The sequence below is a fragment of the Sciurus carolinensis genome, unplaced genomic scaffold (genome assembly GCF_902686445.1).
Source record: "Sciurus carolinensis unplaced genomic scaffold, mSciCar1.2, whole genome shotgun sequence".
Classification (NCBI taxonomy): domain Eukaryota; kingdom Metazoa; phylum Chordata; class Mammalia; order Rodentia; family Sciuridae; genus Sciurus; species Sciurus carolinensis.
Genome location: NW_025920156.1, coordinates 249285 through 321373, shown reverse-complemented (window position 1 = coordinate 321373; position 72089 = coordinate 249285). Strand labels below are relative to the sequence as shown.

The 72089-nt window shown below is 36.3% G+C and overlaps 1 protein-coding gene and 3 pseudogenes across 1 annotated transcript; 3 read left to right on the top strand and 1 right to left on the bottom strand.

Annotated features, from left to right (window-relative positions):
- Window positions 1–25888: 25888 nt before the first annotated feature.
- On the bottom strand, window positions 25889–26624 carry LOC124974602 (bcl-2 homologous antagonist/killer-like). The gene is made up of 2 exons (XM_047537754.1): window positions 26426–26624; window positions 25889–26334 (listed from the first exon to the last, which is right to left on the bottom strand). Exons 1-2 carry the CDS (start codon window positions 26622–26624, stop codon window positions 25889–25891), a joined length of 645 nt encoding a protein of 214 aa, XP_047393710.1.
- A 6228-nt stretch (window positions 26625–32852) lies between these two features.
- Window positions 32853–34170, top strand: LOC124974604 (sphingosine-1-phosphate phosphatase 1-like; annotated as a pseudogene).
- Window positions 34171–47015: 12845 nt separating this feature from the next.
- Window positions 47016–48191, top strand: LOC124974609 (plasminogen activator inhibitor 1 RNA-binding protein-like; annotated as a pseudogene).
- A 7627-nt stretch (window positions 48192–55818) lies between these two features.
- LOC124974608 (dnaJ homolog subfamily C member 9-like) lies at window positions 55819–56458 on the top strand (annotated as a pseudogene).
- The last annotated feature ends 15631 nt before the right edge of the window (window positions 56459–72089 follow it).

Genomic DNA, 72089 nt, shown 5'->3' with positions numbered 1-72089 from the left:
ATTGCAATAAATATTTAAAGTAGTAATATGGGTATAATAACAAGTGGTTTTCCAGGTCTTATTTTCTTGAAGTGTGACTTTACAGGGTCCTGGTTCTTAACTAGTATTGGAAAGGTTTATATTTTGAATAAATACCAGAATATAAGGTTTAGTAGCATGCACCATTAAGTAATCTTCTGTTTTAGTTCATTTTCATAACCATCATGTGGAAGAATGCTCCCAATATCCATGGATGAGTTAGTTATTGGGGAATAAAGTGTAAACCAAATCATCATATACTACTAGGAGGTTGGGAACATGAATTAGTGGAATTTACACATAATCATACAAAGGGGCCTGCCTGTCCTGGATTCCACTTAGTAGATCCACTATAATGAAAGGACAATGAAAATGTCCATGTGACAGCATTGCATGGCAGCAAAGCCAAATATCCCGGTCTCCTGTTTTCTAGAGTTAAGTCTGAAATTACATTTTGTATATGAAAATTGGAGGAACTGCAAATGCTCAAAGATAAATCTGGGAGATCTAGGCCATGTATGCGACTATGTTGGCAAACAGGAATAGGTTGTCCTGTAAACCCTACCATTTTTATAAAACTTTGATATTTGATGTCACTTATGTGATGTTTATTTTGATAAATATGATTCATGTACCATTATTCCTTTATTTGACCACATGGTATACTCTCAATAGTGGTTCAACAGATGGGAAGATTAGGAATATATATATTGCAATTTTTAGATATTTTATGCCAAGTAAAAGAAAGATTAAAGCAGGAGGAAATCTCCTGTAAGTGCATTTAAATTTAGCCCTCCAGTAAATTTTGTATCATTGGAGCCAATGGGGAGCTCAGGATGAGAATAAATCTACAACAATAAAACAAGGGTGATTCAGAGCATGTGCCCAATATATATAAACTTCTCCTAAGGAAAAAGACAGAGTAGTTGATATTGTATACATCCTACTTAGCTATCTACTACTTATCTGTTTGGATGAATTGGTGGTGATCCAGATATCATGGCTAGAAATATATTATTTGGCATCTTGGTGGATTAAGCATTTTCCAACTGGAGTTAATTGCTCTTGGCGTGTATATGGTGGATATATATTTCACTTTTTAAATTAAATAACATTTTTAAAAGATTGATGAATTATTTTTTTCAATGATAGCTTGCCTGGAAGGTTATAAGGGATACCATGATTGAGATTGACTGCACAAGGATCCAGAAGCAGTGGAAGTATAGGCTGGACAATTATTAGTTTTAATAGCAGTAGAATATCCTATAGTAGCAAATGCTAATAAAAGTTGTTGTCTAACAGTGTGAAAGTTTTCTGAAGATTGAGCTGTAGCAGGCACCAAACTAGAGAAAGTATCACTGCTTACATGAATATATTTTATTTTCCAAAGGGGCATAGTGTGTGACATCCATTTGACATAACTAGTTAGCATGATTACCATGATAATGGACTCCTGAGAGTGGTGTAACTCCTAGTGTTGACATGTAGGGCAGGATTGAATAATGAGTTTAACTTGGGAATATGAGATATTGGCAGGTGAGGCTAAAGTCTTAACATTTTGATGATGAAAGACATGAAATTTTTTGGTTTGTTGAAAGGCATGAGCATAAGGATATCAATTTGTACCCTCCTTCCATTTCTCTTGGAAACATAGCTGAAATTACAAGGCAGAGGTGGCTGGGACCAAGTGCCTGGGAAAGTGGGGAGCCCAGATATTAGAGGTGAAGCTGTTCTTTCAGGCCTAGTGTGGGCAAGGTGGTATCCCATCTGACTTCTGCCCACTGACTCCCCATGCCACTACCAGCATGGACTGACCAGCAGGAACCATCATCCTTGAGGGATCCACAGAAATGGCAAGTGCTGGCAAAGAGGTCAGGGGCAACTTGAGACACAAATAAAAATAGCAGGTGGGTAGGGAAGAATAAAGAAACTTTGGATGTGCAGAGGAGATTGAGAGGAGAGGAGGGGTTGTGGGGATGCGCATTATTACCCTGTATACATGTATGGTTACACTACTGGTGTGACTGCACCACGTACAGTCAGAGGAATGAGAAGCTGTGCTCTGTATGTGTACAATGTGCCTAAATGCATTCTACTGTCATATATAACTAATTAGAAAAAAAATAAATCTTTGGTAAATAGGTCTGTGGTGGGCAGGACAGGGAGATAGTCACAAGAACCAATTCCTTGGGGCTCAAACTGTCTCACTGTTCTGCTCTCCACAGCCCCCTCCCATGCATACAGTTAGAGAAAGAAAGAAAACTGGTGTTTCTAAAGTGATTATTTTGTATGGGTATTAGGCTCAGCAGTCATTGGCTTCACCATCCACAGTGACCCTGTAAGGAGGGCATTTATTTTATCATTTTATTTTCTCATTTTGCAGAAGTAATGGAGACTCAGAATATGGTATAATTTCATAATCCAAAGCCCTACCAGGAAGTAACTGGCAAGGCTGAATTTTTTACTGAAGTCTTCCTTCTCTTTCCTATAATGACAGTGGTCACTCACTGAGTGCAGATACTATCATTATCCCCTTTTACAAATTAGGAAACTGAGGCACATAAACCAACATTCACAAGACTATTCAGCTAATAAGTGACATTCTAGTCTAGGAGGCCTCACTCTGAAGTCCAACTCAGACCTCTGCTGCTGTTTTCCCACTTATTCAGTTGTCACAACATGGATATAATCTCGATGCTACTGGATCTGGAGACCAGGGATGATGCTCAAATGCACCTTAAAATGCACATGACAACCTCACACAAAGAATCATTCAGCCCACCATGCCAACAGTGCTGAGGTTGAGAAATCCTGCCCCAGTGCAGCACTGCCCAGTGGGAGTATGACAGAGTCATGTACATAATTTAAAACTGCCTAGTAGCTTCATTAAACAGGTGAAAACAGTTCCAACAATACATTTTGTTCAACCCAACATTCCCAAAATGTTTCCCTTTAACATATAATCAATATAAAATTATTCTGCTTTGTTCATATAAAGACTTGAAAATCTAGGGTATGTTTTACACCCACAACTCTTCTCAATTGCCCTAGCCACACACTTTTAAAGTGTTTGGTTGACATATGTGCCTTGTGGCTACCAAAGCACTGACACAACCTCAGCAGGAGAGGAGTCTGAAATGCTAGTATCTCACTGTGATCCTGTCCACGTGCTTTCATGCTTGTCTTCACCTCCTCTGTATATAAAGACAGGTCAGAAACCAAGTGGTACAGATGGGTATATAACAGTGGAAGACAGTTTAGAAGCAGTTATAGTCACATCTTCCCTCCCACAGGTTGAAATAATTGTCTTCCTGTTTAAGGCAAGAATCTGCATGTTTTCTCTACAAAGGGCCAGATAATAAATATTGTTGGCTTTGTGGGCCATATGATCTCTGTCACAATTACTGAACTTTGCTATTACAGCATGAAAGTAGCCACAGTCCATATGTAAATGAATGGATGTACCTGTGATCCAATAAATTTTTATTTGCAAAATGTGGTCCATGGGAAGGGGTTTGTTGAACTCTCTGGAGACAGTCCACCTATGTTCAAAGCCTAGTCATGCCATAAAACAGCTGTGTGACCTTGGATCAGTTGCTTTACCTGTCTGTGCCTCTGTTTTCTTCTCTGCACAACAGAGGGTGGTGATGTCATCCTGCCTGGGCTGGCTATCCTGGGGATGGAATGAATTAAGACACAGAGAGTGCAGAAGTGGACCTGGCACATGTGGCATTCAATACAGAATACTTGTGACTGTGACCTGAGCATCTGCCAAAGATTGGGCCTTCACTTGGTGAAGAGTATTTCACAAATCATCACTCTGACACCTCAGAATTTGACCTGGATGGGGAGTGCTTTTACCCTATTCTCCAGACAAGGAAAGGAGGCCTGAATAGGAAGGATCATGGGGTGTCCTGCAGTGATAGAGCACAACACAGCGATAGGTTCTTTTTATGGAAACCAGTGGTTCTCAAGCCCAGGCAATTTTGCAACTCCTCTGCCCACCTAGAAGACACACAACAATGCCTGGAGGCATTTCTTATTCTCACAACTTGGAGGAATGTGAAAACTTTGACCTGGCATCCAGGGGTGGAGACCTGGTATGCTGCTCAGCATCCTCCCATACACAGGAAAACCCTGTGAAGTTGGAAGTCAAATATTAACAAGATGCATACAACAACAACTAACATTCAAGTGTCCTTTAGGTGCCAAATGCACTATTTACCTGTATGGGCCTCAGTATTAAGATGGAGGAAAGGATGGATTTAAAGATGGCTAGATAGATGGGTGGGTGGGTGGATATAAATATAAACATGGATGAACAAATGGTGAATGAATGCCTGGAGAGAAGGAGAGCCATAGAGAATAGAAGAGAACTGATGGGCATGATAGCAGGCTAGAGATACTGGTAAGAGATGGATGGATGGATGGATGGATGGATAGATGAATAAATGGATGAATAACCAGGAGAAAGAGGAAACACTGCCTTCATAACCTAGAACCAGACACTGAGAGCAAGATCTGGGCCTGTAAAAACACTCACTGGCTACAGCAGAACATTGTTCTTGCCAGAGAGCTGGGTGGCTCAGTGGTTCTGATGCAATAACTTCACATAGTCATGGGCAGAGAGGGATGGCTGGTCATACGTACTTCTGCTTGAATGCCTCTTCTGGATATGGAGGTGTGATGAGTGTCCAGGGTCCAGACAGTGACCCTAGAGTGACCTTCAGGACTTCTATCCTGTTACCTACTTCAAGTCCCTTCCACAGCCCCATTGCCCAACACACTCACATAGAGGGCTGGCTGCTTTCTGAAAGAGTCCTGCTGCAGGTGTGAGCTGTGGTTGTGCTGCCTCTGGACTAGCTCATTGGCCAAGGGGTCAGTTCAGAAGTGATCTTCAGTCTTCATCTTGGTGTACGTCAGAGCACAGAGCCCCACTGGAAAGCCATAGCCCCAGAAAGTCCACCAATTACAGGATGGGCCACCGATTTCACTTTCCCTCCCCTCCAGTCAGCTAGGATGCTCCAGAATCCTGCCATCAAGAAACCAGAATAAGGCTCTGAGAGCAAGAGGCAATGAACAATCTTGATAGAGGACTCCGAATAGGGATGAGGGGCACTTTGGAGGTACCCCTGAGACCCAGGACTAGATGGAACTCAGCACCAGACCACTTACCCAACAAGGATTCAAGGATGGAGCCTTCCATAGGGTCCACCAGAAAAGCTTCCTTCTCACAGTATTTACTAGAAGAGGAAAGAACACACAGGCTTGGATGGAGGTCAGTAGATGTTGCACATCTGACAAATAGGTTTGATCCCCTCTTGCCTACTTACTGAAAGAGCATCAGTTTCCTCATGTGTAAAATGGAGACCACTGTAATATATGTTACAGGGTGCTGGAAAGACTTTTGTGTGATACATTATGTGGAAAACTTTCGGCATGGAGTTCAGTGTGTGCCTGCTTAATGCATGGTGGCAATGGCCTTTATGAGCAACAGGAGTAATGAGCAGAAGACTGTGGAGGCCTGGATGATTCCACCAGCTTCTAACACACCTTCCCTGAAGACAGGAATTCCTGAGAGACTCAGATGATGCCTGCCTTTTCTCTCTCAGAGGCAAAAAAATTCTGCTTAACTGCACTGTGCATCAAAAGGCCATGCTAACAGGTTTCTCTTCCATGACAACTAATGCTAAAAATGCTAGTCTGAGATGGTCAGAAAATCCTCCTGAAATCTAGCTGTGCCAAGTACTTAGTGACACCATCAATACAAGGTTTGTGCTAAATATTTATGTATTTGTTTGTTTATGTGAAATGATGTAGGTTTCTAATTCATTAAAAACTCATGCAACCCCACAAATAACAGAATTTCAAAGTTAGAAAGGACCTTGTTTTGGTCTCCTAATGATATTGGGTTCATAGAGGGTAAGTGACTTGCTAAAGGTCAAACATGTCAGGTCACTCGACCCGCAGATTGGGCTACATCCAGTTGGCCTGACCATTGCTATCATACAGCAGGGGGTGAAGGACACTGAATCTGGAGTAAGATAGACTGCATTGGAACTACATTCAGCCACTTTCCACTTTGGGGTGGCTCCCTAGGCAGATTATTTCCCCCTTTAAACTTCAGTATCCTCAGTGGTAAAATGGAAAGACTATAGAACTCACCTGCATAGGTTGTTCCCTCAAACCTCCCTCTCTCTGGCTGTAAGGGTACATTGCCAAGAGAGTCTAACATGATTCATTCTCACATTACGGATTTTGCACAGGTCATTGTGTAGCAGATGCCCTGCTTGACACCAGGAATTCCTTCTGTCATTTTACCACAAAGAAATCTTCTATCAACCAAGATAGTGAGATGAGTCAGAACTAATGTGCCCTGAACTTGTTCAATATCAGGGTCAAACCTAAAGACAATACTTTGGGACACTACTTATTTTTCTAGTAATTTTTTTCTACTCCCAAAATCAGCACAGTTAGGTGATATTATAATCTCATGAATATGCTGCCTTAAAAAACAGCAGATATGATGTGAATGGGGCTCAGTGGGAGAGCACTTGCCTAGCATTTGAGACTCCCTGCATTTAATCCCTGGAAGTGATAAATAAATAAAATAAAATAAAATAAAATAAATAAAATAAAATAGCAAAAAAAAAAAAAAACTGGAAGGTTTGGGAACAAGATATGACTATTTCCAGGAGTTCAAGGGAGTTTCTTTGGGTTGAAGACTCTCTGGAACCATTCTGTATCCTAGTTGAAGGACTGGCCTGATGAAATTATCCATTTGTTAAAATTTTATGGAAATATATGTCAAACCAAAACAACAATAAGAACAAAACCCAAAAAGTACATAAACACATAAACACATGTGTCATTACCAGGTTTTGAAAATTGTTCTATTGTTACATAGGGTGTTATCAGTGAGGGGAGGTAATCTGCACTCACTGTACTCATTTCTCACTCTTCCCTTGTCCCTTTTCCTGGTCTATGCCTATGTCATACACTTGGAATGAAAGATCAAATGCTACTTCTTCTAGAACACTTTTCCTACCCACTCAGGGGAATAAATACTGCCTCATCCCTGGAACAACCAGGGCATTATCACAATTATTATTTTCCAGATTTCCTTGATAAAATGTTAATTCCCTGAGGAGAGGGAGTGTACTTTGAATTTTCATACATTTTGACCTAGTGAAGTCACAAAGAATTAAAACATAATCATAATACCCATTGTGTACAGAGTAAACAAACACATTCAGAAAATTTCGGAGTGAAATTCTCATATTCCTCTCATTCACTAACTTTCTGGCTGGAAGTGTGCTTCCCATGAGGAGGCTCACATTAAGGATTCTCCAGTGGCTCCCCAGTGCTCTCTAGATTACATCTAAACTCTTTAACATGACAGGCAGCACTGCTGTATTTCCAGAATCTAGGTTAGTGCCTGGTATTGTGGGTCCTTTGTGTGGTGCTCCAGTCATCTGTACATAGCTGGTGGGCTGGCTGGACACCCTTTCTCAGCCTCCCCCATTGCCAAGGTTGCAGGTAGGGGGAATGGAGCATGCCTTCACCAGGAGATGCTCCCATGATTAAGTACAAACTTCTCAGGGAGGAAGAGAATGCACTGACAGTGAACTTAGTCCTAACTTGACTCATACAGAGTGCCTATCTCTAGCCATTGTCAAAGCACAGTAGGAACCTGGCAATACCATTGATTCTGGAAACTTAGGAGCAGAGATGATTTAGGGAGAGAAGTCTGAGTCATACTCTGAGCCCCTGGTCTGCCTCCTTTGCCAAGCTGGCTGGACATGGTCCCTTGGGTTGTGTCAGTGAGTCTTCATTCTCTGTATTTAATAGTCCTGATCCACTTTCTCCTTTACCTCTCGACCATGATAGGCAGAACAAGAAACTGGCACAGAGTTAGATTCCCAGGTGCAAGAACTCTCACAGTTGGGTGTGAGGGTTGGTGTGAGTTGAGCTCATGTGGAGGGGAAAGAGATCCCTCTAGCATTATCCACTGTGACCTCCCCACAGGTGTGCAAGTCACTATCAACTGCTTCTCTCACTATTCTGTATTTCCAGGTTGACACCTGAGTTCCTTCAGGATCCAAAATTAACTTTGGAGTCACAAAGAAAACATGATATGGGAATTCTGACTCAAAGATGTGCCTTCCTGGTAAAACTCCCAGAAATGAATCCACTTTGCAGGCCACATGGGCCACTGACTCACCACAGGAGATGATGTGGCTGCTGTCTTTATGGAAAAACTTGCCTCTGATGGCCTCTTCCATGATCTGCCTCACATGGATGGAAGAGGGGAGACACCACTGCAACCAGGGTGCAGCTCCCCTGAAGGGCTATGCTGTTCCCTGGGAGACTTTTCAGGTCATTTGGTGGACTCCACGTCCTCATCACCTGTCTTTGCCTGGTGGCTTATATAGCTACATGCTTCCCATTTTAATTATCTGTATGGGCTTTTGCATGGTGGGCTGCTGCTTCTCTCAGATGTCACACCAAATATCCTCTCCTTCCCTGACCACAGTACCTAAGAAACTTATATCCTGTTCCTTATCACACCCCCTACAGAATACTTACCACCCTTCCTGTTGTATTTCTTTTTTAAAAGAAATTAAATTTTATTTGTTCCAATTAGTTGTACATGACAGACAGTAGAATGCATTTGGATAGATCATACATAAATGAAGTGTAATCTCTCATTTTTCTGATTATATATATTGCAGGATCATATCAGTCATGCAGTCATACATGTATATGAAGTAATAACATCTGTTTCACTCTACTATCATTATTTCCCTCATACCCCTTCTTCTACCTTCACTCACCTCTACCTAATATAAATTATTCTTCCCTATCTGGCCCTTACCCCTTATTGTGAATTAGTTTCTGAATATCAGAGAAAATATTCATCCTTTGATTTTTTTGGGGTTTGGATTATTTCACTTAGCATGATATTCTCTCACTCCATCCATTCATCAGCAAATGCCAGAACTTTATTCTTCTTTAAAGCTGAGTAATATTCCATCACACGCACACATAAACACACACACACACACACACACACACACAATTTTCATTATCTATTCATCTATTGAAGGGCATCTAGGTTGGTTCCATAGTTTAGCTATTGTGAATTGAGCTGCTATAAACACATTGATGTGACTGTGTGTCACTGTAGTGTGTTGATTTTAAATCCTTTGGGTATAAACCGAAGAGTGGGATAACTGGGTCAAATGGTGGTTCCATTCCAAGTTTTCTGAGGAATCTCCATACTGTTTTCCATATTTTTGGACCAATTTGCATTCCCACCAGCAATGTATGAATGTATCTTTTCCCCCACATCCTTGCCAACATTTATTGTTGTTTGTATTCTCAATAATTGCCATTCTAAGATTTCTCTAATTTCTAGAGATGTTGAACATTTTTTCATATATTTATTGATCAATTGTATATCTTCTGTGAAGTGTCTGTTCAGTTCCTTAGCCCATTTATTGATTGGTTTATTTGATTTTTTGGTGTTTTCTTATTTTATTTTTTTAATATTATGTGTGATGGTGGCAATATGGATTATTGTTTCTTTTTTTAATTTTTTTTTATTTTTACAGACTGCATTTTGATTCATTGTACACAAATGGGGTACATCTTTTTGTTTCTATGGTTGTGCATGAATTAGATTCATACCATTCATGTAATCATACATTTATATAGGGTAGTGATGTCTGTCTTATTCCACCATTTTTCATACCCTTCTCCCTCTCATTTCCCTCTATGTAATCTAAATTTCCTCCATTCTTCTCTCACCCCCACCCCCCACCCCCATTATGTATCATCATCCACTTATCAGAGAAATCATTGGCCTTTGGATTTTGGGGATTGGCTTATTTCACTTAGCATGATGTTCTCCAATTTCATCCATTTATTTGCAAATGCCAAAATATCATTCTTCTTTATGGCAATAACATTCCAATGTGTATATATACCATAATTTCTTTATCCATTCATCTGTTGAAGGGCATCTAGGTTGGGCAGGTGATTAATAAATATATGGAAAAGTATTCAACATCTCTAGTATTTAGAGAAATACAAATTGAAACAACTGTAAGATTTCATCTTACTCCAATTAGAATGACTATTATCAAAAACACAAACAATAATAGATGTTGGCGTAGATGTGAGGAAAAAGACACACTTTTACATTGCAGGTGGAGTTGTAAATTGGTATAGCCACTCTGGAAAGCAGTGTGGAGAATTCTCAGAAAACTTAGAATGGACCCACCTTTTGATTCAGTTTTCCCATCCTCAGTTTATACTCAAAGGACTTAAAAATAACAGCTCTGCTCTTGATCCACACAAATTGTTAGATAATAAATGTGTGTTGTTTTGAAGTGATAAATTTACTAGTCATTTTTTAAGCACTAATAAATTAAAATGCAGGGGGAAAGGACTTTAAAATAATGAACATAAATGTGTCAAAGAATTTATTAGAAAATACAAGGAAAATTAAAAAATACACTAACAATTTCAACCAGATAACAGAAAATCTAAAAAAAAAATCCAAATTGAATTTCTATAATTTTTTTGTTTCCTTACAAAATCCTGTCTCTGTATCATTGAACTCAGCCTGTACTCTAAAAGCCTGTACTCTAAAAGCAAATTAATTTTTCTAATAGATTTTACAGTTTTTTGTTTAACTTTTCTATTAAGCAAGTAAAATAGTAAAAATCAATTTAAAATTGATTTTTTCTAAAATGAGATATTAACTCAAGAGGTTCTCTTAGTGTTCATAATACTGTGTTTGTGTCAAAATATGTACCTACTTTTCTTCCCACATGCATGATTTTTATTGTTATTTTTCTACCTTATAATAATATTAATATATCTAAATTAAACTTTTTCATACAATGATACATTTATTGATTTTTGCAGTATTATATTTCTCATATATTTATATATATATGTATGTTAACATACAAATATGTTAACAAAGATTCATCAAATTACAAATAAGAAGTATATTCTGATAAAAAGGGACTATGATTAAGTAATCAACAATAAAATATGTGTGATTTAAAATATTATTTGATTCATACTATCTATGAAATTATATAAATATGAGTATAATGGCACTTAGTAAACTTTTGGGGAGTTAAATGTATAAATATTCAAAATGGTACCAAGACATGCAGATAGAAATCCTGAGATCATGTTCTGTCATCCTAGAAACTGTTGCCAGCCACTCAAAAACAATTCTGGTTTGGTAAGGCAAAATTATATTTTGTTTTCTTTTTTTTAAATTTAAAGACCTATGCGAAGAAGAGACTTAAAGTTAACAGACAATATTTTATTTGTAAAAGGAAGAGAAGAAAAGGAACACTTCATAAAAGCATACCCAATGTTTAGAGAGTTTTGTAAGATTTTTAATGAAAATGTATATTTTAATTGTCACCTGAGTCTACTACATTCTCATCCAAAATGTTTAAACTATTTTTATTCCAAGTGATCAAAGAATAAGGTAAGATATTTATCTGGACAAAAACAAGTAGTACAAACACTTTACTAAAGTTCATTTCCAAGGAATCCTCAATTAGTACTGCACACTCTTTCCAAAGTCAATACATTTTTATCAACATATCTTTAATTTGCACTACATTGGTCTTCTAAACACAAAATTTCATTAGGGTTTTTGCTATGACTTTTCCAACATGAAAAGTCTTCAAAATAGTACCTCAACACTTATTTTATCACTTGCCAATCAAATTACATGGTTTACTTTAATTTCAATTACTAATAGCTTATCTTTGTTACTGTCTATAAAGTTACAAGCACTAAAAGGAAGAATAAGCATCTACCATGCAAATTTATGGAAAGTCAGTGTGTATCTCCTTTTAATCTGATAAAGCAATTACATATTTATAATTAATTTTTCATTCAAAGAAGGCCAATGTATGAGATTTGGGCATTTTACTTCATGCCAAATATAACATAATTAAATCAAAACACATTTAAAGTCATATACATATCTTTGTGAACTTGAAAATATAGGAAGGACTGGGTTGTTGTTCAGTAGTGGAGCACTTACCTAGCATGTGCAATGCACTGCGTTTGTTTCTCAGCATCACATACAAATAAATAAAAAATAAATGTCAATTGACCTCTGAAAAAATATTTTAAAATATAAGTTTAAAAAGAAATTTCTCATGGGAATATTTAATAAATCTAATTCAAAAGTTTCTATTATAGACATTTTCCAATATATTTCAGAGAAGATATTTACAAAGATTAGTAAAATGTAATTGTAAATTACCTTTATCTTATAATGGTACTAAAGTTTCTTAATTTAGAAAAGTATTGTTATATACAGTGCCAGTACCCTATTTATTCTTACTGGTGACTGAATTTACAAGACAATCCCTACCTTAAATGAAGAAACCAGTTTTAACATAAAAAAACTGAATTTTACTTGGTTTAGGAAGGAAGATGACAGAGAGAATTTTAAAATGAAGTCACATATATAAAAATGCATGTTTTATTATTGTATATTTATGACAGAAATCCTTGGTATGGAATATTAGAGGCATAGAGTAACCTTGAATTGGTTTATCACTTAAGGATTGAAATTCTTCAATGTTGAAATCAGATTTTCCTGGAACAAGAAGTACGCAATTAGTGACTGCCACTCCCACAAAGACTAAGGGCATAGTAAAGATTACCTTGGTATGAATTCTTTAATATTTTGATATTAAATTGATAAACATAGGCCAAGTAAACATATCCAGAGTTCATATATTCTATCCAGAAAGCCACAAGAACTTCTTAGATTTCAAAATGGATTTTCCTTTTTGTTCAGTGATGTTATCTAAGTACACCACAAAATGTTAGCGAGGGCCAAGGTGTCTCCACATCTGGCATGGAGAGTCAAAGCTCTTAGATTGCTCAATACAGCATGGTCAAAAAGCAGATTTTTTTTTACATTCATGTCTTATATGCATGTATGATTTCAACTAGGTTGTTAATAAATTCCTGACCAATTTTACATGTTTTTAGATTTGTGATTGTAATAATTACCATGTCAATGTGATTTAAGGTTTTAAAAGTTAATCATTGATGACTCTAATTTTCCAAGTATCCTGTGGTTTTTTGGCAGCATGATCTAACAATACAAAATGCCAGTATTACCCTGATACCTAAACCAGACAGAGACACATCGAGGAAAGAAAATTTCAGACCAGCTAATCGCATACAAAAACATATTAAAAAGATAGTACACCATGATCAAGTGGGTTTCATCCCAGGGATACAAGGTTGGTTCAACATCAGGAAATCAATAAATGTAATTAACCATATCAATAGACTTAAAGTCAAAAATCACATGATTATTTCAATAGATGCAGAGAAAGCATTTGATAAAATACAGCACCCCTTCATGCTCAAAACACTAGAAAAAATAGGGATAGTGGGAACATTCCTTAACATTGTAAAGGCCATCTATGCTAAACCCATGGCTAATATCATTCTAAATGGTGAAAAACTGAAAGCATTCCCCCTAAAAACTGGAACAAGGCAGGGATGCCCTCTTTCACCACTTCTTTTCAATATCGTCCTTGAAACTCTAGCCAGAGCAATTAGACAGACCAAAGAAATTAAAGGGATATGAATAGGAAAAGAAGAACTCAAACTATCCCTATTTGCTGATGATATGATTGTATACTTAGAGGAACCAGGAAATTCCACCAGAAAACTTTTAGATCTCATTAGTGAATTCAGTAAAGTAGCGGTATATAAGATCAATGCACAGAAATCTAAGGCATTTTTATACATAAGCGATGAATCTTCAGAAAGAGAAATTAGGAAAACTACCCCATTCACAATAGCTTCGAAAAAAATAAAATACTTGGGAATCAATCTCACAAAAGAGGTGAAAGACCTCTACAATGAGAACTGCAGAACACTAAAGAACGAAATTAAAGAAAACCTTAGAAGATGGAAAGATCTCCTATGTTCTTGGATAGGCAGAATTAATATTGTCAAAATGGCCATACTACCAAAAGTTCTATACAGATTCAATGCAATTCCAATTAAAATCCCAATGATGTACCTTACAGAAATAGAGCAAGCAATTATGAAATTCATCTGGAAGAATAAAAAACCCAGAATAGCTAAAGCAATCCTTGGCAGAAAGAGTGAAGCAGGGGGTATCGCAATACCAGATCTTCAACTCTACTACAAAGCAATAGTAACAAAAACGGCATGGTATTGGTACCAAAATAGAAAGGTGGATCAATGGTACAGAATAGAGGACACGGACACAAACCCGAATAAATACAATTTTCTCATACTAGACAAAGGGGCCAAAAGTATGCAATGGAGAAAAGATAGTCTCTTCAACAAATGGTGCTGGGAGAATTGGAAATCCATATGCAACAGAATGAAACTAAACCCATATCTCTCACCATGCATGAAACTAAACTCAAAATGGATTAAGGATCTCGGAATCAGACCAGAGACCCTGCAGATTATAGAAGAAAAAGTAGGTCCAGAGCTTCAACATGTCGGCTTAGGACCAGACTTCCTCAACAGGACTCCCATAGCACAAGAAATAAAAGCAAGAATTAATAACTGGGATAGATTCAAACTAAAAAGCTTTCTCTCAGCAAAGGAAACTATCAGCAATGCAAAGAAAGAGCCTACAGAGTGGGAGAAAATCTTTGCCAATCATACTTCAGATAGAGCACTAATCTCCAGAATCTATAAAGAACTCAAAAAACTCTACACCAAGAATGCAAATAATCCAATCGACAAATGGGATAAGGAAATGAATAGACACTTCACAGAAGAAGATCTACAAGCAATCAACAAACATATGGAAAAATGCTCAACATCTCTATTAATAAGAGAAATGCAAATCAAAACCACCCTAAGATTCCATCTCACCCCAATTAGAATGGTGATTATCAAGAATACAAGCAACAACAGGTGTTGTTGAGGATGTGGGGAGAAAGGTACACTCATACATTGCTGGTGGGGCTGCAAATTAGTACAGCCACTCTGGAAAGCAGTGTGGAGACTCCTTAGAAAACTTGGAATGGAACCACCATTTGACCCAGCTATCCCACTCCTTGGCCTATACCCAAAGGGCTTAAAATCAGCATATTACAGAGATACAGCCACATCAATGTTCATAGCTGCTCATTTCACAATAGCCAGATTGTGGAACCAACCTAGATGTCCTTCAATTGATGAATGGATAAAGAAACTGTGGTATATATATATACAATGGAATATTACTCAGCCATAAAGAATGATAAAATTATGCCATTTGCAGGCAAATGGATGAAACTGGAGAATATCATGCTAAGTGAGATAAGCCAATCTCAAAAAACCAAAGGACGAATGATCTTGCTAATAAGTGGATGATGACACATAATGGGGGGTGGGAGGGGTTAGTGTTAGGGTTAGAGTTAGGGTTAGGGAGGGGGGCAAGAATGGAGGAAGGAAGGACTGTATAGAGGGAAAAGAGGGGTGGGAGGGGTGGGGGGGAAGGGGAAAAATAACAGAATGAATCAAACAACATTACCCTATGTCAATTTATGATTACACAAATGGTATGCCTTTACGCCATGTACAAACAGAGAAACAACATGTATCCCATTTGTTTACAATAATAAAAAAAAGAATTATTTTCAATGGGGAAAAAAAATGAAGAGGTGGTATAAAGGTGTCTTGATGGCCAAGAGATCAAAATAATTATTCCATCACTATAAGTAAGGTTTGCATTCAAAAACAAACAAAGTCTTTACATGTACGTTAGGCATAAAACTCTGGAAAAAGGTTTGTAATGTATATGCTATTTGATGTGATGGATATATTTATTTCATTATTATCTATTCCTTGGGGAAAAAATTCCTGGATGAAGATGGAACTATCTAAGAAAAATAAGCATAATAATATCAAAAGAAGATTCTCAATAGGTGGTCCCAACACTACTGTGTCATTGCCCCTTTGGAGCAGTCATGTAATTCTTAATTTTGGAGGTACATTTTTCAGTTCCTTGTCCAATTGTAACATCAGTGAATGTTGCTATTAATAATCTGGAATTATGGGGGTATAATCATGGGTGTAGAAATTTATCAATAGCAGAGTAAAAACAATTATTCATTTTATTAACTTTGCTTTCTCTCTGCTTTGACTTTTATTTTTCTCCCACTTGAATATTACTCCCACACTTACCATGTTATCATTGGATTTTAATTTCTCTATAATGAAAACAAAGATTTGGTTTTTCTTCTGAATTCTGAAATTTAATATTTTCCCCATAAAAATGAAAAAAAAGAAAGAGTTGGGATGTGCAACATTAAGTAATGCAGCATGTTCTTATTTTTAAAGGAAACTCAAATATGACAAGTTCATGTGACAGTACTCCAAAATAAGTCCATTTTCCATCATGCCTCATAACTTACCATGGATTCTCTTGTTTAACTGCCCCTAAATGATACAATGCATGATTCACTTTCTTGGAGATGTTTCTTATTAATAAATATTCTCCATATTACAGCAAATTATTTTTAAATAAAATAATATGAATAGTGAATAAATAATATTGAATAAAATAATATTTCAATATCAGAAAATTCTGTAATTTTCTTGATGTGATATATTCATGCATATATGGATAGATGGATAGATGGACAGATACATAGATATGTTCATACAGTTAGTAGTAACAGACAGCTGCACCTCATTGGTCTTTTAATAAATATAATTAAGAAAATCTTAAGATGATGGAAAAGGAGAATTGGGTCTTTTAAAATGTAGAGTAAATCAAGACACTGGATCATCCAGTTTTATATTAGAATGAGCATACTTAATGTGTATCAGAAATTTTAAAAAGTAAAGAAAAGAAAAAAAGAATGTAAATTAATACGGTTGCATTACTGATTTTAGGACTCAAAGCCAGGGATCCAAAGCCAAAGTATTTGACCCTATATTCACAATAGAATTTAATAAGTATTTGCTTTAAATAATGTAACTGGATGTATAAATGGATGATTTAAATAGAGGCAGGCACACTGATTTACTAAAACCTTTATTAAGGGATCCTGTTTGATTTTGAAAAATATGATGGTTAGTTTAATGCAGAGAAAGCAGAAAATAACTATATGTAGAGGGTCTGATGGGCAAAACCACAGAAGCTGCAATTTCAATGGGTTGGAAGATTGTAAGAAGGCCACCCTGACAAAGCCACTCAGAGATGAAGTAACTGGATGCAACAAGTCATTTAAAAAATAAAGTTAGAGAAATCCACATCTTTAGGCAGTCTGAGGTATGTCTGGATATGGAGAGATCAAAGATCAAACACATGCCTTGCTATAACTAAAAGAGGTCATGCACAATATGTTTTTGTGGAAAAGAAGCACATCTCTCCTGCCTGCCAGGGAAATCAGAGGATGAAACGATTGTGTGGCTCCCGTACTGGGGAATGGCATCTGGCAAAACTGAATCCTGACTGTGCCTAACCCACAATATACTGCAGGGCATAGTGTGTGCCTAAGTGACCAGGAGAAAGTCATTGGTGGAGTGGGCTTTATAGAGGTGAACACTGCTCAGCAAAACACCCCTGGCTTCCTCCATCTCCCACCAGACTGGCCACTTGAAAGAGGAGTGGGGTGAATCCCACTGGTTGGGAGAGACACACCCAGCCAAGAAATCAAAAGGGCAGGACAGGAATTGAGTTTAGAGTCTGAACCCAAGAGTCCAAAAAATACAAGGTTCATGAGTGACTCCGGGGAACAAGAATTGGCCCCTCTACTACAGGAGCAAAACCCATGGATTTTTCCTGGGGGACAGTCTGCCATCATGGTCCAGCAACTGCCCAACCTTGGAGGTGGGCAGATTTAAATCTTTGGAACAATGGCCATCCAAGGAAGAGCCTGGAGACTACTTAAGCCTCAAGCCCATCCCCAGAAGTTCTGCCAATGGAATTTTGCTTCACACTTCAGCAACCCCACCCAACACACCTGAGAATGGAAGTCAAGAATCTTTTGAACTCAAATGGGAAACAATTCTTTCACTTTTCATTGAGATCTTCCACCCCATTCTCTGTTCAATTGCAACATGAATAGTTCATGAACACTTGCACATATTAATTTTTTTAAATTCAGAAATCATAGTCCATCACAAACGGAATGCATATCAGTAAATACAGCAATTGTGTAAAAAAGATTCACTTTGGAATAGATTTAACAACTACCTAATTGGACAAAAACAGAAAATATATTTTCTCACCATATGTGGTGCTCTGCAATCTTTGCTAAATCAAGTTTCACTCTATGTTCAGGTAGCCTTCAGAGGGCATTTTAAAGCAGAGATGCTTGATTTGATTTGATTTGAGTTTCATTTCCAGAATTTCTGTTCATTTCATTTTCTGAAACTTTATCTTTTATTGAAATTTTCCTTCACTTCCTGTATATTATGTTTTACATTCTTCTTAGGTCTTCTTTAAGCTCATTGAACATTTTAAGTAACAACTTTCTAAATTCCTTTTATGACATTTCCTTCACTGAGTTATCAATGGGATCAGCTGTGTGTTGAGCTCTTATTAGGGGTGACTCATTTTCTTGCCTTTTCAAATAGTAATTCTAAAGATCTTCTGGGATGATTACCTCTTTTTTTATATGAGAAATTTTTTAAAATTTTGATTCATCATACACAAATGAAAGAAATTAAAAACCCAAATAAATAGACATATTGTGATCATGAATCAGAAGACTCAATATTCTTTTTTAAAATTTTGATTCATTGTACATAAGTGGGGTACAACTTTTCTCTGGTTGTCCATGAAGTTGAGTCATACCATTTTTGTAATCATACATGTACATAGGGTAATGATGTTTGCTTCATTCTATTATCTTTCTTTCCCCCACACTCCTCATTCCCCTCTACACAATTCATCCTTCTTCCATTCTTCTCTTACCTCCTCCCATCTGATTATGTATCATCATCCACTTATCAGAGAAATCAATTGACCTTTGGAATTTTGGGATTGGCTTATATCTCTTAGCATGATATTCCCCAACTGCATCCATTTACCAGCAAATGCCATAAGTTTATTCTTTATGGCTGAGTAATATTCCATTATGTATATGCACCATAGTTTCTTTATCCATTCTTCTATTGAAGGGCTGCTATGAGCATTGATGTAGCTGTGCAACTGTAGTATGCTGATTTTAATTCCTTTGTATATAAGCCAAGGGGTGGGATAGCTGGGTCAAATGGTGGTTCCATTTCAAGTCTTCTAAGGAATCTCATACTACTTTCCAGAGTGGTTGCACTAATTTGCAACCACCAGTAATGTATGAGTGTACCTTTTTCCCCACATCCCTCACCAACACCTATTGCTGCTTGTATTCTTGATAATAGCCATTATAATTAGGATAAGATAAAATCTTAGAGTAGTTTTGATTTGCATTTCTCTTATTACTAGAGATGTTGAAGATTTTTTCATATATCTGTTGATCGCTTGTAGATATTTCTGAGAATTGTCTGCTCATTTCCATAGCCCATTTATTGATTGGGTCATTTTTATTCTTGGTGTAAAGTTTTTTGAGTTCTTTATAGATTCTGGAGATTAGTGCTTTTTCTAAAGTGTGTGTAGCAAAGATTTTCTCCCATTCTGCAGGCTCTCTCTTTACATTGTTGATTGTTTCTTATCCTGAGAAAAAACTTTTTAGTTTGAATCTATCCCAGTTATTGATTTCTTCTTTTATTTCTTGTGCTTTGGGAGTCATGTTAAGGAAGTCTGGTCCTAAGCCAACATGATGAAGATTTGGACCTACTTTTTCTTCTATTAGGTGTAGGGTCTCTGGTCTAATTCCTAGGTCTTTGATCCATTTTGAGTTGAGTTTTGTACAGGGTGAGAGATAGGGGTTTAGTTTTGTTTTGCTGCATATGGATTTCCAGTTATTCACAGCACTATTTGTTGAAGAGGCTATCTTTTTTCCATTGTATGTTTTTTTGGCATCTTTGTCTAGTATGATATTACTGTATTTATGTGTATTTGTCTCTGTCCTCTATTCTGTACCACTGGTCCAACTGTCTATTTTGGTGCCAATACCATGCCATTTTTGCTGCTATTGCTCTGTAGTATAAGTGGAGGTCTGGTTTTGTGATACTGTTTCATTCTTCCTGCTTAGGATTGCTTTGGATATTCTGTGTCTCTTATTCTTCCAAATGAATTTCATAATTGCTTTCCCTATTTCTATGAGGTATTTTAATTGGAATTGCACTGAATTTGTATAGTGCCTTTGGTAGTATGGCCATTTTGACAGTATTAATTCTGCCTCTCCAAGAACATGGGAGAACTTTCCATCTTCTAAGGTTTTCTTTAATTTCTTTCTTTGGTATTCTGTAGTTCTCATTGTAGAGGTCTTTCACCTCTTTGTTAGATTGAGTCCCAAGTATTTTACTTTATTTTTGAGACTATTGTGAATGGGATAGTTTTCCTAATATTTATTTCAGAGGGTTCATCACTTATGAATAAAAAATGCTTTAGATTTATGACTGTTGATTTTATATCCTGGTCCCTTACTGAATTCGTTTATGGGTCTAGAAGTTTACTGGTGGAATTGTTTTACTCCTATAAATATGGAATCATGTTATCCCAAATAGTGATAGTTTGAGTTCTTCTTTCCTATTAATATCCCTTTAATTTATTTCATCTGTCTAATTGCTCTGACTAGAGTTTTAAGGATGATTTTGAATAGAAGTGAAAGAGGGCATCCCTACCTTGTTCCTGTTTTTAGGGGGAATGCTTTCAGTTTTTCTCTATTTAGAATGGTGTTGGTCAAGTGCTTAGCATAGATAGTTTTACAATGTTGAGGTATATTTCTATTAGCTCTATTTTTCTTATTGTTTTGAGCAAGAAGGGGTGCTTTATTTTATCAAATGCCTTTTCTACATTTATTGAAATCATGTGATTCTTAACTTTAAGTCTGTTGATATGGTGAATTACATTTATTGATTTCTGGATGTTGAAGCAATCTTGCACTCCTGGGATGAACACCACTTGATTGTGGTGCACTATCTTCATAATATGTTTTGTATGCGATTTGCCAGATTTTTTTAAAGAATTTTTTTGTGTATGTTCATCAAGGATTTTGGCCTAAAGTTTTCATTCCTTGATGCATCTTTGTCTGGTTTAGGTATGAGGGTGGTATCAGCTTCATAGAATGAGTTTGGAAGGGTTCCCAATATGAGGAATTTTTAATGAACTACTTTCTCTTTACTATGTGTCCTGGATGGATTGATTCAATGATGAGGTTACAATTATCAAAATCCAATGTTTTCACTTCTGAATATTGCTTCAATGCTGAACACATGAACTTTTAGGGGAATAGTCCACATCAAAACCATAACAATACATATATGTAGCACACTTTATCATACAAACTTTCAAAATGAAACTTTTTTTTTTCCGTGTAGATTCCACTTGGTTTAAGTCTAGTGTGAGAATATATTCAAACCGGGATAGTTACTGACTATACAGGTCTTTACTTTATATGGCTTGATTATAAGAATTAATAATACTCAAACATTTTAAAAAATATATAATTCTTAAAGAAAATTATCACTTCCTGAAAGTGGATGAATAATAATATCTGTAGTCAAAATTTGGGTTTAGACTTGAGGAAAGGATCATTCAATGAAATACTTGATATATTTTTATGCATTAAAAGAGATAAATTAAAGGTCAAATAATCCACTCTAGGTTTTTCAAGAAAGATAATTAAGAATAGAAAAGGGGAGAGAAGAAAATAAAATTTAATATTGATCTATTTTGAAGTTGGAGTTTGTGCATTGGAAAATGATGGTGTGAATCTAGTGTATTACAATAATATGGTATTAATAGTATAGTGTATTATAACAGTAGCATGGTTTAGTTGTTGCTTATCTATATACTAGATGGAGGAAGATGGCACACATTGTAAAAGAGATACTAGGGTTCATACTCTGTAAGATTTCAAAGAACAACTAATAAAAGTAATTTTTTAATTAATGCATTTTAGTTTAAATCCCACACAGTTGTGATCATTTACAGTTTGACATTATATATGCTATTTATTAGAGATATGATTCTTCATACTGTAAGTGCATTAGTAATTATATCAATAGGTCAATTTGTTTGATTTGGACTGTGCAATGGGCTAATTACAAAAGTTCTTTTGAAAAACAATTTTTCTTGAGTACAGATATATAAATTTTTAATCTCTAATTGCTATTTTTGTAGGTTCTTTTATCTAATATATATTTGGCTCAAAGATGACACTCAGAATCACATTGAAAAAGATATTTGAGTAAATAATTGTATATAATTATAATGGCTATTTTTTGTAATAAGTGTATTTACATTCCAGAGTACTATTAATGAAGAATAGTTCCACACCCATATAGTTCTTTCTTTCTAGTTAAAGACAAATAGATACACTACAGCAATGTGAAGACTCAAAGATATCACTTTTAAAGTGGCTCCATATTTCTTGAGAGTTATTGTTTAGATTTATTATAGGTATAAAATTCTCTTATGTATCTGTTTCCCTGCATTTTGATACAAATATTATTCAAATATTCTCAAAATTGTGATTACGTATTTTTTTAACTTTTCTTTCTCTTTTTCACAGAGAATTGCTATTATTTTTTAGGAAAAATTAACATTGATAATGGCAACCAACTTAAAGTAGTAAATTTTAATTAAATATCCTCTCAATTAACAAAGAAATTTCATCAAACTCCATTTGAGTTCACATTCTCATTTATATACATGCTTAAAACTGTGATTCACTCTTAATGCCACATGTTCAACTGAAATCCAACAAAAGCAAGTATAGAGGGTATAAATGATCAGTGTGAATGCAAAATAGATATTTTACTTATAGGAAGTCATGCTATTTCTTGCTTGAGGGAATTGTATAAGTTGGAACATAATGTAATATTTTTAAAAAATTTTAGTTTCATTTGTTCCAAGTAGTTGTACATGACAATAGAATGCATTTATACATTTTGGTAGATCATACATAAATAGAATGTAATCTCTGATTTTTCTGATTCTACATGTTGCAGGATCACATTGGTCATGTAGTCATACATTTATGTATATATGTATATATATATATATCACATGTTCTTTTTCCATTCATCTGTTGAAGGTTGTATAGCTTGGTTCCATAGTTTATCAATTGTGAACTGAGCTGCAATCAACATTGATGTGACTGTGTCACTGTAGTATGTTGATTTTAAGTCCTTTGGGTATGAACCGAGTAGTGGGAAAATTGGGTCAAATGGTGGCTCCAATCCAAGTCTTCTGAGGAATCTCCACACTGCTTTCCAGAGTGGCTGCACCAATTTGCAAACCCACTAGCAATGTATGAATGTACCTTTTCCTCCACATCCTCACCAACATTTATTGTTGTTATATTATTGATCCTTGCCATTCTGATTGTAGTGTGATGAAATCTTAGAGTCATTTTGATTTACATTTCTATAATTGCTAGAGATGTTGAGCATTTTTTCATATATTTATTGATCAGTTGTAAGTCTTCTGTGAAGGGTCTGTTCAGTTCGTTAGCCCATTTATTGAATGGATTATTTGTTTTTTTGATGTTAAGTTTTTTTAGTTCTTTCTATATCCTAGAGATTAATGCTAGTACTTGTGAAAACTTTTAAAGCCTTTTTAAAAAAGATATCTGAAAACACATTATTGCATTGTTATTATACCAAGTTCCAAGATTATAATCTAATATAAATCCAATCTTACAAAAATCACCATCCTGAGAAGAGAAACATTGATTTATTGAGGAAAAACTAGCCACATTGTCTATTGAACCAATGAAAAAGCAGTCATCAGTCAAGAAGGTCTTCATATTTCTGAAATAATTCCCACAAATTGAAATATTACTGTCTTGTTCCTTCACTCTGTGTCCCTTCAAGAACACTGTTCTGGCTTCCGGTGTCTGATTCATGTCATCTTGTATAATGCATTATATAATTAATTATTATGTGTTGATTATCCTATGTTTACATTGACTGCTTCACATGCAATAGTCAAATTTTATTAATATCCCAAATTCCTCTTTCTCCTCAGAACAACATTCTTTACTTCTGATTTTCTTCTAATTTCTGATTATTGTATTATACCATCCTTACCTTTTTCCCATATAAATTTCATGGTTATGACAAGAATAACTTTATTTGTGAATTATGCTTTTTGAATATTGAAAAATCTAAAAATTCTGCTGAAATCTATGAGTATTCACAAGCTTATATATTTCCTAGAAATTTTTTAAGATATGGAAAATCAGAGATAGTCATCTACTCCATCTTATAGAAAACAATACACAACTTAAAAATTCTCCAAAGAAGTGTATGTGTGTGTGTGTGTGTGTATGTGTGTTTACAGACCAAAAAAATTAATACTACTTGGTGCATAAATATATATTTTTACTGAGAGAGGAGATTGTAATTTTGGAAAAGTAGAAAAGATGCATTTCTAGAAGAGGAAACTAAAGGTTGTCATGGTCTCAATTGTTCATCATTAGTTTCACAGCTTTAATGTACATAAAATCAACATTCTCACCAATTTATTCTTTTTTTTTGGTGGGAGGATTGCACAGTTTATTTCCAAACACAGTCAGAGGACAGGGGTTTCAGGTGGCCAGCAGTCTATCTGTATCCCCTCCCTGAATTTGGCTTAATCAACAACTTCCCTCCACTTACTCCCAAGTTCCTAGGCTGTGCAAGATAGAGAAGGTACTGCCTCCAGGAGGGGCCTAGGCAGGTGAGGAGCATGGAGGGTGGGGTAAGGGTGGAGTTCAAGTATTCACAGTTCTCCCATTCAGATTATACTGTGCCCAGGCCAAGAGATTCCAGGTCCTGGATGGCTCCTGGTGGTATAGACCCTCTCCCACTCAGACACTCCCTACTCCTTTTCCTTGTGACAAACCAAGTCTTAGGCCCTGCACTCTGGGTAGGAGGGGTCTCAGCACACCTGCTCAACCAAGGACCCTGGGGAATATCTATATCTGTAGTGACTGGGTTGGAAGCAAGTATTTATCAGGTGAGGGGAAGGGGAAAAACTGAGAGGACCTGGGGGTGGGTGGGTAGCAGGCTTGGAGGGTCCTGATGAATATGTTCAGAACATTCTAGTCTACACTACCACCTCCAACCCCACCTCTAACACACACCCCAGCCCAGAATCCCTGAGAGTCCAACAAGGCCAACATGGGGTGGGGGGTGGGAGCAGGATCTTAACCCTCTCAGCCCAACCAGTTCCTAGGAGCCATGTTTAGGGAGGACCAGGACTGTGCTCAAGTTGCACCTTTTAGGCTCTGATCTTCCAGAATAGCTGAGTTCTGGGAAACACAGGTTTTACCCACTGACCACCAAACCCTAGATAACCTGACCTTGACAGAGTGGTGGGAAAGGGAATGGGTCCTCCCAAGGGTATTATAAAAAGCTAAAACCATTAAAACTTCTTGGGAAGAAGTGGTTCCCAGCCTCTTGCCTCCCTAAGGTATCAATCTCCACAACGACTTCAAGACAGGACTCAGGGGGTCCCAGAGAGCTGAGGGAAGAGGCTACAGCCCCTCTCTGACAGGATGGGGTACAGAGAGGGGGCCCGTTAGCACCATGCGACATTGGGGCACCTGTACAGCCTGAATGACCCCTGGGCAGGGCCCTCTGCTGGAATGTCCATTTGCTAACGCTTCTGTACTCTTGCGGGGTATCCCCTGCAGGGGAGAAGGGAGGGAGTTTGGGCTGAAATTCAGGCAGGAGTCTCCACTGGGACCCCAATAGGGCTCCCCAGGAGTCATGACTTGAAGAATCTTTGTACCACAAACTGACCCAACAGAACTACAGCCAGAACAACCAGCACATTCCGGACTGGGCCGTTCCCAAAGTCCAGGGCTGCCACCCAGTCTCCTCTCTGCGCGATCCACTGGGCGATACAGCAGTGCAACATGAAGTCGGCCACAAAGTGGGTCACCTGGCCCAGGAAGCCTGTCAGGCCTCGCTGGTAGACGTGTAAGGTCAGGCGATAGCCGAAACCCAGGAGAGCCACCACACGGCCCCAGTTGATGCCACTCTCAAACAGGCTGGAGGCGATCTTGGTGAAGAGCTCATAGGCATTTGTGGCTGTAGGCTGCAGTTGTTGCAGCATGCTCTGGAACTCGGAGTCATAGTGCCAGTTGATGTCGTCACCGATGATGGCGAGCTGCCGACCCACCTGCCCCATGGTACTCTCCTTGGAGGTCCCTGATAGTGTTAGCCAACATGAAGGCTGGGCTCAGGGACAAGGGGCAGGCACAGGTCCAAGCTAGGCATGATCATATATGGGAGTGGGAACTGGTAGGTTCTAGGGGCAAGGCAATCATCTCTGGGTCAACAGGGGCAGCCTCCCCCTCGGCCTCCTGCTCCTGCGGATGGTGATGAAAAACATAGCTGTGGAAAACCTCCTCCGTGTCCTGGGCTACCTGCTGCTCAGAATCGGAGGTTGGCTCTCCATACTCTTCACTGGGAGGACCTGGACCTTGCCCAGATGCCATTTTTCAGGTTTCAGTAGAGGACAGTGTCAACCTGTCCAGACTCTGGTCCAGATCCAAATGCTCAGCAGGGCCAAGGCCGAAGATCCCAAGGGGCTGGTGGTCGCTCCCAGGGCAGGGTTTCGGACCCAGGTTCCAGGAACCAGCGTCAGTGCATTCTTGGTGTCAGGATGCAGCTCTTGCTTGTCCTGGTGTGGCCCCAGGGAACCGTGCGGCTCCACTGATCATAGAGGTGCTGGCAGCACCCAGCTGCAATTACCTCCCTCTAGAGGAAGTTGCTTGGTGGCCACCGGATGCGGATGCACAGGCCTATTACCAATTTATTCTTGAACTTTTCAATAAACCTTTCAAATGTTGTCTTAAAGCACAAAATAACTGCAATGAAAAAGAAAGTTAAGGAATATAACTGAAGGAAAAGAGCTATTCTTCATATTTCAAATACGGACTTTTATTTTGGAGTTAAAAAATACAAGCAATGTGACTATCTGAGAGGGATAAATCACAAAATAGGCTAAGATTGAAAAGCAGAATTACATTTCAATGAAGTAAAAATGAAACTTGTTAAATAAAAATTATGTATCCTGAAAAAGTAGTAAATAAATTAATTCTCAGAGATTCAATTAGTTTTTAAAAGTATCCAAACGTGTACACTCACAGCCAAGAAGTTTTCAATAACTTCTCCTAGACATCTATTTGTGCCCCACATTCATCTCAGAATCAACATGTCAAAATTTATCATCTCTCTTCACAAAGGAGATTTTTCTTTGATGTTCCCCGTCAAGGGTAATATCATAATGATGCTCCAAGTTTCCAAAACCAGAAGATATTAGACAATTGACCAATACAGTTTTTCTATATGGATGTATTTTTCTTTAAAATGATCATATATCTTCCAGTGAAAATTCTATCTCAATAATTAAATTCAAAGAATGAGATGTTTAAAATACTTTGGCAAAACAAGTAAACTTTTCTGATTATCCTTAAAGATGTTTATGACATATTTGGTTGTCCAACACCTAGTAGACTTAAAACTTGCACAGAAATTTGAATATATAGTGAGATACTTTCTTTAAAACAATTTTTTGATACTGAGATACTTTTTTCCTGGGCAATTTTACCTGATAATATTATACTTGTTAGAATCTTACCACTCTATTCCACTTTGAAGAATTTTCTCCAATAGATCTGTTTTTTTCATTCAACCTACTTTATGATGACTCCCTTTAAGAACTTTAGTTCATTAAACTAATGAAGATGAAGACACAACATACTCATGGGATACAGTGAAAGCATACTTGGAAGTTTGTAGCAATCATGCCTACACTGAAAAACAGAATGATCTCACATAAAGAACTTATCCTTCCACCTCAGGGAACCAAAACAATTAGGATCAATTAAACCCAAATTATAGAAAGAAAGTAATATTAAAGATCATTGTTGAAATAAATAAAACATAAATTTTAAGAAAATACAAAGATCAAAGAAACAATGAGCAGGTTCTTCAAAACTACAAATAAAATTGAAAAAACCCCTGGCTAGACTAATGAAGACAAAATATAAAAAGAGAAGATTCTAATAAATAAAATCAGAATAAAAAGGGAGGCATTGCAAATGAAATCACAGATAAACAAATGAATACTAGATGTGAACAACTAGACAAAAATGAACTTGATATTCTACAAGAAATGGACAAATTCTTGAACATATAAATGTTACCAATTTTGAATAATGTAGAAATATAAAACAGGAATTGACCAATAACAAGTAATGGTATTGAATCAGTAATAAAATATTCCCATCAAATAAAACTTCAGGACCAGACAACTGTTTTGCTGAATTCTACTTAAAATGAAAAATGAAGATCAATTCTTCTTAAATGATTCCAAGAATTAAAAGAGGTGGGAATTTTTTCAAATGCATTTTATGAAGCCAGCATTACCCTGACACTAAAACCAACAAAGATATATTTAAATAAGAAAAACAAAAAGAAAGATAAAAAGAAAAGTATAGGCCAATATCATTCATGGAAACAGATGCAAAATTCCTCAACAAAATGATAGCAAACAAAATTCAACATCACGTTTAAATGGTAATCCACAATATCAAGTGGGACATATTCCAGGAATATAAGACTAATTCAATATATGAAAACAAGAGATGTGACATACCACATCAAGTGAAAGATGGGCATAAACAATATGATCATTTGAATAGATGCAGAAAGAGCACCTGGTAAGATTCAATATCCTGTCATGATTTTAAACACAGAATAAGTTAGGTATAAAACCAATGTACTAAACATTATAAAGGTCATTTATAGTAAGCCTACAGTTAACCTTTCACTTAATGGGTAAAAGTTGAAAGCATTCCTCTAAGATCTGGAACAAGCCAAATATGCTGTTTCATCAATTTTATTTAACATAGTCCTGGAATTTCTACCCAGAGAAATCAGATGAGACAAATAAATAAATATCATCTAAATGAGAAAAAATAAAGTAAAATTATCAGTGTTGCATATGATAATTATATATATATACATACATGCATATTATATATATATATATATATATATATATCCAAATACTCCACTAGGAAAAAAAAACTATGAAAACTAATAAGTAAATTTAACAAACTTTCATTATAAAATGTTAACACATATAAATTAATATCATTGCTATATGCCAATAGCAAGTTATCTGAAACAGAAATCAATAAAATAGTACCATTTCCAATAGCTACAAAGAAACAAAATACCCAGGCATAAATTTGGCCAAAGAGGTTAAAGAACTCTATTATGAAAATTACAAGGAATCATTTAAAGAAATCAAAGATTGCACAACTAAATACATTCTGTGTTTTGTTAGGAAGAGTCACTATTGTTAAAATGCCAATACCACCCCAAGAAATCTACAGATTCAATGCAATTCCCATTAAAGTGCCAAAAAATTATCCACAGAACAAGAGAAAATACTTGTAAACTTTGTAGGAAACCACAGAAAACCCAAACTGCCAAAGCCATCTTGTGCAAAATGCACAAAGCAGGAAGCTTTATACAATCTGATCTCAAAATATACCACAAAGTTGTAATCATCAAAACGGCATTTCATTGTCATAAATCATGACATGTAAGGCAAGAAAACAGAATGCACAGCATTTCAGGAAACCCAGGCACCCCTAGACAATGATATTCAGCAAATTTTCTGAGAGCACACTTTGGAACACATGTGGAAATGCAAGCACCCTCCATTTTTTCTAACAAATGGGACTTCAAAAGTCATATATATTCATGCAGAGGAATAAAACTTGACTTCTGTCTCTCACTAATTACAAAAATCAACCCAAAATGGATTAAAGAGAAAAATGTAAGAATTTAAAATATAGATCTAATAAAAGGAAACGGGGTATGCTTCAGGACATTGGGATGATTTAGTTTTTGGATAAACCTCAAAAAGCACAGAAAAAGAAACAGACAAATGGGGAAAAGTCAGACTATAAAGCTTCTTATAGCAAAAGAAACAATCACCAGAATCAAGAGACAGCCTACAGAAATGGAGAAAATATCAGCAAACTATACATCTGGTTAATATCCAGAATACGTGAAGAACTCAAAAGTGTTAACAGTGACATGAATGAATTAATTAATTAAGTAATAACCTACTGTAAAGTGAGCAATAGAACTAAATGGACATTTTTTATAAGAAGACATGCAAAATCCTTCAAGGTTATATGAAGAAATGTCCAACACCACAAATCATCCTGGAAAGGCAAATCAAATCCACAATGAGATGTTGTCCTAATTCAGCAAGGATGTCTGTTATCACAACAAAGCATAAAATTCCTGGTGAGCATGTGCAGAATAGTAAACCCTAGCACTTTCTTAGTGGAGTGTTTACTAGTTCAACTGTTAAGAAAAACCATGTTGGGAGTGGCAAATGAAATATGGTCCTTGAACTGTCTAAACAGAGGTGATGCCCCTCCTAGGAATTCTCAGTGCAATGGCTATGATTTGAGACTGCCCAGCTGCTGTGCTGATGCCCTGTTCAAAGGGAAATTCCATGCAGTCACAGATTTACCTGTTCATAACCTTGGGTTCTAATGCCAACTGCCTAGGGCTAAAGAATTATGGACCCAAGCTGATATTTCTAATTGGACTGTTTATACCCTCAGATTTGTTTCCATTAATCTTGAAGAAACTTCCTCACAACAAATCCTTTTGATGTTTAAACCTATATAATAAATGTGTAGAGCTTGCTCATGGTCACTATTTCCCTATCAAGGTTTAGTGATCCAAAAGGCTCTGTTTTCTTTGTCTCTATTTGTCTGTCTTTTTGTCTTTTCTCCATTCCCTTACTGCCAGGTTCAGGACCCTTAATGAACAGCTGTGCAGGATGCCACAAAATAGTATGTTAGCTCCCCGTCTAAAAAAAAAGAGAGAGAGAAAGAAGAAAAACAGAACCATCATATGATTTAACCCCTCCTCTGGGTATATTTGCAAAGAAAATACAATTAGTGTGTCAAAGAGACGTCTGCACTTTCATGTCAATCACAGGACAATTCACAAGAGTCAAAAAGTGAAAACAACTGAAGTGTCCATAAATAATGAACAAATAAAGATAATGTGGTTCACGTACAATTGGAGTATTCCTCAGCTACAGAAAGATTGAAATCCTCTCATTGGTGGCAACATGGATGGAGCTGAAGATCATTGTGTCAAGTGAATTAAGTCAGGGACCAAAAAGACAAATACTGTAGGATCTCATTCATATATGGGATGTAAAAAAGGTCATCTCACAAAAGCTGAAAATACAGTAGTGGTTACTAGAAGCTGGGTATACAAAGGAGGCATTTGAGATAAAGTTTTTTTAATGAGAGCCAAGTTACAGTGAGATGAGAGAATTACATTCTGGTGTTGCTGTTGCATAAGAGGGTAACTATGATAACAATACATACTATACATGTTTCAGAAAGCTAGAAGAAAATATTTTAAATGTTCTCATTATAAATAAATGATAAATATTTGATAAAATGCACATGTTCCACTTGAATTAAATGTCATGTAATATATGTATTGAAACATCACGTTACCCTACTAATATGTATGTGACATTATTTTTGTTTTAAGTATCAGTTGAAAAATAAATTAGAAGAAATAAGATTTACTACATAAATCTGAATGTTAAAAAAATAAAATTCTACATACTATCTTCAATGATAGAAGAGTAAAATAAAATGTTATATAAAATATCGGAGCTTAAAAATTAACCTATGTGTTTTAAAAAAAACAAAAATATATGAAAAAATAACCAAGTGATTGTTTCTAAGAAATTGCTTAAAAGAAAATGTAGACAAAATTATACACCAAAAAGTGGTGACTCGATTTAAAAGGGATTTTCATAAGTCAGCCAATCAGCACTATACATGAGAAAAGAGGTTGATTTAAAGAAAATCAGAGAAGTAATGACGAAAAAGAAATCAAAGTTTATATTATGGCGACAGAAAAGACTGAGTTGTAAGGAAATGTGTATGCCAAAGGAAGTGGATCAGTGATAACTTTACAAAAAGTTAAAATTTCACTTGAAACTAGTTTACATATATTCTTGTAACATTAATGCATGTTTGTACTCATACTGCTAATGACAATTTCTACAGATTAAATGGACATGTTAGTTCTTTTCCTAAAATATATTTCCTTTTGTGGTAATTGATATTCATCTAAATTTTATCCTCTTCCTTTGCCAAAGAATATAGAATGGCAAGTGTCAAAAAAGTTTCAAAAGATTTCTGTAATCCAAAATAAGAGTAAATGATTGATATGGCATATCTTCAATAGAACTCCATCAAAAATTCAATTTCCACACACCTCTGGTGCTGCAGAAGCTTTTAATAAGCTCTCCAGCGCACACTCTGTAATGGGTTTTATACTGAAATACTGACTCAAGAGGTATAATACTGAGGGTTAAAATAGTGTAACTCAGTTCTTGGTGCATTAAAAATGAAAAATTTTCAAGTAATGGATTCTAAGACCATAAAAATGTGTCAAAAATTTAGAAGACATTCCTGTTTTCTCAAGAAGAGTACCAAGTCTGCTCTTTGATTTATTTTAAAAAAATTGTGATAAGAAAAGAGGCATCAAGACTCTAGCGCATCGAGCGAGGCGCTGCTGCAGCTGGCCAGGCACAGGGACGGTTCGCTGCGTGGGGTCCGGTTCGCCCTCCTGCAGATCCTGCGATCATGTCGCTCAGGCAGCACCCAGCCCAGCGCGCTGCCTGTCTGCAGGAGTCGCAGAAAGTGGCCGGTTTCCAGCGTCTGTGCTGGGTGGAAGCGCAGCCGAACCGCTCAGCCAAACGGAGGGAGGATGAGAAGGTGGAGGCGACGCTAGTGGGAGACCCTTGTCAGCGAGGACAGCAGTCCTGAGCGACCAAGGGCCCCCAGCCGCCCGGGAGCAACTGCAATCAGCGCTGTCAAGTCGGACGTCAACGGCGCCCCAGTGAAGAGCGGAACAGGCTGGCGGCGGAGCTGGGCCCGGCCTCATCGAGATACACGGGCTCTCTGGGACTCAACTCGCTGATGGGCGAGGAGGACCAACTGGCCCGCGTGAGCAACTGACTGCTCTACTACCTGTTCTGCTTTGGAACGGAGTTAGGGCAACGAACTCTTTTACATCATGTTCTTCCCTTTCTGAATCTGGAACCTGCACGCCATGGTGGATCCGCAGGCTGGTGATCATCTGGGTGCTGGTCATGTACCTGGGCCAGTGCACCAAGGACATCATCCGCTGCCACAGCCCTCCTCGCGACCGTGGTCAAATTGGAGGTCTTCTACAACTTCGAGTACACCATGCCCTCCACCCACGCCATGTCTGGCACCGCCATCCCCATTTCTATGGTCCTCCTCACCTATGGCCGCTGGCAGTATCCTCCTGTATAGGGACTGATTCTTATTCCCTGCTGGTGTTCTCTACTTTGCCTAAGTAGAATGTACATGGGAATGCACTCCATTCTGGACATTATTGCTGGACTCCTATATACCATAATCTTAGCTGTTTTCTATCCATTTGTGGATCTGATTGACAACTTCAATCAAACTTATAAATATGCTCCACTAATTATCATCGGTCTTCATTTAACTTTAGGGATCTTTTCTTTCACTCTTGATACCTGGACCACATCCAGTGAAGACACAGCTGAGATTCTAGGAAGTGGTGCTGGAATTGCATGTGGATTCCATGTTGCTCATAGCCTGGTTCTACTATTAGATCCTTTTTTAGAGATACTACCATTAGCTAGGACCCCCGTTACTGTGACTGTTTGGAAAAGCCATATTGCGGATCCTCATAGGAATGATATTTGTACTGCTCCTCGGAGATATAATGAAAAAGATCACCATTCCTTTAGTCGGTAAAATCTTCAACATACCTTGTGATGATACTCGAAAAGCAAGACAGCACATGGAAGTTGAACTTCCTTACTGGTATATTACCTATGGAATGGTTGGTTTCTCCATCACATTTTTGGTTCCCTACATATTTTTCTTTATTGGTATCTCTTGATGGGGACATACTGTTTGTGATAAGAAAGAGGTTTTCAGTTATTGATACCTAAAAACATACTCTAGATAAAAGATCAGAGTTAGGCTTTTGCAAAAATTTAACTTAGTTATTTAAGTAAATTCTTAAGAGTAATGCTTTTTATCATTGCACATCCAGATTTTGTCTTAGATGAACTGAACTATTTCTGTACTGAGAAAATGGTAAGCATCTATTTAGAATGTTCATGTAATGTTTGGAGAGATCTGTGCTGTTATGGATTCAAGTTATATATAATATATATCAAGGTACATAATAGGCAATTATATATCTAATATATGTTATATATAAAATAAAATACCAAAGTATTTTTTAAACTGTGAGGTGTATTGTAAAATCAATAATATTATGCAAACAGTTGTACCTGTGTATTTGGAATTAATAAAGTTATGTTATTAACAAATATATTTAACATTTATTTAGTAGGGAGCCATTTCCTAACTGAATTGCATAATTAATAGACCAGAATTCATATACTACCACATATTAATTTACTTCCTCTTTTTACACTGCCATCACCTTTCATGTTACTCATGATGTTGAACATGGGAGGCATTTTTAATGGACCAAAATTTCAGAAAAATTAATTTTTAGATTCATTTTTTTTAAAGTTCTGTACACTGTGTTGAATGTATTTTTTCACAACTGTTTTTTACATCGGTTTAATAATTCAGGTACTGAATTTTATGCTTGCTAATTGTGTCTTTCTGCTGCTGAATTAAGAAATGCCATGTATACTGTGATATGAAAGACTAATTCTATCTTAATTACATATAATCAGGCAAATATTTAAAAAATATATGTCAAACTAACAGGGATTGAACTAAACCACCCTTGATCCTTTAGTCCTTTATTTAGAAAGAAATGTGGAATGGGCTAAAATTTCTCACTAATTTATTGGAAAGCTAAGTGGAGAAATATTTTCCATTTTTTGTAGATACTTTTCTGTGTATTGTAAGTTATAGGAACAAGACTTTTTTGTGTGCATTGTTGTCTTGATTGTTTATACTGCAAGTAGCTATTTCCAGTGAATGAAACATAGTTGAAATTTATAGGTGGGACAGTGCAAATGCTTCATATGTAAAACCATTTTTCTAAATTTGGAAAGGATTGGATTTCCCACTGTTAACTTTTAATACTTATCATCTACTTAAGATAAATTATAAAATCTAAAAATAATAAGTATAGATTATTTAGATCCTATTATTTTTCCAACTTTTTATTATTTTCACAGTGGAAAATTTGGGTATAGTATGTAACTATTTTTTTTTGCCTGTGCCTTTATATTTTCAAGTGTGATTGTAATTAGATTAACATAATTTTATTTGTAGTAAGATATTCATAAAAAATAGAATTACCTTTCCATATAAATGAACATCAGGTATGGGATTACTGATTTTAGTGTAATATCTATATGATTATCCAGAAATATCAATTTATATGTATGTATTTTGCATACCATAACTTTGAGCTCATATTTTTATAATTTTGATTGAGAATTTAGGGATGTGGTAATTTTTACCAAAACTGAATCTGATAATTTTAAATAAAGTAACTAAATGTGGACTCTTTACCTATTTAAAAAAGAAACCAAGGCACCTTGGAACCTATTCATATGTTGGAAAATGTGAAAAGAGTTTTTCTTTCACAATGTGTGGTTAATGAATGAATTTTGGGGTCTATGCTATCCTATTAATTTTTATGTCCAGCTTAAAAAGTGTTTGAAATATTCCATTTCTTTGTGTTTTATTATTTTCTGTCCTTTGACAGTTCTATGCTAAATGTATTTTAAAATAAAAATCAAAGTCAAAATTGTAAAAAAAAAAAAAGAAAAGAAAAGATGCATCAACTTTCTGGGAAAAATTGATTATATCAGGTTCAATTATTTTCATAGAAATACTTACAATTAATAAAATGGTATGTGTCTTTCTAGGCAAGTGAGTAGGAATAGCTAATTTTACAATTACTCTTTTAGTTATTTGTATACTCACTCATGAATACATACTATTTATCAGGCAATGTATAAAGCATTAGGATATGAGGGAACACAGTTCCCCAGGGAAGAATGTGCTGTGTACCTCAGATCTGGAGCACTCAGTGTTTGGGGATAAATACAGATGATTATAAATGTATTTCATTGGTAGAAGGTAACATGTTCTCCTGATGAATTAGGTAGCTGAGCAGGAGAAACCAGTGTAGCAGAAAAAAAGAACTACAGGATAAAACAAAAATACTGAAAGGTATGTTGTTCTCAGAGCCTAGTGAACAGAATGTATCAAGCGAGAGGAAGTGAGCAGCTAAAAATGTCAAATGCTGACTTCTTAAAAAAATAGAGACTAAAAATTGGCACTTAAAAGTTGCACATTAAAAATTAGAGAACAGCAAATAATCATGACATAAATGTACTAATGATCCTAGCACATTGTGGGATTGGGGTACCAAAGGAAGTAAAATAGAGAGATTGGAGTGAGTGGTTAGAAGTTAGGCTAGATGACATATAAGAGCTAATTGTCAGAGAAATTTCAGGAATTTTGTGATCTGTTGAAAAATGATGGGTAACTGAAAACCCACCATATTTGGATAATTTGTGATATGGAAGTCAGTAAATTCTGTAAGTCTTGACCTTTTTTATTCCTTTCACTGTATATCATGTATACATAGTATACATGATAATTAAATTGTGTAGGTTATGATCATGAGAATGACTGCTAAAGTAAGTTAGAAGCAAAACTAAGAAAATAATTTCATAATGCAAAATTCAAGGTATTTGTCATACAATCTACATTTTGTTCTTTATATGTATATAGGAATTATGAAAAATTAATGTGTAGTGTTATGGTTTGGACATGTGGCATCCCCAAAAAGATCCTGTTAATCTCTTTTTATCCTCTGCTTGGATAGTCAGAGGTAAGATGTAAGATCATAAGAGCTGTAACCTAGTCCATTCTGGTTTGAATGACTGGGTGGTAACTATAAGCAGGTGGGACATGACTGGCTGAGTCATTCGGATGTGCCCTGGAAGGCTGCATTTTCCCTAAAGGCCCTTCCCCAGGTTTTTATATCTGCTTCCTGGCCCTGCCATGAACTGAGCAGCTCTCTTCTGCTGGGCCATTCCCCCAGGATGTGCTGCCTCACCTTGGGACCAGGGCAATTGAGTTGACTATCTCTGGATTGAGACTTTTGTAATTCTGAGCCCTATATAAAACTTTTCTCCTTTAAGTTGCTTTTGTCGAATTTTGGTCACAATGAAGCAAAACCTAAATAAATACATATTTGAAATTATAACCAGGAATCAGAAACTTAAAACACTAGAAATGATGAGGTTTGATCAAACAGTTGTTGGATCATAACAGCATTAGTGTGTGATGGATGTAGCTAATATTTGATTGAAAGTTGAGAGTGCCAGCATTAAAAAAAATGATCTAAAAGAGGCAATGGGAACAAGTGCCTATGTGCTTATCTTTCTAGGGTCTGTGGTATGAGAAATGTGGGAGAAAAAAGCAAACTATCACTTGAGAAGTCAAAAAGGAAAGCAAAGTTTGCAGAAGTAAACCAGACTTTTGTTAACTAAAGAATAAGAAAAGAAAGTTTAGAGGAATAGAACAGGATATAGGAGATTGTTCCGATGATGTCTTGTAAATATGAAGAGGCTGCAGATTGAGTTTTGAGATGTATTTATTTAATAGTGAAGGACATTGGCATTTGACCTAGAAGATTGAAATTTCTGGTGTTGACTGATATTGAGAATAATAATGGACTCAATGAGATTAGTTATGTAAAATTCAAGATAGGAAGGGGTTATAGGTTGTTTTGAACATCAAGGAAAGGCAGGCTTCTGATTTTTTCCTTTTCATCCTTAATGATGTGGCTATACAATTGAGGAAAAATGGTCTTTGGCCAAGTATTCCAATCCACTGACTTTTGGGAGATATGAGATTTCAGGTGATCAGGAACTGTTACATTTCTGGTGATAAAGAAGTGTTGCATATATGGTGTTATAAGGTAAGACTCATCCTTCACCAATGAGAATGAAGGAAAAAGGTCTAAGGGCAGTGTGGTCATTAGTCTCTATGCCCAAATCTGTGAAGGAGGTATGGAAGTTTCTTTTCTAAACAGCCATTAGTAAAAACAAAGCATTAACCAAGTTCTTTCAAATTGAATATTCTTGTAATAGGGAAATGACAATGTGTGTTTAAACTTTGGAATATTTAATTTTATTCATCATCAGTATAACAATAGAACTGTCCATGTAGAGATGAAATATAACCATTAACTTTGGGAATGGCCAGAGTGAATTATTCAAACTGCCCATGTACCATGAATCAAAAACATTTTCTAGTAAGGAACAGTTTAGTGTCTCTGGCTTTTTTTTTTTTTTTTTGCTATGCAAAGTTAGACAAAGTCTATAATGAACATGGATTAGGATTTGCTTACTTTCTCCATCAGATTTTGAACACTTTAAAGATAAGAAGTAAGAGGTTGTAAGACACTTTGCTTAAGGAGTCTTAGGACTGTTTTAGGAAGAAAGGGATCTGATACACCATATACTTTTTGATTTTTAAGTCATGGAGGCATGATGACATGGCTAAAGTTTGTCCTGCTTTAAGTCTCATGTCAGGAAGAAAAAATAAATGACCCTGAGGTGTGGAAAACCTGGTTTAACTACATTGTTTTGAATAAAAATGCCATGAAGTTTCTTAGTAAGTGCTGACATCATCAGTGTTTACCACAAAACCACATGATACTCCTCAGGGCTCAGACCTCATTGCACTGTGTGATGCTGGCTATTCGAACATAGTTTTACCTTTGTGCTGTGGTGTACAGCACTAGACAACATGATTGCTGATTGCATCCCTAAACTTGCCACGGAGCAAAACATAAAAATCATGGAACCCATCACACTGTTGGGGAAATAATTCTCTAGAAAGCCAAATTTCAGCACTCTCAGTGCTTTGATGTCAATGTTTGTGAGGCTAAAATCTTGCTTAATTTAAAAGTGGTTTTTAGATGAGGAGACAAAGTATTTTTTGATTCCTGTGATTACCTAAAAACAAATTATTCCAAAGGATGTTAATGTTTTATGTTGATTTTATAGGATAGTTGATATTTGTCACATATAGTAACAATCATAAAATTCATATATTCATTATATTTTAATTCATGGTTAGTTAATTATGTGTTACTCTTCTACTGACAGTGTACCTGACTTGTTTAATTTTGAATTTTTAATACCTAATATATGTGGCAAAGACCTACAAGGCCATTAATTAAAATTTATGGACTAGGCCCAAAGGTTATAGCTCTCATGATTCTCACTTGAACTCAGCTGCTGGTGAAAATTTAGTACTGTTATGGATAACTGACTTTAAGGTATTGAAAGAAAAGAGCACATACCAAGTTAGAATTTGTCTTTTAAAGTAATTAATTCACAACTGAGTTTCCAATTTAATCAAAAAATGAATGAACTCTATGTTTAGAAAAAACGAATAAAGGCTATAGTGCATTATAACCTATAAGGTAGCACTATAACTTGAAAACAATTAATAGATAATAAAATTTATCCCTAGCATGTAACTGAGATATTTTTTATTAGAAACTTCATAAATATATTGTTTTGAGATTTATTCCAATGCTATTTTAACTTTAAATGGATGATTAAAGCTTGTGATAAAGTTATGAGATTTACATCTATCAGAGTAAATGAAGTAACTCTTAAGACAAAAAGATAGAAAATTAAGCCAAAGTAATCATTATTAGTCATCTTACCAAAGAATCTACAGAGATGGCAAATAAGTACATGAATAGATGCTTGTGTTGTTCAAGTTTTCATGGCTGTGAAAACATACCTGAGATAAGTAACTTTTAAGGAGAAAAGATTTATTTTGGTCCATTGTTTTAGCTATTTCAGTTCATGTTCACTTGCCCCTCCCCTTGCTTTTGGGCTTTTAGAGAGGCAGTAGTACATCATGGCAGAGGCCAGGTTGTGCCTTCTGTATTGAAGAAAACCTCATCTCCTACTGTGGTTAGGAAGCAAAGAAAGGTCATGGACAATAATTCTCACTTTGTAAAGATTCTATCTCCTCCCAAATCCTACAGGCTGGATAGCAATCTTTTAACATATGAGTCTTTGGGGAAAACTTTAAATGCAAAACATAGCAATGCTAAAAGTCATATAGCATTGGGGAAATGCAAATCATCAATGAGATATTACACATTTCTAAGGACAGTTCAAGTTCTAAACACTGATAATACCAAATGTTGTGGAGGATGTGAAGCAAGAGAAATTCTTATTAATTTCAATAGTTGCACAAAATCCAGAAGCTTCTCAATTAATTCCTGAAGATGTGCTAATGCACACTGATCAATCAGATTGAACTCTTGAACAAAAAATAAAATCATTCAGGAAGTGTTATGTTTCCTCTAGCTGTTCACATTAATAAAGCTTATTTTGTATCCTAGAATGAGAAAGGACCACTTGGAGAATGTACAGGATGGATACAGAAAACCAAACAAAATATTAATTTATTCTGGAACTGTAGAAGATAGACTTGCCTGCAAGAATAACATTTGAAAAGCAGGCAGGATAATAAAAAGAAAGATATAATATTATCCATGTGATTAAAATGCTATTTTTTCTATGAAAAATGCAAGCTATAAGAAGTAGATTCACTGTTTTAAGCACACAGAAGTTGTTTCGCTGATTTAGAAGTACACAGAAGTGCACAGCATTATTTTAGATATGATTTTTAGTTACTCTTTTGAATCATATTCAGAGTTGTCTTGTTAGCAAAATAAATCTTATTGGCTATAATACTTATTGTTTATCTTGTATAATATCAATAATTTTATCTGAATCAATTAGTATGCTAATGAATTCTTTCTAAATTATTGTCCATCATACTACATAATATAGAAAATAGTATAAAAAATTTCTGTGATGTTTTACATTAAATTATTTTTGGATTACCTATTAAATTTTGATTTAATTAAATTAAATTTTTATTACCTATTAAATATGTGCTATAATTATCTCATCATGAATTATAAAATTTTCTGTTAATCACAATATGTGAAATTTATTTCTACAAAAAACAAAGTACATGTTAAATATCTACTATTTAAATGCTTTAACAATTCACTTTTAATAAAGTATGGAATAATGACATAGTAACTGCTATGATTCAGTCATTGTGTCCCTAGAATTATTGATGAATTTTTTTTCAATAAAATAAAGTAGTGCCAGTAGGCAATGACACTTGGTTGTTTTTATAGGGATCATTTGGCACTGTGGTCTTTTTTTTAATGTGAATTATTGTACTTTTGTTTAAAAAAGATAAGGAGGAAAGAGTGGTGTCAAGATGGTAACTGGTCAGACACTGGCTGGGGGACTTGGGCTGGTCTCATTTTCTCCTTTGCACTATCCTGGGCTCTTCTGTTGTTCCTTGAGCAATATTTATTATTTTGATAACAAAAATATCATTAAAAAATTTTTTGTCTATAATTCTTTAGGGATACAGGCTTTTCCATGACCAAGTGAAATGGCTTCTACTGCTCCTAATCTATAGGTTTTCTCTTCCCCCAACAGTACAGGTTTTCAGGCTGTAAATCACAAACTCCCTTCCCTTGACATTCCATGGTCACGACTCATCTGCAGTAACACGGTCAGTGCCTCTCTGGCCAGATGGCAGCAGACGTGGCATGGTCAGGCTTCATGTGCTTCATCCCCACACACAAAAGCAGTCTAACAACCGACAGTCACTTTATTCTGCAGTGAGTTCTGTCCATCCCAAGTGACCTCATCCAGTTTCTGTGAGTCCGTTCTTGGAGACGGCTTCCGCAGCGTGCCCTGGCAGCCCAGGTGCCCTGTCGCTTCTGGCCTTGGTGCCCCGTTCTGAGTTGTTAGGAATGAGTGACAGTGAGTTTGGATCAACTGCAAAGCACCATCTGCCAATGAAAATAACAGAGAGGCTGCCATGCGGGGTGAGGCCTGGCCTCTCCTGGGAGTGAGTTTCCAGAGCTCACTCGTAGCTTCAAGGGCAGCTCTTGAGATAGCTCTGGTTCTGCCCCTTGGATCCTGCTCTGCCGAGCAGGCCACTGGAGTGTGCAGGAGCCTGTGGGGCCTCTTCACAGCACAAGGTGGCAGGTCTGGGGGACACAATGACTTCGTCTTCCTCTCCACGGAATCCCCAGGCCTCTGTGTTGTCCCCACACTCTCTGGGCTCCCTCTTCCCAGGCACCCAGGGTCTCGGGCTGCCTCTCCCCAGGGACACTGTCCTCACTCTGCCTCCCTCTTCATCTCTAGACACCGACCTCCCCTCTGCATCCCTGCCTTCCAGAGGCTGTAGGGGATGGATGGTCTGACTTGCCAGGACCCCTGCTTGCTTGTGCTCCTGAGGAAGCAGAGAGTCTCTCTCCAGTTCAGCTGCCAGGCTGAATCCCAGCTCAGCCCCTCCCTGGCCGCTGACTGAGGGAGTCACTTCCTTCTCTGTGAAGGGGCCTGGGGAGGACCCAGCTCCACAGATTGCCGTGAGGAGCAAAGGAGGGAAGCCTGGACATGCTGACCCCTGGACGGTCTGACCCCTGGATGGGCTGACCCATGGACGGGCTTACCCCTGGATGGGCTGGCCCCTGGATGGGCTGGCTAGAAAGAGTGGCACTGTGGTCTTATATGAAAGCACAATAAGAGAAGGAAAGTCCTTTGTTGTCTAAAATAGTCCATTATATCAGCAGAGGCACCTCCAAAAAAAGTGAAGACATAAGGAACTCTTATTAAAATTTTTGTTTTCTTCTAAATTTGACTTGAATTTTACTAAATGGGTGACTACTAAGTCTAAGAAACATCTCCAAACTCTGACATTAAAAAGTGACACAAATGGAATTAACTTTTGTAGTCAGTAATAAAAATAACACTAATTAACTTACTATTTAATAAGTTAATTAAATAACATTAAATTAAATAAACTTATTATTTAATTTGATTATTGAACATTCTGTTGAGATGAATGTAGAATTATTTTCATATTCTAAATTATTTCACACATATGTGATAGCAATTATTATATTCAAAAGTAGATTTTATAATTATTGTGGATAATAACCTTGATTTAAAAAAAAAAATCTTAACATAGAATAAAGGTAGCAATCTTCCCAGTTAATTGGATCCTTTTGTGTTTACAGAAAAGATTCATAAAATATACTGCTGAGGCTACAGTATTCCCTTTAAAGTGGATATTGACTCCCCAGTAGCCAACGACTGGGGAAGTGCAGTATTAGCCTTGATCACAATTTTTCTGTGTGGAACAAACATGTCAAAGGCAGTCAGTACTGGGTACGGAGAAAGGCAAAGAATAAGAGCTAATAATAACTATTACATCCTCACAAATTCCAGTATAACTGACAGTGGTACTTAAACATATAGTTGATAAAGTATGAAATGAATGACTGACAATTAAATACAGATGCTAGAATACACAATAAACAGGAGAAAAATGTAAAGAAGTAAAATAATGATTTTTAGGAAAGCATATAAATTCAGAGGATAAAATAACTCTTAATTTTACATCAATTTGCCCTCAAAAGTATGTTATTCTACATTATAGCTGATGTTACACAGTAAAGTTACACAGTAAAGTTAATAACTGATATAGCTTGTGAAAATCATAATCAATGTCATGATTAATCATAGTACTCAATCTTAAATAATTTATATCTGAGTTAATGACACTTTCTCTTCATTTTTGGATGTTGATTTATAGTAAATTAACTTAAATTTTACAGCTATCTGAAATGTTTTAATAACATTTAAATGGTTTAAAGAGAGAATCTCCCCATATTTTGCATTGAGTCATCCCTCTCATTATATGAAAGACTTACTACATCAAAAATAAATCTTTCTATTTAAGACATAATTATGAAAATTAATATTTAGCAATATATGTTTCAAAATAAAGATAAAATGTTTGTTAAGAATTCAGACAAATTTTTTCTTTTTTGTAGTTTCAAACTGCAGAAAGAAACCAAGATGTGAAACAATCGAAGCCATCAAAAGATAAATGAAATTTCTGCTACATTCAAAACAACTGACTGCCTTCTGTGCAATATTTAATCCACTTCTAGATAAACAATATGAAATCATACCTCTCTGCACCTGAAAAATGCTCTTTTATTAGATCATTATTTTATGAATACTCACTTTTATAAATTGATGTTACAATTAATAAATGGTTTCTATTAGACCAACATTTTATATGTGTGTATGATGTATTCTTTTTATGTTGGACATCTCCCCTCCCATCCAGTGCTTTCCAGCAGTAGGAATTTGGTAGTCTCTACCTGTTGGCAACTCCTTCCCTGCCCCTCATGAATAATTCCTAGAAAGCATTATATGGGGACTCCTAACTATGCTTCTTGGCATTACTGGTAAAGAATTTTTTGGAAAAGGCCAATCATTGCTGCTTTTAGAGAAACAGAATTGTTCTTGTAGTACAGATAGAAAAAGATCATAAAGGAAGGGGGAGAGAGAGGTACAGAAAGCATAGGAAAGAGTATGGAATGGTGGGATGTACAGATCACTCAGTGTTGTCTCTTTATTCATGGTGTGGCTGCTGAGGCCTGGGGCCTTGATGTTAACATCTGTCTATCCCCAGATCAGAAGTAAAGGACATTCATGTTCAGTTAAAAAATCTTCAAAATAATGGAAGAACTCAACCAAATTTTGCTTATGCTCAAACACTTAGTTGTTGACATCATTTGATCTTTTTCTCAAATACCATTTTATTCTTATTATTCACTCAAATATAAGTTCTATTCCATCTCCAGTAGACACATGAGAAACTTTCTATTATTCTCCATAGAGCAAATGAATACATACCTACAATGAAAGATTAGTGGCTTATCGAAATGTTTTCTTGACTTAGATCAAATGTTTACTACTTTTTAAAATCTATTTTTGCATTTTACTGTCAAAATTAATCCTAAATTGTTCTAAATTTTATGAAATCCATATTGTTACATTTTCACTGAGCCTTGTTAGGAATATAACCAGAGTTATATTCCTAAATTAAAATTCCTTAAACTACATATAAGAATTCTTATTCATAACATTCTCCATACCATTTTATTATGTCATATCTTACCTGTTTTGTGGGTTATCTAAAGTTTATCCCAAAGAAATTAATTTTAATGTCCTGATTTTCCTGACTATTAGCTCTATCTAGTATTTTAGACACTTCAAGGATCTTTACATATATTCTGAGAATTTCCTTTATATCCTCACTGAGACTTGAGTGTGAAGAAAATAACAATTGCAATAAAACAACTGAATGACTGCAATATATCAGAATATGTTCTGAGTCCTTTATATATATTTACTCCTAAAATCCTCTCCATAACATTGAGAGATAGTTACTTGTCCCACTCCTGTGGTAAGGAATTTACAACACTGAGTAAGAAACGTGTCTATGTAAGTGATAGAGCTAGAAGAAAATCTTTCACACATATAAACAAAAAGCTAAAGAGTGATGACACATACTTTTCATTAGAAAACATTCATGTTAAAAAAAGTTAAAATTTAAATCAAACAGATTTAACCTCTGACCTTGGAGTAATATCTCTAACTCTTCTAACCTGTGTAATTATAAAAACAAAATAAAATGCAGAAATCTAATTCATGAGGGCACCAGAGAGAAAGCAACATAGCTAGAAGTCAGAATAAAAGATGGGAAGTGGAAGAGAAAAATACTAAGATAAACTCATCATTTCTGCTTCCTCTAAGAATATATATCACAGACTCCAAGAGGCATGGCCAAAATCTGACAGCTGGTGTTTGCTGCAGTTTTTGAATGACAGAGGCAGAAATTATACCTCATCACTTCTATGGGGGTCCACACATTGCTGGTCAATGCCCTGTAATATAAGGAACTACCCAGACATCAACCTGTCTCCCATGTGCCACGAGATGCATTTATCTTTGACATTATTATCATCCTTGGTCAGGAATGGCATCTCTCATTCATGAGAAACTTGAGTGATAATTCAATCAACTGTATGAAAAAAAGATTCTCATGTGTTCTCTAAACAATTAACATAAGATTAAAGAAGATACAAATGATTCCAGGCACAGAAATAAAAACAATGATGAAGAGAATGGAGGAGACAGAGGGAAATATTAAAATTGCACCTAATAAAATTAGTTATTATATGAAGTATATTCAATGACTATCTAAGGTGAAAGACCATCACACTATAACCAAAAGGGCCTTAGTGTAGCTATATTAATAATACATAAATTAAAACTTAAAGCAAGACATGTTGCTGAATAAAGAAATTGCTTCAAATAGCAAACTTTTGGAGAAAAAGATTCAATGATCCATATGTATTCACCTGATGACATTAAAATACAAAGTGGGCTAGAAACACCAAAGGATTACTCATGAAATTTGAAAAAAATATAATTGCCACTATTTTCAGATGACTTGTTAAAATTCATTAGAAAAGTGCAGCAAAGGGTACTGGATATAGGCAATACCTCCATGTAGCTAAAACAATCTATTACAAATGTTAACCAAGTATTAATACCTACCAATAATTCAATATTAAATTCTTCTTATCATCAATAATTATAATTGTTTTTAAGAAATATCACAAATTATAAGGAGATAGCTAATTAAACATCAGGAGGACTTCACAAATTGGATATGCAACTGAGAAGACAAAAAACATGAAAAAGGTGGGAAGAGCTGAAGCATGTGCTCTTGGCTTTGTGCAGCCTGCTGCAATCCATGGGAGGAACACATCACCGAGCCACCATCATGCCTGGGCACCTACAGGAAGGCTTTTGGTGTGTGGTAACCAACTGATTGGACCAGTTATTTGAGGACGACTTGGACCCCTTCGAGGTGCTGAAGGCAACAGAGAGCAAGAAAAAAGAAGCTGGCAGGGGTGGCATTGGGGGACCTGGAGCCAAAAGCACAACTCAGGCTGCGGCCCAGACCAACTCCAAGGCGGCAGGCAAACAGCTGCGTAAAGAGTCCCAGAAAGAACCCACTGCCCCCAACACTGGTGTGGCTGACAAGAAAGAGGAGACACAGCCTCCTGTGGCTCTTAAGAAAGAAGGAATAAGATGTGTTGGAAGAAGACCTAATCAACAACTTCAGGGTAAAGGGACAATAATTGATAGAAGACCAGAAAGGCAACCACCTCGTGAAAGAAGATTTGAAAAGCCACTTGAAGAAAAGGGTGAAGGTGGGGAATTTTCAGTTGATAGACCGATTATTGACCGACCCATCAGAGGTTGTGGTAGTCTTGGAAGGGGTGGAGGAGGCCGAGGACATGGAATGGGTCGAGGAGATGGATTTGATTCTCGTGGCAAATATGAATTTGATAGGCACAGTAGAAGTGATAGATCTGGCCTGAAGCATGAGGATAAACACAGAGGTAGCAGATCTCACAACTGGGGAACTGTCAAAGATGAATTAACTGACTTGGATCGATCAAATATGACTGAGGAAACACCTGAAGGTGAAGCACATCCAGTGGCAGACACTGAAAATAAGGAAAACGAAGTTGAAGAAGTTAAGGAACAGGGTCCAAAATAGATGACTTTGGATGAATGGAAGGCCATTCAAAATGAAGACTGAGCAAAAGTAGAATGTAACATCTGAGCAAAAGTAGAATGTAATGTCCCAAAACCAAATGAAGGTGCTGATGGGCAATGGAAGAAGGGATTTGTTCTTCATAAATCAAAGAGTGAAGAGGCTCATGCTGAAGATTCTGTTATGGACCATCATTTCTGGAAGCCAGCAAATGATATAATGTCTCAGCTGGAGATCAATTTTGGAGATCTAGGTTGCCCAGGATGTGGTGGCAGGGGAGGACCAGGTGGACGTGGGCGTGGTGGATGCCCAAACCCTGGCAGCAGGACTGACAAGTCCAGTGCTTCTGTCCCTGATGTGAATGACCCAGAGGCATTCCCAGCTCTGACTTAACTCGATGCCATAAGACAACTCTGGTTCCTTTGTGTACCCTCCTGTTCAAAGCTTTTGCATGCATAAGGATCCCAAACAACAAAGAAATTGAAAAAAAAGGACTGTCATTCATACCATTCACACCTAAAGATTGAATTTTATCTGTTGAGAATGAACTTCTCTCGCTACACAGAAGTAATAAATGTGGTAGTCAATTTTGTATTTAGAAATGTATTGGTAGCAGGGATGTTAATTTTCAGAGATTATGCATTCTTCACAAATACTTTTGTATTGCTGCTTGCAAATATGCATTTCCAAGCTTGAAATATAGGTGTGAACAGTGTGTACCAGTTTAAAGCTTTCACTTCATTTGTGTTTTTTAATTAAGGATTTAGATGTTCCCCCAGTTACAAACTGGTTTTAAATATTGGACAGAATATTGGTTTTAATACCTGTTTTGCACTTTCACACATGGTCTGCTGGGACATGTAAATTTTGATTTGTCAAATTTTATGCTTTGTGGAATACTAACTACTTTATGTATTTTAACTTAGTTTTAATATTTTCATTTTTGGAGAAAAGTCATTTTTCACTTCTCATAATAGCTGTTATATATGCTGAACCTTTATATACAGAAATATCAGTACTTGAACAAATTCAAAGCATATTGGTTTATTAACCCTTGCTTCCTGTGTGGTTCATTAGGTTTAAATTATACCTGACTCACAATTTCAACTATATTTACTTTAGAAATATGCGACTTTCCATTTTAAAAGCCAAACTAGACAACTTATTTGTGAAAGTTGTTTGAGCTACTTACTGATGATAAACATATCCTGTCAAATGTTATGGGTATGGGATTTCCACCTCCTTCAACAAGGTGGGTGGAATAAGTTAATTTGGCTACCAGGTAACATTTAGACTTCTGTAAAATAAGTGTCTGGCACTTGCTATGATTTGTGTGATATGTCCCCAAATGAGAAGGTTACATCTGTAATCAACAACCCTTTTAACCTTTCTTGTTCTGAAGAAACCAAAGGGCACTGGTTAGTATGGTAAGATGGGAGAGTCTTTTCAATTTTTGAAATTTGGAAAGCAGACAGCTTTACTTTATAAGATTGGAACAGCAACACCATCCATAAAATATAAAACAAAAATCTGAACTGTTAATGAATTTCCTACATTGTTACTATTTGGTCTTAAGTCAATAGATGAATATTTGTTCCAGAGAAGGTGATAAGTATCTTTTCCCTCTTCCTTCACTAGAAAATTAGGTAATTAATGGATTCCTTGAATGGGAGCATCACCACATATTAAAACACATGGATAGAATGATCAATAAACAGGTTTTGTTGGATTTTTTTATTCTGCCACATTTACTGAACAGAGAAGGAATTTTATTTAAAGTTTTAAAACTGTCATTTGATTGTCACTTATTTTCTACCTCTGGTAATGTCCAGTTTTTAAAATATTGGAGATCTTAAATTTAACATGTCTGCTATTTAGTTGATTGGTTTTCACATATACTTCTAAAAGAAAGATTGTACAGTATGAAAGATATTCATTTGGATTAGATGTATCAATCTGCCTACTAGTCTTGACATCTTAGTAAGAGATAATTGTTTTATAGTGATGGATAAACTTGTGCTGGTGTTTTAAATCTTATGATGCTGAGCATGTTCTGCACTGGTGCTAATGTCTAATATAATTTTATATTTTCAAAAAGACCTGCTACCCAGAGGCAAGTATTAATTTAGTCCATATGGGTTATTGACCCCTTTTGAAATTACAACATACACACTCATTGAGTCAGTTTGTTTTTAGACTTTCAAGTATCTAACTCATTCTGAACATGTTTATAAATCTTTTGATTTCCACCAACACGTAGAAAACATCTGCTGTTCAGAAACACTTATGTTCCATTTGCTATCAACCATTGTCACTAGAGAACACACAACAATATCTGATATGTTGCAAGCTTTCAAGACAGACTAAACTTGAAAAAGTTGATTCATTAGTTGTGTCTGATCGATGTGAATTTGCCTCCTAGTTCACTTTGTGTCAATATCTAAAACTGTGAACCTAACTTTCTCTTATTGGTGGGTAATAACTGAAAATAAAGATGTATTTTCATGCTCAAAAAACATGAAAATAATACTAAGGTTTATTAATTGTCAACTAAGTGAAAATAACAAAATAATGAAGTATTATAAGGATGACATTTAAAAAAAGATCATGATAAAAAGTGTTCAAGAGATACTCAGACAACAGTAAGAAATAAAGATTTAGAAAGCAAAATTTCCTTTGGAAAAGCCTTTGAATGCATCTACTAAATTTCAACATAGGTGTAGTTACGACCCAGCAATTTCACATCTATGTGAAATGAATTCATATGTGCACCAAAAAAGTACACATCTCAGGTAAATGTTTGAAAACTCTGAAACATAGAAACAATGTAAATTTTCATCAGCAATATAATGTAGCTTTAAAGATGAAATATCCAGTGTAACAGAATATGTGATGTAAAGAAGATGAATGATCATTTGACCTCAGAAAATGTCCCAAATGTAGTTTTAAAGAAAGATAAATCAAAAAAGGACATATTACTTTATTAGTTCAAATCAGAAGAAATCACTGCATAAGAAAAGCAATCAGAAAAACAATTCCCCTAGGAGGAGGATGGGCATTGAGTGGGAAGTCAATACAAGTTTCCTCTAAAGTGGAATCAACAAAGGTGGTGTGTGCACATGGCGGTTTTCTTAGAATTAAAATATCATGGAACTCAACACTTAGAGGCATTGCATTACATATGCTGTCATTTCAGAGTGAAATACTTCCTTCAACTCAAGTAACCAAATAAGATAAATAAGGCACAGATGGATGATGTTTGTATGATATGTAAACCAGGTGGTACCCAGAAAAACTTTTAACTGATAAGTTGCCAAAGAGCCATTTTCAGAATCAACAATAAGCTCCTTCTTTCTAAATCCAATGGAAACATATGTTTTTTCAGAAGTATAAAATTGAATGACCATCCTATCCTCCTGGGAACATTGCCTGAGTTTCCAGATACCAAACTTCCACTTTTCTTCACAATTCTTTTGCGCATTTAGCTCTTATTTTTTCTTCCTATAGCCAACATTGTACCTACTTAGGCTAGGTTTTGGTCTCTATTAATTTCCTTTTTCCTACTATTTTCTTAACTGATCTTATCAAGTTCTTTAACCTGTCATTTCACTGCTGATTCTTTCAAAATTTATGCCAGTTGTTCCAATACTAATTGAATTTTAGACACAAACATCAAACTGCCTATTTAGTTCCCTCAAACATGAAACATCAAAGTAAGGAACTCAAAGTTTTCTCTGAAATGGTTTCCAAACATCTTCTCTGACTAAACCTTACTCAATTGATTAGTAAATTTAATTATATAGAATTCATTCTTTTTCTTTATGTGCTCAACCAATCTTCCAGCAAGTTACAGCAGTAAGACCTCTAGACGATATCTTAACTGCTTTGAGTTTTGTGTATTTACACCTAGATTCTTCTTTGGAGTAATTGCAATTTTCTTCAAGTCATCTCCCTACTGCAAAACCCAGCCTGATTCCAGACCATTTCTTTTCCAAAAAACAGAGTTAGTATTACACCAATCTCTCCCCCTTATTTATCAATACTTTGCTCATTTCTGTATGCTCTTAGGACAAATTCTGAATTTGTTAGCTTTCTTACATCATGTTAATGATGTGGCCCTTTCAAATATTTTTTTTAAAGCAGAAAGAGAACATCAAACCAATAAATTCATGTTCTGGTCTCAAGCATTCAAACTGTCCTAAACTCTACTGGATGATTATTTGCTATTCAAAGAAAAGTCAATCCTGGCATAACTTTGAAAACTTCATAATTTAACCTTCCATACCAACAAATCTCATTTGTATTCATATGTGTGAATAAGTACACATACCTCACTAAATTGTTCCTGTATTAAAAGGAGAGTTTCTTGCTTGTATTGGTGGGTGGGTTGCTCTTAAGTAGCTGGCCTCTGCAGTCAAGCAGTCTTAAGAGCAGACTCCAGACTCCAATATTCCAGCAGATTGAAGAAGCTCACACTCAATTTTCTCTTTCAGCATTATAATGTTCTCAGTCCAAATGACAAAACACACCTCTCAAAACCCCACAGCAGCTTGCCACTTGAGTGTGCTCTGCTAGCAGTATATGTAGCTCTTGGGTCAACTGCTATGGGTTCACATTTATGCTAATGGTGGTTTGGAAAAGGACACACACTGTTGGTTTGTTCATGAGTCTGAACTTTTGGCTCTGACCTCAGTTCCATTTTCCCCACAGGGGCATGCTGGCAGTTACACGTCAGTATGCCCTTACTTCCCCAGGCCCTAGCCTGCACCTGCATGATCGGGTGGGCTGTATGGCCTACCTCCACCCTTCCTACTACAGTCCACCCACAACCACCCCTCAAAGAGCATAATTAGGGAAAAGTAGATCTTTATATAATTATAAACCTACAATATAATTGTGTGCATGTGTGTGTAACAGGATGTGGGGGAGGGGAGAGAAAGGGAGTGAAATCAGAGAGAGAGGTTAAAACTGATCAAGGATAGAGAAATAACCTAAAATAGAGGAAGATAAGTGTCCACAATTGTCAAAATTAAACAAATTAAAGATAATCAGAATACAGTCAAATGTATATCAGTAGGTTATAAAACTAAAAAATTGCAAAAGAATTAAAAGTACAATATTCCTAGCCTTCATAAAAAGTAAGTAATATGAGTGTGCAAAGGCATAGCTTATAAAAACTGTTCCAACAGGCAACACATCTGGCCATGCCATTTCAGATAATTATTACAATCTCTACAAGGAAATAGAGATTCCAACTGTGTACAAATTATTTTCCTACAGAGACATATTTCATGTTCATTGTATGAAGCCAATGTAACTTTGATATTAAAATAAGATTTGAGAAGTTCAGGAAAGGAAGCAAAAAATCTTTAATATTTATATCATTTCCTTACCTACAATCACTCAGTTGATTTTTACTACTTAAATTTATATTGACAATTATTAGAATGGATTTTTTTTCTGTAAAAGCTGGATGATTTGTTTATGAGTAATCCAATATGTAGCAGAAAGCATAATATGTTCTCACATAATTTAAACACACAGTGAAAGAATGATAAAATTATAGAAGGCATAATTGTCAGTAATATTGTAAGTACTAGCAATTAAATATTTTATAACTATATTAATAAATCTGGAAAACAAAACGAGTGGGATAATCAATTTTGTAGGAGGTCAGGCATGATGGTTCATGCCTATATTCCCAGTGCTTCAGGAGACCAAGGCAGGAGAATTTCAAGTTCACAGCCAGCCTCAGCAATTTAGTGAGATCCTAAGCATTTAATGACTCTCTCTGTCAAAAAAAGAAAAAAGTTCTGGGGATGTGACTCAGTGGTTTAACTCCTGGGATCAATGCATGGTGCCAAATGTATAAAAATAAATAAAATAAAACAAAATTTGTAGGAATATATGAATAAATGAATATGGCTTAAAATGTATACAGTTTAAAGAAAAGAGATATAAACTGGAGACATTTTAACTAATTTTAACCAAAACTGACTATATAACAATTGCTCTCTATCAAATCTTAAATGACATAAAGTTTATAGCACAAGCCATTTTATAGCTCACATTATAACATAGGTTCTCATGTAGAGGTCCTGGGAAGAATCCATTCCCAAGGTCCCTGGATTGTTGCCAGGATCCTTTTACTTGTGGTTATAGCACTGTGTTTCCTGTTTGCTTTACTGTCAGAAAGTTGAGATTTATTGAGTTCAGTCAATTATTTCCTTCACTTTGAACAGCAATACAACAGTGATGCCTTTTTGTTATGGAAATATAATATCCCCTTTTGCATCAGCAAGAGAAACTCTCTGCTCTGAAATACAAAATAAAAATGAAAACAATCATTGCATTAAACAATGAGAAGAGATTCATGATTTGATTAGCCCAAAGTGATATACTCCCTTTCACTTCACTAAAACTCAACTGAGTAGTAAACCTAACTACATCTGAAAAGTCTGATTTTCCATACAATATATATAATATAATTTCAATTTTGATATCCTACTACATTCACAGATATACTGTGAGTAGTCTTGGGGAGAGACTCTACCTTGTCATTATCTCCTTAACAAAGTCTGTGTCTCAGGCCAGGGCTGAGCAGCACCTTTCCTCAGTGCTTATCTCAGTCCTAGGGAAGTAGCTGCTTTTTAGCCTAGGCCTCATTTTTAAGAGTTCTCCTTACTATTATTAGTCAATACCTTATTTTTCTAATCCACTGGGTTATTATTTTTTACATATTACACTTATTTTGCAATTACTCTCCAGATTGGACCTTCACTAATAGATATATGGACATCAATAATATTATCATATGTTTATTTCACTCATATCAGTTATTACAGTCTGGCACAACTCTAAACAAATCCCTCTGAATTACATTGTTCTTCAAATAATTGCCTTGCATATTGGGAATAAAGGAATTTTATTAAATTTTAAGTAAACTTGGACTGGAAAGAAGAACAGAATTTAGACTGAAGCCTTCTGGTTCGGGAGTTAATTTTGTAATGACTTTTAGATTCAGGCCTATTTCTAGCATTTTACTTTTTATATGATAATAAACCTTTAGTTGCTCTTCTTGATTTTTCAAAACTATTTTGTTCTTAAATTAGTTCAGTCTCGTTTGTTCCTCTATTGAAGGTTTATGAGGAAAAACTTTTTAATGTACTCTTATGACAGGTTACATTAATATTTTTATAAACACGTGTTCTCCAAAAGAAACCACAAGTATAGTCATTCAAGTATTTATTTTCACTGTTTTCCCCTTCCCTTCATTTCTTCCTTTTCTTTTCTTTTCATTTTTAAAAATTTTTCCCCCTTCGGCATTCCCATGTTTGTTCAAGTTTCCATGTCACTTCTCTGTGTCCAGGACATTTTTGGTGTAGGAGTTGTTATTGTTTTAGTTCTTCAAAAAATCCCCATACAGTGAGGGTGAATGTAATCCTGTCACCATTGTATGTTCCTGGGGTTCCCACCAGTTCAGCTTCTGCACAGAACTAACAGGGCTAAATCTTCTCCCCCATGGATGGGTTTAGATTCGTGTGATTTTGGTAAGTATAGTGGGAGTAGCTTTTTCCTTCTAACTGTTACTTCAATTGAGGAGATTCTGACATTCTGAAGCCTTATTTTTTTTCTTGGTATATTTGCATTACTTTCACAGGAGTTCAGTTTTATATTTCAAAGGAAATTATATATTACTTTTAATTATTAGGTATTTTATGGGACACGATTTTTAGGTTATATAATTATTTAAATAAGAAATATAAGTTGTTGCTCAGGGAAGGTACCAAATATTTGACAGGTAAAGAAGTGATGAAAAAATAAATTTAGCATTTTATTAATCAAAAAAAGAATTAGGGATAAAAACTATATAAGTGCATCTAAAAATACAGAAAAAAAAAACAAAACCAAAAAAAATACAACATATTTTAAAAACTGATAATAAAAAATCCATGCTGAAAAAGCCAGGACAGGAGCCACTGAGATCTCTCTCTTATGTGGAGCCCTTTCACTTCCCAGGATGGGGCTCCTGGACTGTGCAAGGAAGGGTTCTGTACTGTGGATGTTGGTGCTGGGCATAGAGCTCAAGGCATCAGTCAGGAAGGTCCAATGCAGCTACCACAAAGTTTCCCTGCAGTTGCATGCCAACCACATGGACGAGGGAGACAAGAAAGATACCAACCCCCACTTCCACATCCTGGGGAGAGTTTATGCAGTTCTAAGTGACAAAGAGCAGAGAACAGTGTAGGATGAGCAGGGATCAGTGGAACTCTGGTTTTCAACGAAGGCCAGGACTGGAAGGCCTATTGTAGGTTACTATATAAAAAGATATCTCTTAGAGGGCATTCAAGCTTTTGAAAAGATCAACAAAGGTTCTGAGAAAGAACAGGCTGATATTAAAAAGGCCTATCTGGACTTCAAAAGAGACAGGGATCAGATCATGGACTCTGCTTTGTGTGCAGTATGCAGAGGAATCCAGGATAAGGAACACCATTCAGAAAGCTATTCACGTCAAAGAGGTCCCATCCTATGATACCTTTGTTAAAGAATCAAAACAAAAGCTGAATGCAAGGGAAAGAAGGGCTTAAGAAGAAACTCAAGAAGCAGAATTGAGCATGGAGAAGTTTGGTTTTGCAACTCTAAAGAAAGAAAAGAAGTAATGGAACTTTTCTCTTCAAAGGCCCTTAAGCTTTAATCGGTGCCATTGGAGGTGAGGTGTTGTCCAGACTTAAAGGCAAAAGTTAACCTTACTCTTGAGAGAAGATGGTCTTCCCAGGCTAAGTTATTCAGATTGACTAAAACAAGCAGAAATTCTCAACCTGTTTTTAGTGTTTCCTAGAAATTACCTGACACTGTGACGTCCTCGTGTGAAGGACTGGGGTAGTGATAGTTGGAAGAGTGGTATACTTCTGACAGAACTTGCTTCTGTGGCTCTTCATCCACAGAGCTCTATCTAGAATTGGGGTCAAAGGCTGAGGACATTGTTCAGTGGTATAACACTTGCCTAGCTGAGGTAAGTCCCAGCACCGGGGGTGGGGGAAGAATTTGAATGTTTCAGTGATGCACATGTCTATTGGACCTAGTTAGGATACCGAGAACACTTATTGCAGAGCTGTCTTCCAATTGTCAGTTTGCTTTTGATCTTAATTATCTTCAATATTAAGACACTCTCTTCTTTTTATTTTACTCAGACAGGTTTTGTGTACTCTTATTACTTCAAACATTTTTGGAAGGTTTGTATATGATTAAATAAGTAAAAAATTATTACATTCTGGTGGCTTTTAAAATTATCCCATTGATCATTTAAAAATGTGATCTAGATAAAATATTAAGTGTTCTGAATAAAGAAGAGGACAAAAATTAATCCTAGTTATCATTAAAATAGACAGCTTGCTTTCAGTAGCATAAAGATATATATGCTGTAGTCCTGTCTGATTGATTTTTGGTGTCCATAAGCAGGCCACTGAGTTGATCTGAACATTTTTCCTCTTCTGTATATGTAAGATCTAAAGTTATCAAATTCTATATATTAAATACATTCAGGTTATTTTTGATTTATTCTTTCCTTCAATGAACCAACACAGTGAGCTTTTACATTCTGTTATTATATCTTTTGCTCTAATATTTTCACTTGATTTCCCCTAACATCTCCTATTTACTTATAAGACATTTTATATATTTTTTTCCAGATTGTTCATGATAGTTGCTGGAACATTTGTCTGAAAAATGTTTCAAAGCTCTTATCAGATTATTCTAACATTAGTGTCATATTGGTATGCATCTATTTATTAGACTTGATATTTTACTATTCTTGATAGGCTGAGTAATTTGAGATTATTTCTTGGACACTTTGAGTCCTACAGTATAAGACTGGTCCTGATATTCATATTCTTTTTTATCACTCAACAAGGTTCAGAACACATAGTAATACACACTTTTGTGGGCTCTGCTTGAATGTCAGTTAGCTTTCAAAGCCTTGTAATTTATTCTGTTATTCCCACTGTTGTGCTGCTTAGTGACAGAACTGAAATCTGGTTCCACCTTGCAGTTCAGTTCTTTTACTTTCCACTGTGTGGAAAGGACAGACTTCATAAACTTAAGGAATCACCTTTTCTGACTTTCTGTTCTCCTCCCTCTCTTCACCTGAGTGAGGATGAGGAAAGGACCCTGATATTTGCTGGGCCTGTTCTCATGCAGGTGAATGATAATAGTAAACCTTCTTCCTCAGTCTCTCGGACTGCAGCATGGGTGGGGAGATGTGAAGCACTGCCTCTGTTTATCTTAGCTCAATGTAGGGCGAGGAGAGTGGAGAGGGTTCGACTCCTTCTTAGTTGCTGAGTAAATGGGAGAGACAGTTATCTGTGGCATGTCATTCACCTGGCATCATGTCTCCATCCTGCAGCACTGGTGGGATCCATGTTTTAACACTTTTTAAGAAACTTGTTGAGGTCTGCAAAAACTTCTGCTTAATCCGTCACTGTGACTTTTCTTGAACAGTCATCTCCCCCGAATTCTCTTATGACTTCCTTTTCTCTTGCCTCTTCAGCTACACATTCTTGCTTTAGTTCCACTATAATCTTATGGGAGGGTCCATATTTAAGCAGTCTGTCATGGATGGAACTCTTTTTATGCTGGGCATGAGTGTATACCTAAAGCAAATGGGAGTAAAAGCAAAGAAACCTACAAAACAAAAATTATTACATAAAAAACCTGAGGGATTATAAAGTTTGTTTATCAAATTCTGATATGCCTAGGGAATAGCCCTTTTTTTCCTTTATCTTTCAGAATCTCCCCACAGTTGTTTCATATGTTTTGTGCAGTGCCTCTAGTTGTAATTAGTGGAAGAGTTCAGGTGGAGTGTGCTCCTTACATCTCTGCCAAATCCAGAATAGCCTAGTTTGACGTTTTATTTCAATTACAGTAATGCAAATTAGATATGAGTTAAGTATTCTTGTATCCAATCAAGGTATCATTAGATGGACAATCTAATGGCCTGGTATCAGAATGACCTGGAGACAACTTATTTTCAGTTAACCCATAGATGAATTTGTCCCCCTTGATGAGGATATTGAATATTAACCAGAAAAAAAAAAGAAGATAAAATCATGGTTAGTCTCTAAGCTATACTGTTAAAGTCTAACATCTCTTTGTGCTGCCCTCTTTTGAATCAGATTTGTGAAATGGATATTTCAGATATAATATGAAAGAATGTTCATCCTTCAAAACCCTCTTGTATACCATCTTGTGGTTAAACTCAAGTACGTTTGTACACCACCATCACCCTCAAGTTGCCTGTGTTTATGTAACCACAGAATAACTGAGATGATTTTCTCACAATCAACTTCCTCCCCTCCAACTTTACATGTCACTCTAGAAGCATGCTTTTCTTTTTTTAAATTTTTTTGTTTGCTCTTTTTAGTTATACATGACAGTAGAATGTATTTTGACATATTATACATATATGGAGTATAACTTCTCATTCTTCTGGTCAAAAATGATGTACAGTTAAACTGGTCGTGTATTCATATGTCAACACAGGAAAGTAATGTTTGATTCATTCTACTGTCTTTCCTCCTCCCATACCTCCCTCCCTTCACTTCATCCCCCTTTTTCAAATCCAAAGTACTTCTATTCTTCCCTCCCCTCATCCTATTGTGTATTAGCATCCACATACCCGCATATCAGAGAGAACATTTGACATTTGTTTTTTTGGGATTGTCTTATTTCACTTAGCATGGTAGTCTTCAGTTCTATCCATTTACTGGCAAATGCCATAATTTCATTTTATCTTTATGGCTGAATAACATTCCATTGTGTATATATACCACAGTTTATCCATTCATCTGTTGAAGGGCATCTAGCTTAGCTATTGTGAGTTGAGCTTCTATAAACATTGATGTGGCTGTGTCACTATAGTACACTGATTTTAAGTCTTTTGGGTTTATATAAAGGGGTGGGAAAACTGTGTCAAATGGTGGCACCATTCCAAGTTTTCTGAGCAATCTCCATACTGCTTTCCAGATTTTTATCTTTTTGCTGATGATTTTTTTATTTATTTTTAGTTTTACAGAATGCATTTTGGTTCATTGTACACAAATGGGGTACAACTTTTCATGTTTATGGTTGTACATGCTAGAAATTCACACCATTCATGTACTCATACAAAAACATAGGGTTATGATACCTATCTCATTCCACTATCTTTCTTTCCCCCTCCCTCTCCCATCCCCTCATTTCCCTCTACACAATCCAAGTCCTTTCCAGACTTTTCTATGTAATAGATGCATTCCATTCGACTGAGGGATATATGGGCCCAGCTTGTGATTTACTGAACAGCAATGATGTAGAATACTTCAATCCCCACAGAAAACTTCTCAATAGTTACAATCTAAAACTTCCTTTATTGACTTCCCAGAAAATAGCTTTCTTACCTATAATTGAACATGTTCCTACTTCAGATTTTAATACTTTTCTTTCTGTGGTATAAATTTTAAATAGATATTTTATCAGTCACTTCTCTGAGCAAATATATTTTGAAGATCAAGGACTCTAAAACCAAAAAGATGTGGCTTCAAGTGATGTTTAGTAATTGAATTGATAGATGTGTGACATGTGAATTTACTTTAGTTTTCTGAGTGTAACATTTATTATCTGTACAATGCAGAGAACAAAACTTCACACATGAAGTTACTATAAGAATTAAATGAAATATATGTGTAAAAGCAACTATCAAAAACTGATTGCTTGCTTCTCATTTTGAAGCACACTGAGCTTCTCTTAAAGAGAAAACCCCAAGGTGTCTGGGTCTTAATGCTGTGCATGGATGCCACTATTGCAGCAATAGTTTACCTTCATCTTTTTTTTTGTATCATTTCCCTTTTGGACCCAGGCAGGAGATTTTTCATTAATGCATACTGAATCTGTCCCACTAGATTAAGCCTATTACTTACACCTTTGAAGGGCTTTCCAAATCCACATATGAGCAGGGCTTAACTCTTTTTCCAACCCTCACATAACTAACAATTTGATGATAATCTTCTATTGCTGTCTATAGTGCTAATATGTTTGTTGAATGAGGTCAAAGATAAAGCTGGACCTTGGGTATCTATTAACTAAATCCTGTTAACTCTAGGTCAAAGACGGCTCTCATAATTTTATATTCTGATTTTTATAAATAGTAATCAAATTCAAACAATATATAATCCTCACAGAGAAATGTCTTTCTAGTGACAGGTGATGGTTGTGTACAAGCAAATTTTAGCCTAGTTTTAGGTTACAAAACAGAGTGATGACCCTTCAAAGGTATTGATGTCTTAATCTCTGGAACCTGTGAGTAAGTTAGTTTACGATGTAAAAGAAACTCTGCAAATGGGTATGAATCTTGAAATGGGGAGATTATTTTGAGACATTTGGATAGGTGAAGGATCCTTAAGTCAAAGAGAATAACAGAGAGACACAGAGGAATTTTGAAGATGCTATTCTGCTTTCTTTGAAGATGGAAGGTGTATTCAGGAATTCAAGTAGCCTCTAGAAGCTGGAAAAGAGAGGATATTGATTCTCCTGTTGAAGGATTGCAGACTTCTGACACCATTGTTCTTGGACATCTTACCTCCAGAATTTTAGGGGAGTAAGTGTGTGTTGTTTTAGGTCACCAGTTTGTGATAATCTGTTACAGGAGCAAAAGGAAATGAATTCTTCATGTTTAGAAAAGCTTTGTTTCACCATGATCTGATTTTGTTGAGATGGTGTCCTCTACTGTTTGCTTATGATGTTAACTGCTGACTGGGACTTGCCAAGCATCAGTTCTCTGCCAGGTACATTAAAAAGACTATGTGGTTTAATTTTAACAAGTATATGTATCAGCATAGCTATCCCAAGTTTAAATGAAACTTAAGTTTCAGAGAGAATCAGGGACCCATCCAGCTCTACGAACCAAGTAGGATCCCAGGCAGTTTCATTCTCTCCCCTGCCAGGTTGTTTTCCCTCCTTCTCTGCACCTAAAGTTTTGAACTTGAAAGAAACTTAAGAGTTGTTTTTTCTGTACCAGTTGTCTTAGAATTCATCACTAAATTGCAGAGAAAGAATATGAAGATTTTACCATGTTATAAAAAAATATATTTCTTCAGTGTAAAAAGCGTGATCTAATAGCAAACACAAGTCAAAAAATTTTGGGTAATTCACCTGACTTTTTTTTTTTTTTAAACTAGTCTTCTAATTGTTTTCTTATTATGAAGTAGTGGCAATAAAACTGCCCTATATATTTTACAAAGGGATTTTATGACATTTAATTGAGAAAAGGTATGCAGAAATGTTTAATTTTATAAAGCATTTTACATATTTCTTTTATGATTATTATTACATAAGGTTTCATTAGCATTACTTTAATCCCATATTTTTATAGAGTTTCTAACAGCCTGAATTCACAAATGTTACATAGCAATGATAAAGACAGCAATATTTGTGTACCTTAATTATCCATATTGGAAAATTAGTACTACTTTGGAATTAATGAAATCCTGGATTGCCCAATTAAGGTGAGTGCTAAATTCATCTAACAAGCATTCAATTTTTCCCCAGTGATCATAAGAGGTTTCACTGGAATAGTTACAAGTATTAACCAGAAAATTTACAGTTACCTCTGAGATGCTTTTGTTAAAATCAGTCTGAGGGACTTCACCTAATTGCAGATATTATCCCTTTGTCGACTTCCACCTGCAAATATCACACAGCCACCGTCCCCTGATAGGCGGCAGTGCCTGGAGGACGAATTGTGGATTTCATCAAGATATATGTTTTTGTTTTGTTTTCTCTTTTCTTTTTTTAATAAGAAAGAAATGAAGAACTTTAAAAACCTAGTTTACTAAAGTTCTTAAGCAACTGACAATTTTCTCTCAGGTGAAATTGAAAGCTTTTCTCTTTGTAGTTTTAACTCCTTTTCATAAAATGCTATAGGCTGGATGTGGCTGTGGACATAGATAGCAAAGTGCTCACTAATCAGCTGACTTGTGTGAGAGGATATTGGCACGAGACTGAACAATGCATCAGAAAGGAGAGGCACAAACACGGAAGAAGGAGCTAAAATTGGTGAATCCTGAAGTAATTATGCTAATGGAACATTAGGGCAGAAATGAGGAAGAATAGGAGGATTAAAATGGAAATGATCCATTTTAAAAGTTATAAATTTAAAACTGTTTAATTGAGAACTGAATAGAGATGTCTTCAAAGATAAAATGATTGCTGATGAGTACCTGTGTCAGAGCCAAATGCATTTGGATTGAAAGTCTGGATGCCCCTCGGTACCTGTGGGTATTATACCTGTGTTTCTTCATCTAGGAAGTAACTGACAGGAGCAATCTTACCATTTGCCTTAGTGGAGATGAGATGAAGGAGTGTGACGTGTCAGTGCCAGGCACTTATGTCAACTATTAACTGCTACCATTCATATGCACATGATACTTGGGTGATTGTTGTGGTCTAGATCTAAAATATCCCCCAAAGTCATGTGCTAAAGGGTTGGTTCCAATCTATGGGCTATTGGGAGGTGGTAGAAACCTTAGGAGGTGGGGTCTAGCCAAAGAAATTAGGTTCCTGCAGTGCATCCTTGAAAGGTGTATTTTGTCCCTGATCATTTCTCTGTTTTCCAGCTGCCCTGAGGTGAGCAAATCTGCTCTGCCCCTTTCCACCTTGATGTTCTGTCTCACCATAGGCCCATAGCAGTGGGGTCAAGTGACCATGACTGAAATCTCTGAAAGTATGAGCCAAAATAAAATTTCCTCTTTTAAGGTGTTTATCTCAGGTGTTTTGTCACAGTGATAGAAAACTGTGACATGCTGAAAGCTGAAATTACAATGAAACTTTGTCTCCAATTAGAGTTTCAAATCATAAATAAAATCAATATCTTGAGTACTGACATTGGGACACATTGAGTGTTTTCTTTTCTTATGGGAGGAGAATACATCTACTAAAGCCTAATTAAAAATCTCTGTAGACTTTTGAGCCAAGCAATGCTTGTGTTATGGAAAGTTGGGAAATTATTAAATTTTATTACTCACACAAACCAGGTTGATTGTTAAATTTTGAATTTGACTTTTTTTTAAGTCTCTTACCTGTTTTCTCCCTTGTCTCCACTCTTATTCTTTTCAAATTGTTATTTTATACCCTTATTGTCTTAGCTTAGGTGGCCATAACAGTATACCATATACAGACTGAGCTATGGCTTGGATCTGGAATGTCTCCCAAAGTCTCATGTATTCAGAGGTGGGATTTTGGAAAAGTTATTGGATCATGAGGGCTCTGACCTCATCAGTGAATTAATTCATAGGGTATATTAATTAGTCTGAAGGGAATACTGGGAAGTGGGATGTATTTGGAGGAAGCATGTCACCTAGGGCATACCCCAGAAGGGGTTATCTTCTCCCCAGCGGTTTCCTCTCTCTGTATGCTTCCCAAGTGCCATGAGCAGAGAAGCTTTTCCACCACCCCCTATTCAAGACATGATGTTTCTGTCTTGAAGACAACTAACCATGGACTGAAACCTCTGAAATCAACCAAAATAAACCTTTCCTCTTCTAAGTTGTTGTGTCAGATATTTTGGTCACAGCAATAAAAGCTGACCATCACAAACTGCATGATTTAAATATTCTAGAACATCCCAATTCTGGAGATTGGGATCCTAAGATCAAGTGTCCAGCATTCGGTGTCTGTTGATGTCTTTCTCCTTAACTTGCCTTGAGCCCCTTCTCACTGTGACTTCATATGGTCTATTCTTGGTGAATATGGGCAGTGAAAGAAAGAGGAAATGAGCTCTCTGGTATCTCTTATTATAAGAGCATAAAATACGATTTTATAGTTCCCAATTCCTGACCCCATCTAAACCTAATTACTTCCCAGAGTTTCCACTTCCCTACACATCATCAGATTAGAGGTTAGGGCTTTAACATATGAAATTTATGGGGACATGACTCATTGCATATTACTTATTATTTTAAAATAATTGCAGTGTTCTCATATGTTGTCTTATTAATTCTCTTGACAAATATTAATTTTCCATCACAGTCACATACTAGCTTGGGTCAGGGGGCACTGGGAGAACCCTGTGTAGCATGTCTTACTTTGGGAGGTGTACAATGTGGCAGACTGACAAAGATTAATGAATTAAGATTTATAAATAATTCCATAAGATAGACTCTAGAAATGTCCTATGAAGGCTTTTATATGTGGGCTTTGCCCATTTAGAGATTTAGAGCAAAGAAAGTGACATTTGTGTAGAGATATGAAGGAAGATGAGTTAATTATTCAAATGAGTTTGTAATAGACTAATGGACTCCTCAACAGTATCATAAAATTTTAACTTATATGTTGAACACCTACTACATGACAGACTCTAAAGACAGCACAGACTAAGTGGATGATAAATGTGTTCTGGCCAGAACATTTTTTCAATTTCATATTTTCCATTTGCCATCCAGCTCTGAAAAATCATATTCACTCTCTGTGTGTGAGATCTGGTCCATCTGCTGGAATCTATGAAGCTGAATTTTATCCTTGGAGTCATTCAAAACCACCAGAGAGCCAAGACAACATTCATAGAATCAGTATGATCCCTTGTGGAAGATGTTTTCCAGAATAACATCCCTGACTCACATTTAGGCACATTAAGAAGCACAATCATAGAAAACTTTCTGTCCCTTTCATAAAAGCCTAGAGGAAGAATCTCTCCTTTGGTTTGTTGTTTTCTTTGTTTTAGCATGAGGAAATTTCTCTCTTTTCTGTACAGATAATTTGTTTTGATTTTATAGTCATTAAATTGCAATTATATTTCCATCTTTGCCTTAGCCAGGTTTGCTGTTCACATTAAGCAATATTTCAGTATATTACCATATGTATTTTTGTATATCAACTTTATATAACATTTACAATATTTGTGCTGGAAAACTCCTGCTCAACTGATGCCAGAGGAAGTAAGGGAAAGTGTTACCTTTCACAGAGAGTGCAGAGTGAAGGTGGCTATGATGGTTATTAATTCAGCAGTTCAGGAAGGGCATGCTTTTGGCATCTGCAGGCTTCCACCTTGGTACATTGACTTTGGTCACTGGAGATCTCCTAATGGGTGTGGAATGGTTTCAGCACCTCAGGATTGTGGAATGGTTCATTGCCAGAAGATGACCTATATTGAAATTAATAAGAGCAACTTTCCTACAGACTTTGTATGTCTCTAACCAACTTCTATCATATGTACTTTTCTAATGCAATAACCAGCAGTGGGAAAGAAGAATGGGATTATCAATATTGGCCTAGATTTATCAGTATTCTTTCCCCTGAATCTGGAGACCTATTCACTTCACACATAATGAGTGGAGGAGGAAAATGAAGCAAAACTTTATCATAGCAAAGAAGAGTATATTGATGCTGGAGTACATATTAAATTTCCATTATGTCTTACCAGGTTTTATATTGCTTTTTGTGCTCTTATTTATTTCTTTGAGGCAATGTTGTCACCTATTTATTCTATATTATTATATGCAAATGCCCCCAATACTTTTTTTCTAAGCAGTGTGAGATGTAATCAAACTGAAATACGTATTAAACACAACCATATAGGCATGTGAAAAGATCTGTGTTTGTCAATGGAGGTATAGTTGTTTTAAAAAGTGAAAAGAATAGAAGAGAAGAGGGAGAATAAATGGTCTTATAGGGTTGGGGCTTAAAAGTTCAAATCAACAGGTTTTTCTTATTGGCTTAATGCAGACCTTGGAGAGAGGGAAGAGTTGGTTATCACTTAGTCTTATGGGAGGCCTCGACAGGTCTCACTTCTTGGAATTGAGGGGGTATTGAGCTGAGGCAAATGTTCAAGGGAGGCACAATGAGTTCAGTTTCAAACATACCATGTTTGAGGTATCACGATGGAGAATCCAAGAGGCAATTACATGTATGTTCCAAAGTATTTTGAAGTTCCAAATTTGTTTTCATAACCATTCTCTCATTTGTTCTTTCTGATCCTGCTGAGAGATATGGTTTATCTATAAAGAAACTTATGTTCTAGAAATGTGTCTGCTTGTTAATGAGCTACCAAGAAATTTAGGCTTTCTTAAAATTGCTGTCACTTCTAAATCCAAAACCTCAGACTAAATTTTAGAATTCTAAAACCACAAAGACTTCAATGAAATAGGAAGACACTTTGGAGTAGGTTAGGTGATATTGAAGTGGGGTTTGTTATTTCTTAGCACATTATTCAATGAAGAAACTCCACAGAATTTTGGTCACATATCTTCCTCCCTCCCTCCCTTCCTTCCTTCCTTCAACATTGAGTGAGCATAGCTATTTTAGATACTGGTTGTGGTACCTGCAAATACAGACACAATTCAGAATGCAACACACACATGAGTAGAAATGCTTATAAATGTGCTGAGGGGGCTGTGCAAAGGCTGTCTAGAATTTGGATCCAAATATAGTGTTCTCCAGATTCCCAGTAACCCTCAAATAACTACATATGATGAAACGTGAGAGGGCAAAACCATTTATCCTATGTGGGGTGCACATGCTAATAAAAGAAATGGAGAGAGATGTTGTCCAACATTCGTTCTGTGTCTCCATGTGTCAGACTATAACATGCACCATGGACAGGTGGGTTCTTTGTCTCCTGAATTTGAAGAGTGAAATTCACAGACATAAGGGTGAAAGCAAAGTGACAGGATTTATAAAAGTAGTTGAAGGAAAGAAAGAAGAGCTCTCAAAGGGGAAAGAATTCCAAGAGAGGTTTACCAGTAGGTGTCTGTTGTCTATAGGTTTCTTGATTTGATTTGTTTCTATAGGGGATTGGAGCAGTATGGGATTCAGAATGGAGCCAATAAACTTTGTTTTCTTTTCTTTTTTCTCTTTCCTCCTCCTCCTCCTCCTCCTCCTCTTCCTCCTCCTCCTCCTCCTCCTCCTCCTCCTATTTTTGATAACAGGGATCAAAACCAGAGGCATTTAACCACTGAGCCACACGTCCAGACTTTATTTATTTACTTATTTATTTATTTATTTATCTTTGAGACAGGGTCTCACTAAGTTTCTCAGGGCCTCGCTAAGTTTCTGAGGCTGCCCTCAAACTTGTAATCCTCCTACCTAAGCCTCTAGAGCCACTGGGATTACAGGTGTGCACCACTATGCTGTTTTTTTGTTTTGTTTTCTTCAACAAATCTTGGGAGAGTAGTTTTTAAGCCTTTATTAACATAAGGGTGGGGGTGAGAGTTTGTTAGTACAAGATGAAGTGCATTAAAGATTTTGTGGTTGGCTGTTGCTAAGGGTATGAGTAGGGATAAGCAAGGAAGAGCCTTTCCAGTTGAAGCAACAGGAAATTCTCATGACCCAATGTCTCCTTGGAGGGTGACCTGGTGTCCTTCACTCGTTCCCTTCTCCAAGGCCCTTCTCCTATCTCCTATCTGCCTTTCTGTCTCCTTGTCTACCTTCTGCTTCCAGACAGTGATTTGCATGTTATCACAATATCTTTACATTTGTATGAGTAGACCTTATTACCTTTCTTGTCTGAGTAGAAAATCTGGACTGAGGAAAGTTAAGTACCTTCCTCAAATTTGCATTCATTTGAATAAATATATTGAAATGTATTTTATAATAAATGCAATATAATATAAGGCTAGTCTGGTTTCTGTGCAATAGTTCTATTTTTTCCCTAAACAAAATGACATTTATTCAAGATTTAAAGAAGGATTCAAAGTGACAGAAAATTCTATGGAAGGGGAGAAAACATTGTAAAGAGTAAAGGAAGATTTTAAGTGAAACTCTAGGCAGACAATCATGGTATTTTTCTCCTATCACAAGGCAATCCAGGTGAAAGAAGAAATCAGAGCAAAGGAAGAAGGAATGGGGATAATATTCAGAATGAGCATTACAAAGCTGTGGTGAGAATGATATAAAGTTGCCTGGAGTGTACGTACTTCCAAGGATACTGCCACCTGGCCCTTTATGTGTGCAGTCCCCTAACCTATTTTTCTCATGGATGAGCCAGAAACATCCAACAATCTGACAAAATGAGAGCCTTCAAGTCTCTGGTATTAATTTGAATTTTCTCTAAGGTTATATTAGAAACACTACTAGATGGTTACAGCAAATGTCACAGAGGGCTTGTCAAATTTCACTGAAGTTCCTGAAAATTGGTAACTCAGTAGCAGAATAGTTACTTAGGAGGGGATGAAGATAGCTCCACATTGCTTGTTTCAGGACTTATTTCTTAACCTGAAACCCAAATTCTAGCCTCCCCATCTTTGACATTGAATAGAACAGTGGGACCTTGTGGATTAGACTTCTTCATTCTTATTCATCATTCAAAACCATGAAACAATTTCAGGGCACTGCTAATGCATCGGGCACCAGTAACTTGAAAAAGGTTAGAGCAGGTCCCTGGATTCTACTCTATGAAATGGTCACTTTCTACCACAGCCCCAAGCCCTATAGCTTGTCTCTTGCTTGCTTCTGCTTACTGGACAAATTAATCTTGGGTCTTCTTGCCTACATCTGTTGTTTAAGTTAGGTTGACCTTAGTAGATAAGAAGCTATCAATTTTTATCTAATGCACTCTATTTCAATGTCCTGTGCATGTTTGAACATTTTTGTTCACATAAGCCACCATTGGTTTAATTTTGTGATAAAGGGAGCTTGGCAGAGATAAGATATCCATCCTCTTTATCTTGGATCTTGAGATTCTCACATTCCTTTGCTTAGGGCCTAGCAAATTTGCTAAAGCTGTCTTTGAACTTTTGATCCTCTTGCTCAGCCTCTCCAATGACTGGGATTATAGGTGTGGGCCACCATGCCTAACTTTACCTTTCTTATACTTAATGCTTAACCAAAATAATTTAACAAGTTGCACATATTTCTGGTTTCTTCTCCTTACCACTGAAACCATACATTTAAAGATCACCAAGAATACTGCATTTACTGAACTACTACACAACTTCCTCTCTCTGTACCTCTGGCATGAAAGGCGTTTCTCTTGAAAAATCTTCACTGGATAGTAGTTAAAGTGTTATATTTTAATTCCAAGTCTAAACTTGAAATTTGAGTCTACTATTTTTTAGTCATGTGAACTTGGGCAAATTAAGCAGACTTTGTAAACTTAAGTTTTCTTCCTCTTTCAAAACGGTAACCAATTCCTACTTCAAAATATTCCAGAGAGGATCCAAGATGGCGGACTAGAGGGTGACTGCATCTCCCGTAACTCCAGAAGTCAGGATTCAAGAAGGGAAGGTATTGAGAGATTGGACCAACATAGAGCAGCGGGGTGAGTCTCTCCTACTGGGTGAAGCTCAGCCCGGGTGGCAGGCCCGGACAGGGGCAGCTTCTCAGAGCAGGGCAGGTCAGTGAGAGTCTTCCACAAGCAGCACTACTGTCCCCAGCAGCAGGCGTGATCCACAGACAGCTTCTAGGAGCAGGCCCACCCAGTGAGAGCTTTTCAGCACAGAGCCAACCCCAAGCCCCGGACCCAGTGGCAGGCCATAGCCTGCAGGCAGCTTCTGGGACCAGGGCTGGGCAGTGAGAGACTTTCCCAAGCAGCCCTGCTCCCTATGGCAACAGGCTCGATCCACAACCAGCTTCTTGGAGCAGGCCCACCCAATGAGAGCTTTTCCACACAGAACCAACCCCAAGCCCTAAACCCAGTGGTGGGCCCGGCCTATAGGCAGCATCTGGGACCAAGGCAGTACAAGGAGAGACTTTCCCCGAGCATCCTGGCTCCCTCAGGTGGGGGAAGGCCCTGTCTATAGCCAGCTTCTAGGAGCAGAACTGCGTAGTGAGAGGATTTCCACACAGAACCAGCCCCCAGCCCTGGACCCAATAGTGGGCTAGGGGCAGCTTTCTTTGGAAGCACTGCATTATCAACTTCCTCCAAGACTTCAGGCTACTGAAGGCTGGGAGGTGATATACTGGAAATCTACAGGGAAACTATAAGCCAATAGAGGAAATCTGCATATCTCAGAGTCCCACTGATATCTGACTAACATGAGAAAACAAGGGAAGAAAATGTCCCAAACAAACCTAGACACTATATCAGAAAAACCCAATGACAGCACAGCAGAAGAAATGCCACAAAAGGAGTTCAGAATGTACATAATTAAAACAATCAGGGAAGCAAATGAGGAGATCAAAGAGCAAATGCAGGCAATGAAGGAAGAGATGAAAGAGCAAATTCAGATATTAAATGATCACACCAATCAACAGTTAAAAGAGCAATACAGGAAGCAAAAGATCATTTCAATAAAGAGTTAGAGATACTGAAAAAACAACAAACAGAAATCCTTGAAATGAATGAAACAATAAACCAAATTAAAAACTCCATAGAAAGTATAACCAATAGGAAAGAACACCTGGAAGACAGAACCTCAGACATTGAGGACAAAATATTTAATCTTGAAAACAAAGTTGACCAAACAGAGAAGATGGTAAGAAATCATGAACAGAATCTACAAGAATTATGGGATATCATGAAAAGGCCAAATTTGAGAATTATTGGGATTGAGGAAGGCTTAGAGAAACAAACCAAAGGAATGAACAATCTATTCAATGAAATAATATCAGAAAATTTCCCAAATCTGAAGAATGAAATGGAAAACCAGGTACGAGAGGCTTATAGGACTCCAAATATACAAAATTACAACAGACCCACATTGAGGCACATTATTATGAAAATATCTAGCATGCAAAATAAAGACAGAATTTTAAAGGCTACAAGAGAAAAGAACCAAATTACATTCAGGGGGAAACCAATAAGAATATCAGCAGATTTTTCAATCCAGACCCTAAAAGCTAGAAGGACCTAGAACAACATTTACAAAGCCCTGAAAGAAAATGGATGCCAACAAAGAACCTTGTACCCAGCAAAACTTACTTTCAGATTTGATGACGAAATAAGATCCTTCCATGATAAACAAAAGTTAAAAGAATTTACAAAACGAAAGCCGGCATTACAGAACATTCTCAGCAAAATATTCCATGAGGAAGAGATGAAAAACAATGATGCAAATCAGCAATGGGAGGAACTAGCCAAAAGGAACAGCCAAATAAAGGAGAAACCAAATCATGTCAAAAAACAAAAATGAGTCAAATGACTGGGAATACAAATCATATCACAATAATAACCCTGAATGTTAATGGCCTGAACTCATCAATCAAAATACATAGACTGAAAGATTGGATTAAAAAGAAAACTCCAAAAATATACTGCCTGCAAGAGACTCATCTCATAGAAAGAGATACCCATAGACTAAAGGTGGAAGGATGGGGAAAAACATACCATGC

What these genes read in the sequence shown, in the direction of transcription:
- LOC124974602 (XM_047537754.1), bottom strand. Translation starts at nt 26,624, where the DNA reads ATGGCATCTGGGCAAGGTCCAGGTCCTCCCAGTGAAGAGTATGGAGAG. An exon ending in CTTGCCCCTAGAACCTACCA is followed by an intron (nt 26,335 to 26,425) that starts GTTCCCACTCCC and finishes TAACACTATCAG; the next exon opens with GGACCTCCAAGGAGAGTACC.